Genomic DNA, 72,089 nt, shown 5'->3' on the forward strand with positions numbered 1-72,089 from the left:
TCTTGGTGTTCACCTGGCGGAGAATCTCACCTGGTCCCTCAACACCAGCTCCATAGCAAAGAAAGCCCAGCAGTGTCTCTACTTTCTGTGAAGGCTGAGGAAAGTCCATCTCCCACCCCCCATTCTCATCACATTCTGCAGGGGTTGTATTGAGAGCGTCCTGAGCAGCTGCATCACTGTCTGGCTCGGAAATTGCACCATCTCGGATCGCAAGACCCTGCAGCGGATAGTGAAGTCAGCCGAGAAGCTCATCGGGGTCTCTCTTCCCGCCATCACGGACATTTACACTACACGCTGCATCCACAAAGGAAACAGCATTATTTAGGACCCCATGCACCCCTCATACAATCTCTTCTACCTCCTGCTGTCTGGGAAAAGGCTCCGAAGCATTCGGGTTCTCACAACAAGACTATGTCACAGTTTCTTCCCCCAAGCTATCAGACTCCTCAATACCCAGAGCCTGGACTGACACCAACCTACTGTCCTGTTTATTATTTATTGTAATGCCTGCACTGTTTTTGTGCACTTTATGCAGTCCAGTGTAGGTGTGTAGTCTAGTGTAGCTTTCTCTGTGTTGTTTCTTTACTTAGTTCAGTCTAGTTTTTGTTCTGTGTCATGTAACACCATGGTCCTGAAAAACATTGTCTCATTTTTACTGTGTACTGTACCAGCAGTTGTAGTCGAAATGACAATAAAAGTGACCTGACTGGACACGGGCTCTCCTTTGTCTATCCTGCCTGCTGATTCCTCAAAGAATCCTCATTGACTCCAACATCTTCCCTACCACTGAAATCAGGCCAACTGGCCTATGATTTCCCTGCTTCTGCCTCATGCCCTTCTTAAAACGTAGAGTGACATTAGTAATTCTCCAGTTCTGTGGAACCATTTCAGAATCGAATGATTCTTGTCAGATCATTATGAATACCTCCACAGTGAGAACGTACAAACTGCTTACAGGCAATGGCAGGAATTGAACCTGGGTCACTGGTACTGTGAAGAGTTGTGCTAACCAACTACATTACCATCCCCCCCCCCCCAAACGCAGGAGATTATACAGATGCCGGAAATCTTCAGCAGTACACACCAGTCAGGTGGTACTTATGGAGAAGAATAAATAGTTGATGTCTCGGGCCAAGACACTCCATCAAAACTGGAAAGGAAGGGAACAGAAGTCAGAAGCCGGAATAGATGGTGGGGATCTTTGACGATGGATATCACCTTCTTGAGGCAGCCCCTCCTGGAGGTACTACCCCCAGTGGGGAGGAATGTGCCTACTATGTTTAGGGTTGAGTCCGCTATTCTCTGCAGCTTCTCACATTCCTGCCTGTTCAAGTCCAACCTCTTGGCTTCTTCCAGATCTGCGCTTGAAGGGCAAATACCCCTACTGGAATTACAGAGCCAATGGAGGGTCTCAGGGACTCCACAAAGCTGAGTTCAGCACACAGTGGGCTCCGTTTTGTCAGGAAAAGGGAGATTTGAAACAAAGTGTGTCTTAGCTTGGGGCACTCTCTCACAAACTCCCAGCAACACCAGCCTGGGTTGTGGGATGGAATCTGAATCTGTGACCTTTAGGATTGGGAGGCAGGGAGCAGGATTGGCCAGGACCAGGTACCTTTGCAGACTCAGCCAGAAACCAGCCTCTTGGACTCAAGGGTTCAGGGTCAGTAAGGTTAGTCCGCAGGCCTGGAGGTCAGTTCTTTGATGGATGTGTCTGGAAATGGTGGTGTGTCCCGAGCTGTCTGAACACACCCCGACCCCTACCCCTCGGCAAGTCCCACAGTTTCCTGCCACTTCAGTCAGGCTTCCTGGAGAGCTTCCTACTCCTGCACCAGCGATCAATCAGCCGGGAAGAGCGCAGGGCCGTGATATTGGAATTGGTTTGTTGCCTCGTGTACCGAGATACAGTGAAAGCTCGTCTTGCATACAGATCAGATTATTACACAGTGCACTGCGGGAGAACGACAACAATGCTGAATAAAGTCTTACAGTTACAGAGAAAGTGCAGGCAATAAGGTGCAAGTCAGAATGAGGTAGATTGCAAGGCCAAGACTCCATCTCATCATGTTGGGGGATAGTTTGCGGGAGATGGAAGCTGTCTTTGTCTTTGAACCTGGTGGTTCGTGCTTTCAGGTTTTTAAATCTTCAGCCTGATGGAAGGTGGGGGGGGGGGGAGAGAATGTCTGGGTTGGGTGGAGTCTCTCATTATGCTGGCATGTTACTGAGGCATCCACAAGTGTAGAGTCCGTAGTCCATATATAACATCTACCACGTTCCCTTCGTTAACCTTCGTTGTTACTTTTTGAAAGGTAAATTGTGTATGGCTAACATGTCAGTCAAGCAATACCAGTTTTTATCCATGCGCCACAGAAAGCATCCCATCCAGATGTGTCACATGTTGGTCACGCGAGAGACTGCAGAGAGCTGTGTCAGCTCCTCCTCCGTGGGCTCTGTCTACAATTACACCGCCCTGGTAAAGCAGCCAGCATCATCAAAGACCTCACCCAGAACCAACCCAGCAGTAAGGACCCCCGCCTCCCAGGACATGTCCTCTTCTCGTTACCGCTGTCAGGAGGCGGTTCGGGAGCCTGAAGACACACACTCAACATTTAGGGACAGCTCCTTCCCCTCCATCATTAGCTTTCTCAACAGTCCATGGATGCATGAACACTACCTCACTTTCTTTAGCTCTTTTTTATACTAATTAATTTATATCTACATATGTATTTCTTATTGAAATTTATAGTAATTTTTATGCATTACACTGTACTGCTGCCCCAAAACAACAAATCTTACAACATCCGTCTGTGATAATAAACCTGATTCTGATTCTAAATGGTAGGATGCTCAACAGCATTGATGTACAGCCCTCCCCGGTCAGGCAGAAGATATAAAAGCTGTAAAACACGTACCACCAGGCGTAAGCACAGCTTCCGATCTGCTGTTATCCAAATGGACCTCTCCTACAGAGGAGTCTTTCTCTAAGCCTTCACTCCAAGTGCCTGTCCAAATGTCTTTTAGGTGTTACCACCCCTGACTCAACCCTTTCATCTGGCAACTCATTCCATACGCCAGTCAGGCTCTGGTGAAAAAGATTGTCCTTCAGGTCCCTTTAAAATCCTTCCACTTTTCATCTTCATCCTCCACTGCCTAGTTCTGGAGTCCTCAACCCTGGGGTAAAAACTGTTACCACCCTCTTTATCCATGCCTCTCATGTACTGTGGAGAGCATTCTAACAGGCTGCATCACTGTCTGGTTTGGTGGGGGGGCACTGCAAGGGATCGGAAAAAGGGGCAGAAAGTTGTAAACTCAGTCAGCTGCATCATGGGTACCACCTCCCCAGCATCCAGGGATCTTCAAGGAGTGATGCCTCAAGAAGGCAGCGTCCATCATTAAGGACCCCTATTGCCCAGGAGAATCCCTCTTTTCATTGCTAACATCAGGAAGGAGGTACATAAGCCTGAAGACACTCACTCAACGTTTTAGAATCAATCTCTCTCTCTCTCTCTCTCCCAACCTCCCTCTTTATTTATTTCCTCACAAAATGCTGCAGGAACTCAGCAGGCCAGGCAGCATCTACGGAAATGAATAAACAGTTGACGTTTCAGGTGCAGACTCTTCATCAGGACTGGGAAGGGAGAGGGCAGAAGCCAGAATTACAAGGTAGGGGCAGGGGGAAGGTGATCGGTGAGACCAGGTATACGGAACAGAATTGAATTGAGTTTATTACTTTCATATACATGAGTAAGAATCTTTATCTTACATCTCCATTCAAATGTGCAATGTGCAGTTTATGGTAATTTGTAATAAATAGTATACACAAGAGGACAGTCAATGTAACATAGAAATACAGTTGTATCAGTGTGAATTAATCAGTCTGATGGCCTGGTGGAGGAAGCTGGCCCAGAGCCTGTTGGTCCTGGCTTTTATGCTGCGGTACCATTTCCCCTTCCACCCACCTCTCTCTCCTCTACCTTCCAGTCCAGGTGAAAGATCTTGCCCCAAAACATTGACTGTCCATTTCTCTCCACAGGGGGCTGCTCGACCTGCAGAGTTCCTCCAGCATCTTGTCGTGTTGCTTCAGATTCCAGCCTCTTCTGTCTCTCCGCATACAGTCTGAAGATTGTTTAATGCCATTTCCTGTGCACAAAAGTCAAGGAAAACAAAATAATTGTTAATCTGGATCAAATGCAGACCCAAAACAAAACACAAGGTAAAGAACACAGTAATAATAAAATGCACAATAAGTAAGTAAGATAGCTTATATATATATATATATATATCCTGTAGATAAAGTGACGCTGGGCACTGTACAGAAGGTGACTCTGACAGGAAATGAGTGGTGGTTGGGGGTGTGGTGGGCAGAGGTGTTGATCTGCCTTACTGCTTGGGGAAAGGAGTGTTCGATTGTTTACCCACTAATATGGAATGTGAGCTGGCATTAGACTGTCATGAGACACTTTTGGGTTTTAAGCAGCAGGTGTCAGGGAAGTTACCACAGGGGTAACTGGCTTGTGGCGGCCAAGCGTTCATAGCGACGTCGCTTTTTGATCCGTCGGCTTTTCCTATCATTGTGAAGCAGAATTCACCAAGTGTCGGAACTGTTTTTGAGTCTGGTGGTCCCGTTTTGAATGCTACGTAGCCTCCTCCCTGACGGGAGAGGGACAAACAGCCCGTGAGCAGGGTGGGTGGGATCCTTCATGATGGTACTGGCCCTTCTTCCGGTACCTTTCTGCACCTGTGCCCCTGATGGTGGGTAGGCCGGTGCCGGAGATGCTTTGGACAGTTTTCACCACCTGCCGTGGAGCCTCCCTGTCTGCCATACCGAGCAGATGCAGCTGGTTAGGGCGCTCTCCAATGCGCATCTGTAGATGCAGTGAGTATAGATGTGAATAGTTCAGCTCTCTTCAGCCTCCTCTGAAAGATGAGGCTGCAGGCAGTAGCAGTAGAATGTTATCTGTGAACTATTTGTGTTACAGCCGCCAAGCTCAGTAACTTCCCTCTGTTAGGGTCCGGTCTGGAGCCTGCCTTCCGGGTCTTGCTCCAGTCCGCAGACTCCGGACTCCGGGCCTTGCAGCCAGCCCTCCTGTCACCCGGAGCCATTGGATCATCTTGGCTTAAGGAGGTACACCTGTCACCTATTAGGGGGCAGGTGTTTATAAGGAGCTTGGGGACTGAGCCTAGATGGGGGGGGGGGGGGGGGGGTGTGTCCTGCTTGGTATGCTGTCTGGCTCTGAATCCTGTTCTGCCCTGGTTCATCTTGTTTTCCTCTTGTGTGTGCTGGACTGCTGTATTTGCCTTGCCTGTGCTGTCATGCTTGGTTCTCCCTATTTACTGGTGTATCCTGGTTGTCCTGCTGCTCACCCTGGACCCAGCTCCCTTCTGTTCCCTTGCCCCTGTTGGGTAAGCCAGGCTGTTGCTGTTACCCTATGGGTGGTTCTGTCCCTTCCTGTCCCTTGCCCCTGTTGGGTAAACCAGGCTGTTGCTGTTACCCTATGGGTGGTTCTGTCCCTTCCTACCCCTCACCTCTGATGGGTTGTGCCCTGCACCTGCCCAGGATCCATGTGGCCTGCCCTGAGGACTCTGACCCTTCCCACCCTTGCTCCCTATGGGTTGTGCCCACACCTGCTCAGGTGTTCTGTGTCTTGCCTGGGAGGTGGCCCTGCCCAGGAGTTATGTGCCCCCACCCCCCCAGGGGGATCCTCCTGTCTGCCATGAACTCTGGGATCCAGCCCTGCCTGCATTACCCCTTGCATGCCATGGCATCTCCATCCTGTCCTACCCCTAGTGCTTCAGTGCCTGCGTCCTGCATTTGGGTCCATTCCATGTCTGCTCCTGACACCCTCCAAGCTCAGAGAGATGGCATTGTTCAGGAGGCCTGTTGAAGGGTGGCAGATGGGAAAATAGGAGATTACTCACCCCAGCTCATGTCATAAACACCAGAGATTCTGCAGAAGCTGGAAATCCAGAGCAACACATGCAAACTGCTGGAGGAGCTCAGCAGGTCAGGCAGTATCTATGGAGGAGAATAAATGGTTGACATTTCAGATCGAGACCCTTCATCAGGACTGAGAAAGAAAGAGGCAGAGGCCAGAATAAGGTGAGGGGAGGGGAAAGTGTTGAAGCTGGCAGGTGATAGGTGAGGCTGGGTGAGGGGTTTACAAGTCAGTGTTTAAATGGTATGATGAGATTAGGTAGTGTTAATGTAAGCTATAGACCCCATTGAGACTATGCAATCATGGCAATATCTTTTCACCTGCCTTAATCCCTCTTACCACAAAGAATCTAACAAATCCATCTCTTAAATACACTCTAATAAACACCAGAGGTTCTGCTGGTGCTGGAAATCCAAAGCAACACACACAGAACACTGGAGGAACTCAGCAGGTCAGGCAGCATATCTGGAGGGGAATAAACAGATTGTGTGGGTGTTTGTGAAGAAAAAGGATTTCAGGATGTATATTGTAAACATTTCTCTGACATTAAGTGTACCTATTGAGAGCTACTGAAATGGGATGGGCTGAGACCCTTCACCAGGCCTGGAAAGGAAGGGGGCAGAAGCCAGAAACTCCCTGGTAAACCCAATGACTTGGCCTCTGGCAATGAATTCCACAGAGTCACTGGCTGAAGGAATTCCTTGTAAAGAGACGTCTCTCTCTTCTGAAGCTGACGGAAACTGCTCCCCTCCATTCTATCAGGGCCTTTGAGTTCAGAGATCTGGCAGATCTTGGATATCTAAAGGTCCCAAGACTCCTAAAGAGGAGCTAACAAGGTAGGTGGAGGTGTTTGGGCATGGGGAGGAAGGGGAGTCTGTCCTTCTCTGGAAAGTTAGTCCCAGTTCCAACGTGGCTCCCTCATTCAAAATACTTTGCATGGGATCTTGCTGTGTGCAAGTTGGTTCAGGCCAAGGGGTGAGTCATATTGGTTATCAGGAGAAGGCACTCACTTTTAAAAGAAAAGAGAGGGCGGGGGAAGGACTTGGTGTGGTTGCGAAACATCTCTGCTCCTATCCGACCCAGTCCTGGGACAGAAAACCTGATGAAATGCTTTTTTTTCCCCCACCCCACTATGTTCAAACATTACAATTACAAACAGGCCAGAATTTCCAAATCACTTGGCACTCAAAGTCTCCATTGTACTGAGAGACAGAGAGAAATTCCCCTGTTAAATTCTTGCCAACTGTGAGCGAGTCCCTGGTGGCCGGTGTACAAGGGGCTTCACCATAAACTCAGTCTGAATTATATTTCTTTCTTAAAATAAATAAATTGTTCCTTTGTCCTGTGACACAAACCGTCTTCTATCTGGCAGCACTTGAATCGGGTTGGCGCCACCTCCTGAGTCAGAGACTCTCTCCATCATTGTACAGCAACGAGATATAAACTGAATGATTTTGCTACGCACCGTTTGAACTCCGAGTAGGGCCTGAAATGGTAATTACCTGAATTCAGCAGCGACTCTGAAAACACTTGCACCTCGAGGGCGCCGCCGCTAGGTGGCAGCCGCCGTCCGCAAATAAAGCGCGCTAACGCTTGTTTAATCTTTCCCTGTAAAGATTAGCTTTATTTAAAGATAAAGATTTAGCTTTAATTATCTCGATAATGGTCCAGGAAGCCTGAGAGAATTCGAACCCCACTAATGACGCGGAGAAAACCGTTTTTCGTTCTGCCAATTCACCTGACCACACATGGCCCCGGATAGTAATTAAATTTGGATTCTGTTTGGCTGCGTTTTCACAACCTCACTGCAGTCACACTCTGACCACTTTGCACCACAATGGATTTGTTTTGTTTTAATTGTGTTTTCTTGTATAAAATTAGCTATAATTTTGTATAAGTTAGAAACAAGAGAAAATCAGATGCTGGACATCCAAGCAACACACACAAAATGCTGGAGGAACTCAGCAGGCCAGGCAGCATCTGTGGAAAAGAGTCGAGTCGATGTTTCGGGGCGAGACCCTTCAGCAGGACTGGAGAAAATGTTATGTAAGAGTTGGGTTTTTTTTTGTGAGTGCTGTGTCTCTGAAGCTTTGTGTCTGTGATGCCGTTGGATGTTTTTCATTGCACCTGTGCAAGCATGTGCTTGTGCATCAGCAATAAACCCGAATGTGTGTTTTACACACACACACACACACACGCCCACGCATACAGACACACACACACACCCACACACACACACACATACATACATACATACATACATACATACATACATACACACACACACACACACACGCCCACGCATACAGACACACACACACCCACACACACACCCACACACACACACACATACATACATACATACATACACACACACACACACTCACTCAGAATCAGGTTGCATGTAGTGAAATGTGTTGTGCTGCAGCAATAAATTGCAATATATGATGATAAAAACTGTAATTACAATGAGAAGTACTGTATATCAAAAAGAAAATTACATTAAATAAGTAGTGGAAAAAGAGAAGGGAAAGTAGTGAGTTAGTGTTCATGGGTTCAATGTCCATTCAGAGGAGAAGAAGTTGTTCCTGAATCACTGAGTGTGTCTCTTCAGGCTCCTGTACCTCCTCCCTGATGGTAACAATGAGGGCATGTCCTGGGTGGTGGGGTCCTGTATCATTGATGATGTCTGCAGGCTCCTGTACCTCCTCCCTGATGGAACAATGAGAAGAGGGCACGTTCTGGGAGATGGGGATCCTTAGTGATGGATGCCGCCTTTTTGAAGCATTGTCTTTTGAAGGTGTCTTCGATACTGGGGAGTCTAGTGCCCACGATGGAGCTACAACTCTCTGGAGCTTTTTCTGATCCTGCGCAGTGTGCCTCTGGTAAGACGGTGATGCAGTTAGAATGCTCCCTACGTAGAAATTTGTGACTGTCTTTGGTGACGTACCAATTCTGCTGAAACTCCTAATGAAATACACCCACTACCCTTCTCAACCATTTCTTCCCAGTGGTTTAGAGTCACAAAGTCGTACAGCACAGAAACAGGCCCTTTGGCCTAACTCATCCGTACTAACCCAGGTGCCCACCTCAACTGGTCCTATTTGTGGTTGGCCGAGATAACTACAGCTTGGTTGGATATCCATCCGCCATTTGCATACCGCATCTCCTGCAACAGCGTCAACTGAAAGTGAATTAAGGAAGGTACTGGATGATGCCACAGCAGTGTTCAAGGATGGCCAAGAAAGGCTTTAAAATTTGCCAAGCACAATCACGGTCATGGAAAGACCACAGTCACCTACTTCAATCGACAGGACATGTAACGAATGAATGAATGAATGGCTGGGACCTGGGAGGTTTCAGAGTCACACTGAGAAACAGGCTCTTCAGCCCATTGAGTCTGTGCTCAACCCCCTCCACTCTCATCATCTCTTCCCAGCTTCTACCCCTCTCCTACACACGAGGGCAACTAAACCACTGACACCCCTACCTTCGGGCTGTAGGAACGTGTGGAGGCAGGTTTTGCCTGTTTACAGCTGCCCAGGCAGTATGATGTGGCATCCAGGTTGATGTCAGTGCTGCCCCCTAGTGTCCATTCATCAGAAGACAAGCCATATTGTGTTTGCAACATACATGGACTCAGGGAAATTGGACTATATATTTTTTGTGTGACTGTATTTTGTTATCCTATATGTGCCTTGTGCTGTGTGTGACCTTGGTCCCAGAGTAAAACTGTTTAGTTTGGCTGTGTTCATGGGTATAACATGATAAATGAACTACAAACCAGAGAGTGCCTGGGTGGAATGTGTTGCCAGGGCCCTTGGATAAGGCTAAGGGTTATTTGTGGGACAAGAACATTGTGTGGTCAGAAGGTGTTTAAATAGCAGCTCCTGTACTGTGCTATTGTATGTTCTAAACCGGATCATCCGGCGGAAACCCATGTGGTCACAGGAGAAGGTACAAACTTCATGGCCAGAGGTTGGGATTGAACTCGGGTCTCGGGTGCCTGGAGATAGTGACTCTACCAGCTACCTCACTGTGCCTCTGCAAGTTCAGTAGTGCTCAGATTTTCAATATTGTTCGTGTTACACATGAGCCGTGATCACTCCCACAGTCCCACTGCAGAATATAAACAAAGCTGGGGCCACTCTCAATATTCCATGACAGAAGAGATTCTGCGGATGCTGGAAATCCAGAGCAACACACAAAAAATGCTGGATCAGGCAGCATCTATGGAGGGGAATAAATAGTTGATGTTTCAGGCCAAGATCCTTCATCAGGATCCAGTAGTGTGTGTGTTGCTCAAGATTTCCTGCATTTGCAGAATCTTTTGTGTCTCTGAGGTACTGGTTAAGAAAGGGTTAGAGAGACAAAGTTCAAACATGTAGTAGATCAGGCAGGCATCTTGGTCAGAATGGGTGAGTTGGGCTGAATGGCCTATTTATGTGTTGTTTGACACAATGACTATGATAGGTCAGTCATAAGTCCATATGACATAGGAGCAGAATTGGGTTATTTGGCCTATCTGTTCTGTTCTGCCATTCCCATCATGGCTGATTAATTATCCCTCTCAACCCCATTCTTTTGCCTTCGCCCTATAATCTCTGAAACCTTGACTAATCAAGAACCTATCAACCTCAGCTTTAAATATACCCAATGACATGGCCCGCACAGCCATTTGCGGCAATGAATTCCATAGAATCACCACCCTCTGCCTAAATAAATATCTCTTCATCTCTGTTCTAGAGGGATGCCCTTCTATCCCGAGGATGTAGACTCTCCTACTATTGGAAACATCTTCTCAATGTCCACTCTATCTTTGAGCCATGGCTGGTCAACTCTCTGAACACTGAGGTGCTGGTCACCACCTCACACAAATCCAGTGCATGGGTCACACAGCACCCTCCCACACCAAGCCACGGTCAACAGACTTGAGGAGGTCCAGTTCAAGGAAGTTCTCAAGGTCTCTTCCCGTTTCTGGGAATTCCTGACTTATGGCCCAGGAAGCATCTGGGATGGTACTGAGGGCTGGGGGAAATGAATGAAACTGCTCACAAGCTGCCTCCCATTGGACACCTCCCACCCTCCCAGTATCTGTCCCGGGACCAGGACATAACTGACGTCACAAAGAAGGCACTGCAGTAACTCTACTTCCTTAGAAATTTGCGTAGATTTGGCATGCCATCTAAAACTTTGACAAACTTCTGTAGGTACGTAGTGGAAGGTATCCTGACTGGTTGCATCATAGCCTGATAGGGAAACACCAATGCCCAAGAACGGAGAAGCCTACAGTCCACCACAGGCAAAGCCCTCCCCACCTTTGAGCACAACTACTTGGGGTACTGCATCCATCATCAAGAATCCTCACCACCCAGGCCATGCTGTCTCCTTACTACTACCGTCAGGGAGGAGGTACAGGAGCCTTAGGTCCCACACCACCAGGTTCAGGAACAGTCATTGTCCCTCAGCCATCAGTGTGGATAGCATCACTCACCTCAACCCTAAACAGACTTCACAACCTAAACACTCCCTTTCAAAGACTCTACAACTCACTTTCCCAGTATTTTTTTTGAATATTTGCTCAATTTGTTTTCCTTTGCCCATTGGCTGTTTGTCAGTCTTTGTCTATGTATAGTCTTTCATAAATTCTGTTGTACTTTTTTATTTTCCTATAAATGCCCACAAACAAATGAATCTTAAGATCCTGACCCGGATCTGGGTCGTACCTTCCAAATATCCGGACCTAACTTGCACTACCTTACTTCCCCTTTTCTATTTTTCTAATTATGATTTATAATTTAAAATTTTATTATATTTACTTCGATTTGTACTTCAGGGAGTGCGAAGCGCAGAAACAAATATCACTGTGATGATTGTACGCTCTAGTATCAATTGTTTGGTGACAATAAAGTATAAAGATAGTAAATTGTAATATAAATGTACTTTGATAATAACTTTAACTTTGACTCCAATGGTTAGCCACCTCAGTGGATTGGGCTGTCACCCTTGATCGTCAGAGAATGTCTGAGAAGCAAAGAGGGAACAGGATGTTTCCAATCATGGCAGAGTCTCAGACCAGAGGGCACAGAATCAGTATGTCCCTTTAGAACAGAGATGAGGAGGAATTTCTTAAGGCAGAGGGTGGTGAATCTGTGGAATTCGTTGCCACAGATGGCTGTGGAGGCCAAGTTATTGGGTATATTTAAAGCTGGAGTTACTAAGTTCTTGATTAAAGAGATAAATATTGGGCTTTATTTGTCACATGGACACTAAAACATTGAAAGTTACAGTAAAATGTATCATTTTGCATCAACATCCAACACAGTCTGGGGGCAGCCAGCTGTGCTTCCAACACAACAAAGCTCACCCACATCTCATGGACCCTAATCCTATCTGCAGGTCTCTGGACAGTGGGAGGAAATCGGAGCACCTGGAGAAAACCCACACACTCTTGGGGAGAACATTACAGACAGCAGTGGGAATTGAACCCCAATCGGTGATTACTGGTGCCCCAAGTTGATTGTGCTAACCCCTACACTACTGTGCTGCCCTAGACTGTTCTCCATCAAAGATTACAGGGTGAAGACAGGAGAAAGTAAATAAACCAGCTATGATGGAACAGCTAGTAGACTTGATGGGCTGAATGGACTAATTCTGGTCCTATATCTGATGGTCTAAAATGCCCACAAGTGCCTGTTAGGATGTTGTCTTTAACACAGGAGCTAAATTAGACTCCCCCAGTCGGGGTCATATGAATCCATGGGAGCGGGTGGTGGATGGTCGTTTGAGCAGCTGCTGTACATCACAAGTCCCAGTTCAGCGGCCGCTGACACAGTCTCAGAAAAGTATTGATAATGGCTGGGGTCACCCATCTCATAAAGACACTGTCCAGAAGAAGGCAACGGCAAGCCACGTCTGTAGAAAAAACTGCCAAGAACCAGTGGAAAGGCTGTGATCGCCCGTGTCATACGACACAGCAGATGATGCATGAATGAATGATCAAAATCAACCTACCTGGGGAGGTATTCCCTCAGGGCCACTCTGGGTGATAGGTTGGGCTGAGTTCAGGGGGTCGTAGGAAGTCCTTCAAAATCTCACCCAACTTCCATTGTAACATGAAATCCAGGAGCAGCTGAATGATGCTCTGACCCTTGACACTGCCCAGTTCATGGCTGATCTAACTCTGCCCAATCCCCTGAACTTGGGCTGTTTTCTCTGGAGTGACGGAAGCTGAGAGAGGTTTGTAAGATTAGACAGAGTGGAGAGGCAGTATCTTTTTTCCAGGGTTGAAATGTTTCATACCAGAGGGCATGCATTAAAGGTGGGAGGAGGTAATTTCAAAAGAAATGTGAGGGGCAAGTTTTCTTTACACAGAGGGCAGTGGGTGCCTGGAATGCCCTGTCTGGCAATAGAGGCAGGTGTATTAGGGACTTCTAAGAGGTGTTTAGACAGTAACCTGAATGTGAAGAAAGTGGAAGGGTATGGACATTGTGTGGGCAGAAGTCATTAGTTTAGTTGGCCATTTCATGACCAGTGAGTTGGTTTGGCAGAACATTGTGGGCCAAAGAGCTTGGTCCTGTTCTACGTTCAACGCCCAACATGCTATCCATTTCGGGTTTAAACCTCCACAGCCCAGGCAGTGATTATTCTAAAGGTTCACTCAATCTGGAGGAGCTTCCCCCTCTTTCTGAGGCTGAGACCTCTGAGATCTCCTGGGTCACCCTCCTCCTTCACATCCGACACAGCCTGGCAATAGAAGGGTGTTCCTTTAGAACGGAGTTGAGGAGGAATTTCTTTAGCCAGGGATAGGTCAACCTGTGGAATTCTTTGAAACAGCCCTTTAACACTACCTCACGACTTTTGCACTACTTATTTAACTTAATTGTATATTTCTTATTGTAATTTTCAGTAGTTTTACGTATTGCAATATACTACTGCCTCAAAACAACAAATTTCATGACATATATTAAAGCTAATTCTGATTCCTTCCCACATATGGTCGTGCAGGCTGGATCATTAGGAATACTTAAAGCAGAGTTTGAAGGGCTGTTGATTAGTAAGGGTGACAAAGTTTATGAGGAGAAGGCAGAAGATTGGGGTCGAGAAGGAAAATAAGTTATCTATGATGAAATAGACTCCAAATGGCCGAATTCCGCTCCTATGCCCTATGGTCCTTATCCAGCTTGATATGCTGTGTTGTGCACTCCCTGGAAGTGACATTGGATTGACCTTTAGAACAAGACGTACTAATTAATCGTCGAGGATAATGGGGATGATCACGGTTGCCGGGCGCTTTTACCAAGGACGCCGAGACCTCGAGGTGGATTGAATTAAGAGCACGAAATTTTCCCGTTTATTGTCCCCGCTTCGTTTCAACTTTGGGGTTTAATCGTTTTAAAACTCATTATCAAAATAGGAAATCTAAAGAGTACAATATTTAAAAATTTAAACCTCGACTTTAACTTTCCTACGCGCGGGGTTGTATAAGATGGACTGACGCCGGATAAGATCTGGTAACGGAGGATACAACTCTGGGCAAAGTGCTCCCGTGGGTCTGAATTAAACCCATTCATTCGGTCTGAAAAGTCGCTTGTGAGAGCAACGAATATTTGTCCAATTCTACCGGCAGAGTTAATTTAAGGTGTCTTTCCCTCTGGAAGCCGCTCGACTATAATTCACCAGCTTCTAAACCTTACACAGGTATCGATTTTTAAAGGGGATTTCTATTCTGAAATCTCACCTGGTTTTAAGTTTAAAGAACAAGGCTGTTCGTGCGTACAGTTCTGAACGAGGATGACCATACATCTCATGTGAGTAATGTTTAAATGTTATGTATTATAACATATAAATAATTAGAATTACAATCGGATAATTCTGAGCACCTATGTACTTGGCTTTGGTTATATGAGTTATCGCCGGCATTACGACCTATTGATTCGACTGGCAATTTTATAAACGTACATGAATTGTTCGTGCGTTATTGAGAGAGGTGGAAGAGGGAAGAGAGGGGGGTGGAGGGTAGTACAGACTGACTCAACTCGCTGACGGATTCTTGGAGACGGACGGATCACTACGGAACAACTCACACAAAATGCTGGAGGAACTCAGCAGGTCAGACAGCATCCATGGAAATGAATAAGCCGACCTTTCGGGCCGAGGCTGTGTGTGTGTGTGTGTGTGTGTGTGTGTGTGTGTGTGTGTGTGTGTGTGTGTGTGTGTGTGTGTGTGTGTGTGTGTGTGTGTGTGTGTGTGTGTGTGTGTGTGTGTGTGTGTGTGTGTGTGTGTGTGTGTGTGTGTGTGTGTGTGTGTGTGTGTGTGTGTGTGTGTGTGTGAGAGAGAGAGAGAGAGAGAGAAGGAGAAAAAGAGTGTGCGAGAGAAGGATTTAATATATATTTCACTGAATTGCACTGGGCAACAATGCGATATTTTAGAGCAAGGTCACACTAACAATTGCAGGAGGGGATTGGAAACTAGAATTCAGGTTAAATGATTTAAACACCTCACGGCGCGGGGAATTAATTCAGTGGGAACTGTGTACATCTCTCTAAACAATATAACATGGATAATATTTTTAAACTGTTGACTCTTGGGTTGGATTGAATGTGTAAGACAAGCTGCTGGAACGAATTTCCGGCCCACAGATTTATTCCTGAATGCGTTTTCTGCGGGAAGGTGGTTTATATGTTGCTGATGGGCCGGCGGAGTTACCTGCGGCGGTAGGGTGGCGGGCGCCCGGCGCTTCGGCGATGCATTTAGAAACACTTTGTAGGTAGCGCGCAGGAGGAACGCGGCGTGACAAACTGAGTGATTATCTGGCGAAGCGAGATAAGGGGACGCTTATTCCTCCCCTCCTGCCTCCTCCTCCCCCCACTCATCAGATTATGACTAATTTAGTTCAGAATACCCACTGATCACTGTTCGCATCCGACCTTATTGAGAAGCGAGATAAGATGTCGCCTACTTTATTTCATTCCATTCTCTCGAGGGAAAAAAAAGAAGGAAAAAAGATTAGTTTTCTGGAATGAAAATTTGCTCCGGGTTAATAAAACGGCGCTCGCGTGTAAATGCTGGTTATATAAAGAACCAGCATTATAAATGTCGTGTGTCTTATTAAAAAGCGAAAATAAAAGGCTGCGTTGTGTAAATCCGGAATGATTAGCGCTGTCAATGCAGTTACACTTTTAAGGGAAAAAATAACATTTTGATTAAGGGAGATTTACCAGAAATCACAGTTATTTAACTGAGTAATGGACGGAGAGACTTCAGGCCGGTCGGTTGTGTGTGTGTGTGTGGGGGGGTGGGGGGGGAGGACTGTGTTGATTATCGATAGTCCAAAATAAAAATGTCCTTGGTGTTTGCAATTATAAATGATTTAGAGGTCTAAATTAGGATTATATACTTCTCTCTCTGAACATCTTCTGATTGCATCTCTACTAAAAATTAAAGACAATCTAACAATGCCAATAATTTTTTTTAAAAAAGCAAGTTATTTGTTCATAAACAGCAACGTTATTGTGTTGTTTATTCTACCTCTCCGGTCTCTATAGAACCGTTTAATTTCACAATTCGAGATTGTTTAATGTCATTTCCAATACACAAGTGTAAAGCAGAACGAAATAATTGTTACTCCTGATCCGATGCAGCACCAAAAGACACAGTAAGATAAAGAACACAATAAAAACACAATAAATATAAACACATAAGATAGTTTATAAACATAGTTTGTGTGTGCATAAAGTGACACTAGACCGCACATAAGTTGTATCATATCTGTTTTAAAGTATCTTTTTGAATAATAACTCATCACACAATATCAAGCCTGTAACAGTTACGAGTGAGTGTGCGATCTCGGATTTACTGGGGTTTCGGTGTCCACACATTTTAGTTTCTTTCCATGTCGGTTCTGCATTAATCGCGAGCTATGATATGATCTTCCTTTCCCCAGATTTAAGATTAATTGAAGTCCTGTTCTCCGGGCGATGGGTTTTGTGACTGAGAGTCCCTGATAACTCTAATCAGTCAAACATTAAGGAACGTTCCCCATAAGCGAGGTCTCGGGCGGGCGGGAATTACATCGCGACAAAGGTGGGGGGTGGGGGGGGGGTTTATAATAAATTCTAGTCCCTGATCTGCTCTTCGCATTTATTTCATGAATCTGCCTTATTCTGATTTTAATACCGTTAGTTTTTTTTAAATCGCATTTGGTATCATAACACTTCTAACGCGCAGTTCCGCATATTTTCGACTCCAGTCCTGTCTCGCTTGGGATTTAAATTTCCATATAAACACCTCGTGGAGAAATATCTGTTTAAACTTCTTAGATCGCCCGTGAATAATCCGAAGGGGAGATCATCTCGGTGTTAAATCAACCAACTAACTAACTCTCAACATAAACATCATTCATTCAGTTTACGACACATTGGAATAGATTTCGAAGGTACCGAATTTTGAATATACAATTCAAACTGAACGAAATCCTGGCCACGTATAGGTCAATTAGTTAAAGAAAACTCGTATGTGAATGATATACGGGGTTCATTAATACAGAATATTAAACCCGATGCATTATCACCATCATAAACACGAGAGATTGTGCAGATGCTGGAAATCCAGCAAAAGACACACAAAATGCTGGAGGAGCTCCGCCGGTCGGGCAGCGTCGATGAAGAGGAATAACCAGTCGACGTTTCGGACCGAGACCCTTCATCGGGCTGCCCGACCTGCTGAATTCCACAGTACTTTGTATGCATTATCCATTTGACCTGTATACATACAACGAATCACAATCGATACACTTGTGTGCAGTTCCCACATTCAAGGTTGTTTATTTACATTCTTCAGTGCACGAGTGTGAAGAAAAATGATTGTTACCCCCGATCCAATGAAACATTGAAAACACAATAAATATAAGTACTATAGATATTTATGACGTTAAATGATGCATTGGTTTTAACTAATTTCATGTTCTGAACAATCTTAGTTAATGTTTATAGAAATGCGTCCCTAGGTGTTTGTATATTTTAGTAAGTGTATTGCAATAATCCAAATAAAATGCAAACATTTGGATTTCTTTATAACATGAAGTATATATTTAAAATGCATTGGCTTAAGTATGAAGTATGTCACTGACGGAGAGGACGCACAAAATGTGTACCGCAAGCTGAGGACCGCAAGCTGTGTGAACAAAGTTCAAAGTTTAGAGTAAATTAATTATCAAAGCGCGTATATATTACCCTGAGATTCATTCTCTTGCGGGCATTTACACTATATACAAAGAAACACAATAGAATAAATGAAAAATTACACACAAAGACGGACAGCCAACGTGCAAAAGACAACACATTGTGAAAATACAGGAGAAAAAAACAAAAAAAAGAATGGATAGATAAGTAATAAATAACGTTGAGGACAGAAGTTGGGGAGTCCTTAAAAGCGAGTTTATAGGTTGTGTACAACCCTCTGAACACACACACGCAGCCACGCTTATGAACACAGCGCGGTTGTTAGTGGCCGTGTGCTCGTTCCGTGTACACGTTTCCCCGGGGTGTGGGGGTGCGAGTATACAGACGATCTCCATTTGATGGTCTGAATGAGTGTGAGCCTGGGGTTGATTCTGAACGGTCGCCGCGACCCTTTCGGGCTCGGACCCGCCACTTTCAATGTTTTGATTTATTGGTTCGGGGAATGTCAAGTCGTCACGGGGAGAGCAACGCGGAAGGAGCAAAGGATGGGCAGGCCGGGGTTCGGTCCTCAATGTCCCCTTAAATCAATAACATCGATAAATAAATTTACCGAGAGCGAGAGAGAACGAGAGAGTGTGCATGTATGAGAGAGATCTAGATAGAGAGAGCGACTGGGTGAGGGGGAGAGAGGGTACAGGAGTCTGGAATTCTCGCTGGCGTTTATTTAGGCGCCTTGGTAGCAATTGTGGGATCTCTGACCGGTCCCGTGAGAGAGGAGGTGGGTGCGGGGAACGGGGGGAGGGGGGAGAGAGATAGTGAAAAGAGATACAGTGAGAGTGAAAGGACGGGGGGGGGGGTGGAAAAAGAGGAAAAGCTAATGAGATAGTGATGTAGCAAAGGGAGTAGGATGGCGAGAGAGACACACAGTAGGGGAGAATGCAGCAGAAAGCTGCCCAAGCTCACATACAGATACACAAACTCACATACACAGAAACACAGTTACACACACACTCATATATACAGATACACACACTCACATACACAGAAACAGTCACACACACACACAACCACACACACACACACACACACACACACACACACACACACACACACACACACACAAGCAGAAACACTCGGACACACATACATGCTCACAAACAGTTTCACTTTCTCACACAGAGGCATACAGATTGACTCTCTCTCGCTCTCTAACACACACACACACACAGATACACACTGACATACATACACAGAAACAGTTACACACACCACACACATACACAGTTACACACACTACACACATACACAGATACACACACTCATTCACATACACAGAAACACAGACACAGACACACACACACACACACACACACACACACACACACACACACACACACACACACACACACACACACACACAGGCTGGGACAGGCAAGGAGAGAAAGAGCTCTCTCGGCCCACCGACTGACAGACTGAGGTCCCGCCTGCCTATCCGCGGGGTAACCGGTATGAAGGACAGGACACTTTGCTCTTGAGCTGAGTCGGGGTGGGATTTTCATTTTAATCCCGGGATTGATAGCGAATTTGGAAATCGGGGTTGACGGATACCTCGCCGAGAGTACAGCCAGAATTCAAATAATGAAAGCCCCAGAAATAAAATATTATGTCCACTCAATTAACTCCAAAACACCCAACATTTTATATATGAATATATACCGACAAATGGCAATTTAACCGCGTTGATCACTTAACGAAACTCCTGGTAAATACAGAGAAAAGCAAAATAGAAAACAAAAGATATGTAAAAATATGTTATTTTTTTCTGATGAAGAATGATCAATCCTGAACCATTAATTCAGTTTTCTTCCTAACAAGTGTTTCTGATCAGTGCAGTATTTTAAGTATTAGAAGATAATAAATATTATAATATATCCTAATTTTAGACAATTACTTTCCTCTTTCGCTAAACTTCTAGAAACAGAAATGTATTGAATTGGCTACGTATATATTTCACAAGAGGAAATCAGCAGGAATAAATACCAAGAGTGGGTTTATAAATATTTATTTTCAAGTTTTGATGCAGACAAGACGCTTGATAGACACGAGAAAGTCTGCAGATGCTGGAAATCAAAACACTTGCTAGACCGCCTCGGACTGTATTGTATTAGGAAGTGTTATAAAACTGTTTTGAAATTCTCTTTTGCAAGAGCTATGGCTTGATTTGGACGTTTTTTTTTGATTCGCTGGATTTTTCTTTCCTCTCCGAAAGCTGAGGGTGTTTTAACGACGAGAGTGCTGATAGAAGAGGTCTGCGACTGGGGCATTTTTGCGGGATTCATGCTAGCAGTCTTTTGAGATAGTTTCCTTCGCCGCTAATCTATCTTTCATTCAAATGTACTGGAAATAATACAGATGCGGCTAATTTTCCCGGATGAGTTGATTTTAAGGTTTAAATTCAGGGAAATTTTTCCGAGATCTTAATCTGCATTTTTAAAAAAAGAATAACAGGTTACCGAGTTAATCTTCCTCTGCCCGGGCGGGGAACGGGAGAGCTTTATTAAAGAAATGCAAAAGATACATGGGTTTCCCTCAGTGTTTGGCTGCCCTGGAGTCTGTGCGCCGTGCACCTGCCCCGCGCCAAACCCTTCGACTCCTAGTCCCGTGCCCGAGATTTACACAGCTTTGCATCTTAAACAAACATATTTTTTTCTCTCTCTCCCTCTGAAGCGGTTGAAAATGATCAAGCCTTTGTTGCAACGTGATCCCCGTTTTTTTCTCTCTCTCTTTTAATATGTAAGCTCGCTGGCGATTGTCAGCGCTTGAAACAAAAGACAAGCAAGGTCCTACAATAAAAGAAACGCTGTTTCGGGCCATGTAATTCTGTGCAGGCCGGCGTCAGTTCCTACAGAGTGCGCCTTGCACTCCTTGCTCCCGGTGACAGCAGATTTAAACTGTATTCACAGACTGTATTAACTGTATTAACAACAACAACACAACGCACACAAACATCAGCAGGGGACCAAACACAGCCTTAGCTCAGGGTTTAATACCGATCGAGATACTCACTATTTGCATTTTCTATCTCGTTAATGTAAATCTAAAAGATTTAGATACGTGCCCTCTGGGCACGATCATGGGCGTTTATAAACTCGCTCTACATCAACCGCGCCCCCCTCTCCTAAGGTAACTTTAAAATAAATATATTTCGTGCGTGCTCCAGAATAAACTCAGGTTGTGGAGTTCGGACTGCCGAAGAACTGAAAGATACTCGTTGCGGTGGATCGGGGTGTTGGAGGAGTATTAATTAACAAAACGTCGAACAATTCTCCACTAACACAGTTTGACCGGTTATACTAGGGAGCCCGAGATTCCTCAGACACCTATCCCTAGAACGCCGGTCTTCAGAACCCTCCAAGATCTTCAGAGACACGATCCAATACCAGGGGCATATGTCGTGAAATTAGATGTTTTGCGTCAGCAGTATAGTCCAATACAAACTAATTTAAAAGTATAAATTACAATAAGGATATATATATATATATATATATATATATATATATAATTTAATTTAGTAAGTAGTGTAAGAAGAGATAAAATGAGGTACACATAGTGAGGTAGGGTTCACTCTCCGTTCAGAAATCTGATGGTGGAGGGGAAGAAGCTGTTCCTTAAACATTGAGTGTGTGTCTTCAGGCTCCTGCACCACCTCCCTGGCGGTAGCAACTAGAAGAGGGGATGTCCTGGGTCATCAGAGAAGGGTCTCGGCCCGAATTGACGGCTGTTTATTCCCTTTCCAAAGACGCTGCCTGAGCTGCTGAGTTCCTCCAGCATTGTGTGTGTGATACTCTAGATTTCCAGCATCTGCAAAATTCCTTGTGTTAAAAAAAAATAGATTGTAGCTATTTTAAATCTCAGAAGAGAGGTGTGGTGAATTGGACAATCCAGCGGGAAATGTAGACGTATAAAGCCCATAACATTTAACCCAATTAAACGTTTATAAACTACAGAGAATCTTTATGTACTCCGAAAACTGAAACAGATTATGTTGATAAGAAAGAGGCCGGAATCACTGGCTAATGTACATTTGAAAATATCAAAACAACATAATTAATTTATATACCCACAGTGTGTCTCTAGAGAAATTCATTTGTCTTCATCACCGTGGATAAAATATGTGAATAAACCGATTATATTTCCTTTCTCCCAATGTTTTCCCGGGCTAGTAAACATTCGATCCTAAATGTGACAGTCTATCCGAATTAGACATATTTGCGGCGGTTTTATTTAATTAATGTAGGCAAGGCAAAGGTCATAAATCAGCGTCTCTCCGTAACTCACATCCTAATCTCGTGGAAGACCGTGTCCCTCAGCCGGCAGGCAGTCTTACAAACGGTATCTCGATGGTAGCAACGGAGCCGTGGAGAACAGGTAGATCGGCGTCGGATGGTGCTTTCTTCTGTAACCTCTCTCACGACATAATAAATAGTATCATTTCATAAGAGTAATTAATGTATTTCCTTTAAAGTATTTACATTAGAGCTGCATTTATCTCAAGTGCGATATGATGAAGAGCGTGTTTGTGAGTGATACTGTGTCCACTGTGTGTGTGTGTGATCGGAGGACTCGGCAATATCTGAAGGATACACCTTAAGATATTGTAAAACGGCTCATACGTGTAAAACTGCTGAACGCGCCATTCTCTGTCAGCAAACGGTCCTGCGTTATTTCTGCAGAGTCCCGTCCGCATGATTCTACGGGGCGGCACATAAATGCTGCACCGGGGACCGCGAATATTAGACGGGGACGGTGTGGCGCTGAGATGTGGTTACCGGGGAAAGGCATTGTCTTTTTCCCGCAGGTCCAAATGTATACAATGTAGCTCATGTGCACCGTGCCAGTTTGATACATTGTGTATATCGATTACTTTGTATTCATAGAAAACACTGGATAAACGAGACGCTCTAACCCTTGCGTGCGCGTTTACCTGCAGGATGTGTCGAATTGCAGCCTAACCCGGAAGAGTTGGTTCTGCGTTCTCTCCTACGTGTCTCAGTTTTGGTTACCTGGATCACCCGCTCATTGGCCAAGCGGTGTGGGGAGCCGCGGCGGCGCTAGGGCCACTTCAATTAAACCTTGCAGCCCCCCGGGGAGGAGTTCCTTTACTACACACACAGCTCCACCGTCACAGCGCCAGTCGTCTTGGACCACCGCAGCCCGCACCAGATCAGGACTCGCCGCTCCCTGAAGTAAAGGTTAGTTGCTCGCTCGCTATGCTTTTTCCCTTTCGTGACCGAAACACTTCGGTTGCCTGCTACTTCAAGAAGGGTGAGATTTTAATCCCAATTAGGCTCCAGATTAAGACTGGCGTTGTTCAGTATTTGCTAAATTGACTGCGAAGTTCTAAACCTCAATGCAGGGTTAGGGTGGAAAGTGTTTTACCTCACACAGTAACAAGTTACAACGGCATAAATGTCTCGACAATAACCCAGTCACAAAATACACGCACTATAGATACTTAATGCATTAACATATAAATTCTACGCGCTGCTGAAGGATTGAAACAATTACAGGTCCACACCGCAGGCAAAGACAGTTTATCCTGATTAAAATTTGCACTCTGGTGGACAATGTAGATTGCTGGGAATGGTTCTGATAAATAATAGTTACTGGCTAACTGAACAGGTTTTGAAAGCGATGTTTAAATTGAATTGGGTTCAGTGTATTAAAGACAAAATTACTCTAAAATATTGAGTTTAACTGACTGTTCCAAATGTTCAGTGTTTGGGGATGGATACCTGGCTGTTCTTCGACTCGGGCTGACAAAAAATATTTATTTTGTTTCTGTCCCAAATAATCCCGGGAAAAAATAGAGGCGACCAGTCTAAACCCGGTTAATTTGCTATGAATTAAAATTGTGTTTACATTGTCATTCGCCCAATGAGACCAAGCCGCGATTGACATAAACGTGACTCAGAGGTATTTACGCCGCTGACAACGGAAAGTTGTACATTTTAAAATAAGTTTCGTGTCGATTTCCCCCCGGGGGGGGGGTGTAAAGTGGTGGGAGTGTGGGGATGAAGGATGGGTCTTTTTGACTGTTCTGGGGAGATGACCGTTAATGAAGGACATTCCTGAACCAGCCAGGATTTCTCGCATCGATTTGGGACTGATTTAAGGAAAAGGGGAAGAGAGAAAGAAAGAGGAGTAGTAGTGGAGGAAGGCGCCAGTGGGATTGGGTGTGTTAAGAGAATTAAAGTTCATGTCCCCCCCACCCCCATAAACCTGGAGGTCACAACGAGGTTATCAGGTCTGAGGTTCTACAACCAGTTACCATTTGGACATGTTTACAGTTCACCCGCGCTAATTTAAAGAACTACCCCCCCCCCCCGTTCGATCAGCTCCCACCACTCCAATCGTTTAAATATAATTTTGCAGAAATCCTGTGAAACTGGCTACATTCGCAGCCCCGTGAGCTCGTTTGCCCTACGCTCGGCAACAAAGAAATGAAACCCGGGCAAAATGGGAAAAGATTGGCGGCAAGACTGTGGAGAAAGGGAGAGGGAGAGTGCATGCAGCGCGGAATTAAATAACTAGGTTATCTTTTGAGATGTTTTTCTCTAATGACGGGTGATTGTTAGATCTTGAAGAGACCCGGCCCGTAACATCGACTGTTTACTCTTTCCCATAGATGCTGCCTGACCTGCTGAGTTCCTCCAGCATTTTGTGTGTGGTACTCTGGATTTCCAGCATCTGCAGAATCTCTCGTGTTTGAATTTCAGGAACATGTTTCGCGTTGACGCGAATCCGTTTCGGGTTTACGAGAGAGACGGGCCATTTTTCCGTATTGGCATTAAAGATTAGAAATACCTTCGAATTTGAAAAACGTAAGACTGATCTAAAATATTGAAAGGATATAATATAAATAATGTAAGATAATTTAGGGGAAACTGCTCTGTCTCTGTGTAATATCAGAATTGGTTTAATTGAATAAGCACAAGAGATTCTGCAGATGCTGGACAAATAACTACAGAAAACACAAAATATTGGAGAAACTCAGCAGGTCAGGCGACATAAATGGAGTCGGCTTTTCGGGCCGAGACCCTTGTTCAGAAATGTCGCCGCTCTTCTGTTGTCACGAATAATGTTTACACCAGGTAATTTTGAAGGGTTCGGCCCTCGTTTTCTAATTGTACGAGTTTTCGATTTTGCTTCGTACCAGCACCGTGGTGGTGACGAAGGGGTTAAAATCGACCACCCGGACAGAACAGTGGAGGACGTTCCATGCACCGTGCCTGTGTCAGTTCTACAAATTTCCGTCTCCCCCCCCCCCCACCTACTCCTGGATACTTATCGGCGTGCTGTTGAACAGTCGGATAGCCCACTATCACAGCGACCCGCGAGTCATTCGGGCGGCCTCGTCCCGGGCGCTAGCTCGATTCCCTGAACCGTCCGGCAGCCGCCGGCAATAGTCTCTCCTTGTTCTCATCATTCAGACCCGTCGTGCGCCTGTTTGTCCGACCGAGTCCGGATAATCTCGAGCCCGTCCGCATCGCGCAGATTAACCATTTTTCACCCCCATTTGCATAGAAACACAATTAAAATATTACTTAAGGCAGAACAATTTCTGTAAATTAATTTTAATGCAGTTTGCCACTAACTCCGTTCACTTAGGTTAAGAAAGATATATTTAAAGAAATAACCGCCGTTTCTTCTCCGATTCCGGTTGATTAGCTGGGAGACGATACCACATAATATAATTTTAAGAAAAATAAAGTTGATGCTAACTACAATTAACTTTAAATAAGATTAAAGCAGTGTCCATAAATATGCCAGTATTTAATGGCACTAGGTGTAAGGGTCCAAACTGCACGCGTTGTAGATCGCCCAAGTCCCTGTCCCTCTTGCACTCACCGATTCAAACTTGACAGCGCAAATATTAACACAACCCCACCGCCCTTCTAAGAATTAAGCTGTGACTAGTTGGTCACTTTTAGTCGGAAGTGAAACGATAATAAAGAGTAATTTTTTGTTTCTCTTCATTGATTTGAGTACCGACAGCGTTGGCGGGCACTCTCCGTCCGCTCCGACGCTGAAACGCCCGGACGTTAGGGCACTGAGGATAATTCGGCGGGGCTTTGTATTCACTGTTTTTTTTGGGGGGGGGGGGAAGATGCAGATTGTCACACCTGAAACGTTTGGTTCGGGAAGTGGTTGGTGGACGGTGCCCGTGGTCACAGAGAGGAGCCCGGGAGCCCTTTGAAACCTTAGCTTTAGTAGTCCGGACCTAAAACAAGAAATCGACCGGTTATACTGCAGATAGACGTTACGCTACCTTATTTAAACCGGTTCCTATTCTTTATGGATCTGACCTTTTTTTTTGAAGGGGGTGGTTGGGGAGAGGCTGGGGTCGGCGAAGGGGGGTGGCGGGGAGAATTTCATTTCCTGGTTAAGTTTTGAAAGATCGGTGACGTCAGAGCCTCGGCGTCAGTGTGGCTGGGGTTTCGACTGATTTGCGGGGGGAGTCATAGGCCGGCGCTGCCACTGGCCAATTACACAGCGCCCGAATGCCCAGCGTTTTCCAAACTCAAATACAAAGCTTCCCCCACCTTCAAAAAAATTCAACAGGGCGAGAAAGAGACACTACAATCCGCTCCTTCAATGAGAGACCACGTTGACAAATCAACTGGATTCGACCCGCAAAGTAAAACCAGGATAGAGCAAAATATATATCCGAGCGATATCCCGAAGCTTTTAAGTCATTAATATTTAGATTTTACCGAACGTGTTCGCCCCTTCCCGAGAGCATCTTGTTTGGGAGTAATTCGCAAACTCTGTAGTCATGGTCGACTTAGAACTTCCAACAGACTGACTTAAATTTATCTCCCTCTCCAAAAAAAGCCTTCTGATTTCATTACCTGAATGCCGAATTTGTCGCCATTAAAAAAAAACGGAGCGAATGGAAGATTTTCGTAAATTAGCAAGTTGTAAATAACTTTATTGTGTACTTGCGTGTCTCTCGGAGGGAGCCAATGGGGTTGAGAGTTGCGACCTGGGCTCGCGCGCTCTGATTGGCTGTTTGCGATTATTAGTGACTGCGACGCGCTTGTTCATGTCTACTGAAAAGTTGGGCTGGCTGGCGCCAGTGTAGCCATCGGATGGTTTTAGTGATACGAAAAATCAGTGAGGCTTTTCATTTTTGTAACTTCAGCGATCTGCAAACTTTAAGGCATTCTCTCCTGCCCCCACTTTCCTCTGTCTTTGCTTGTGTCGCGCACGCATTTTTAGTGCAGGACAAATGGACCCCATGCGTTCATATCCAACCCTATCAGTGACCTTACCTCCGGCACAAACTGGGAGTTGTTTGTGATCAACAATTTACATGCAACTTGTGAGTAATGTGCTTTTTAATATGTCCATTGTTTGTTTTGGGTCCAGTTCGGTTTTAAAAAGCGCAGCGGCACGCCGACTCTTCTCTCTGTCCCTTTCTGCAAAGGGCGGCTATAGCTCGAATTTAAGGGAAATAAATTCTCTTCGTTAATTGGTGCTGTTTTGCTGGCGTTGCAGGTGTGATCCAGGCGCCAGACGGGGAATCGACCGCCGCTCGAACGTAGGACGCTCGCGGACGGTCCAGATTTGGTCGCCTTAAATTGACCACTTTGGGTTCACAACTCTTTTAAAGCCGCGATGGAAATTGCTACGGACCAGCCGCGGTGGGTGTCGCACCACGCCGTCCTGAACGGGCAACACCCGGAGTCTCACCACCCGAGCCTGTCCCACAATTACATGGAACCCACGCAACTTCTCCCGCCGGATGAGGTCGACGTGTTCTTCAATCATCTCGACGGGCAAGGGAATCCTGTCTCTCCCTACTACAGTAACTCCCCGCACGCCCGAGCGACGGTCTCTTACCGCCCTCACGGTGAGTGTCACTAATCACCCCACCCCCGTTATGATACCCCGAGGATGTGCAATTTCTGCGCCGTGTGTCTGCGCGGTTCTTGCAGCCTCTATTGAAAGGTGTCTACTTCCTCGTATTGATTTTTTTTATTAAAAAAGGGGAAGAAACGTGGGCGCGTTTGTCACCCCACACCTCCCTTGCTATTTCGCTGTGGAGAGAGGGTGGGGGAGCGACGAAAAACCCAACTACTTCCCGGATATGATATCAAAACTGCGAAAACGTAGACTTTAATATTTAATAATTGAGAGTACCACAGTTGTGAGAGCTTCGAGATTCGGAGGCCCCACCGTCCGCGCCCTCTCTCTCCCTCTGCGTTGGAAGTTGGCTAACTTACTTGTGTGCGTGTGTGTGTTTCGCTTTGCGTTGCAAAGGGAAGGACCTGCCAGTCTATTCGCCTCCCTTGTCTTGGCTCGCTGCGAGTTATTAATTAGAATGTCTCATAAATTGTTTGCAGCCCGTCTGTCCGGCGCTCAGGTCTGTGGGCCGCATCTCTTGCACAGCCCTACCATCTCGTGGCTGGACAGCGGCAAGGCGCTCTCGGCCCATCACCACCATCACCACAACGCCGCGGCGTGGACCGTCAGCCCGTTCACCAAGGGGCCACTCCACCCGGCCGGGCCGAGCGGCCTCAGCGTCTACTCCGGAAGCACCTCGGCCACCAGCCTGGCGGCGGCGGCGGCGGCAGCTGTGGCTCACCCGACCTCGCACCACCTCTTCAGCTTCCCGCCCACCCCTCCCAAGGACGCGTCGCCGGATCTGGGGGCTCACAGTACGGTTTCCCCGTCCAACACGGCGGCGGCGGCAGCTGCAGCAGGTCGGCAGGATGATAAGGAATCCATTAAGTATCATGTGTCATTGGCAGAAAGTATGAAAATGGAATGTACTAGGAGTACCATGCCGTCGCTCGGAACCAGCGCGACTTCCACCCATCACCCAATTCCCACTTACCCATCCTATGTTCACGAGTGCAACAACGGCCTTTTCCACCCCAGTGGAATCCTGACCGGCGCCTCCACTAATTTCACACCCAAATCCAGGAGCAAAACACGCTCGTGTGCCGGTAAGCATTCTAAACTTTTAAATTAAAACAACAAACTAAATAATCAGATTAACTCTCAAAATAAACTTCGCTTCAAACGTCCAAGCCCACTGTGACACTATAACTTTGCAAATTTTTATTTCCTTTCACTTCATGACACAAGGATATCTTATAATAAACCCTTTTTATTTCGGATAAAGTATTAAATTTTTTTTAGATCGATTCGTTTAGAATTAAATTTGGAAGCGTGTGCAGGGAAAACCCAAAATAAAGACGTTTTCTCCAAAGAATACGTTTAAAAGTAAACAACATAAATATATATTATGGAGAAAAAAACGATATTTATGTTAATTTTACATTAATGTTACATGCACCTGCTTTTGAATATTTCAAGAGTCTAATTGTGGCCCTCACAAATTAACCCAATAATTAATTAATCTTGAGATATAATTCCCACTCCTATTCGTTATGACGAGGCCCGGTCTTCAAAATGTTTGCCTGCACGTTACAACGCATGCACACTTGATCAGAAGTTTTCAGTGGGCAAGATGCGGGTAGAATGTGGAAACGCCCAGCAATTACCCTCCTCCCACTTCCTCTCCTTCGTCCCTTGATCAGGGTCATGGTCTTCCCTATTTTCCCCCTCCCCGGCACCACCAGTTCCCCCCCCCCCCCCGCACCCCGCAGCCGGTCTCCGTCGGCCTGATCTCCCTCGCACTCAGGGCGAGAGCCCGATGCTGGGTCACATTTACCGCGCTGCAGAAATAAAGACCAATTCTGCCCAGCATTCGCCCCTCTACCCCACCCGAGTGCAGTATCAATCCCAAAATATCCACCGATTTTTTTTAGTTAGCAACTTTCTGCCCCCCCCCCCCATTGTATTCCAATACACCTCCATCGGGTGTTTAGAACAAAAATATTTACTGTATATCTATATATGTGTGTGTATATATAAAACAAAACGGCTTGGGAATATGTTAGAACTGCTAACTAGTAAATTATTCGGTAGTTATATTGTTCATGGTCTTAATTCACCGACTGATTTATTTGATTAACGGGACATTTGCAGCGTTGATTTGCTCTTGTTGATTTGTACAATAAAATTCCGACTCACATCGACTATCGGGCCTTAACCTTGCGCTTTAACCATCTGTTTAATTAGCACATGTCATTGCAACTCCGCTTTCCCTGCTGCTCCAAAAAATAGTCGTCGCTTATTCTCGCACCGGTCTCATTACCCAAGCCTTAAGACGGTTACAATTTGCCCGCACTGTGAAACATCCGCAAGAGTATCTTATTCCTTGCAAGTCGTGCTGAAACAGAACCCTTTAAATCTTAAAAAAAAAACCCTAACAGTTGGGGGGTGTTAAGGTCCCGCTTTTTGGCGAGAAGCTATTTATTATTTTAAAAGTTCCATTAAAAAGGTCCATGCTTCTACTTGGCGGTAAACGTGAGGTAAATTTGAGCAGTTCTTATATTGGCGCTGTGATATACTCAGCGGTGATCATCCCTTAACCTGCTTTGCAAATAGCACGTAATATATCCTAGACTTGGTGGACGGTGATCCGGCTCAGTGCCGGATCAGGTTCCCTTTGGAAAATACACGTTGCAAAATCTGTGTTGATTTCCTGCGGAGCTGATTTTTAAAAAAAAACTGGATTCTGTTTTGTCAAAGAAGGGACTTTTGCAAAGTTATGTCGGCTATCAAAACACGTTTCAGATAGGCTACAAATGATTGTGTGAAAATGCCCCTTTAAAAGGGACATATTCATACTCTGGAATAATTTCAACTATTCGGTTTAATAAAAGCTGGCGCTCTCTCTGTTTTCGTATTGAACAGATATCCATCCGAATTCCTGCCAATGTAACTTGCCCCTTCAATGTATCGCGCTCAAACCAAAGATAACAATTTGTATCTATTTTGTCCAAATACTGACAAGTTCTTCTCCAAATCAGACGATTAGATGGAAATTATTAGAGGGGAAAATATGTATATCATCTGCAATTAGAGTGGGAAGTTACAGTGTGTCCGGCCGAAGGGTTTCGGCCTGAAACATCGACTGACTTTTCCATCGATGCTGCCTGGCCTGCTGAGTTCCTCCAGCATTTTGTGTGTGTTGCTCGGATTTCCAGCATCTTCAGATTTTCTCTTGTTTGGGAAAACAAATGCCAGCATTTTATTACTGGGAGAGTTGGTGCATTGGAACCCGGAGCAGATGGAATAGGGAAATCAGTTCCTCCCCCACCCCTCCTCTCGCTGTATGTAAAGGGCACACGGTTATCTGGAGCGTTTGAACAGAAACACAGGCGTGTACTGTTACTTCCTCAATGTAATCCGAAGCAGTTCTCAGAATAAACGAGCAAACTAATTTGAACTGGCTAATAAGAGTGTGTAGTTGGTCCGATATTTTGTACAGAAGCAGACATGTCAATTTGCTCTTTATCTGTATCTGATTTCAGAGGGCCGAGAATGCGTGAACTGCGGGGCCACCTCCACACCGCTGTGGAGAAGAGACGGTACCGGTCACTACCTGTGTAACGCCTGCGGCCTGTACCACAAGATGAACGGGCAGAACAGACCTCTCATTAAACCCAAAAGGAGATTGGTAGGTTTTTCCAACCTTCGCGACCTTAATAACTATCCTTTGTTTTTCGTTGGGCCTAGGCATAGGATTCACAATATTGTTTAATGTCATAAGTGTAAAGGAGAATGGAATAACTGTAACTCGGCATCCCAATACAGTACCAAAACTCACACACACACACACACACACAAAATAAGATAATGTAATGCATTACGTACAAATCCATGCGGTGGATTGTATGTCCATAAAGTACAGGGACGTGGTGCTTAAGGTGAGGAAACTAGGACTGTGTGCGTGTGTATATATGTGACTCTGTGTGTGAAGAGAGAGGGATGTGTGCTGGAAAAAAATGCTACCTTCGACCATGTGGTGGTTCCCGGAGTTTACAGTTAAAACACTCGAGTGAGAAGATCAATCTTCTTATCAGTCTTCCTATCGTTGCGTTTCAGCGTTAGAGTGTAACGTCTGTGTGTACTTGTGTGCAACCTATCTGTGCGCTAGGGATTGATGGATCCGTTTATGTACACAAGCGTGTGCATTTGTGTATTTATTTACCCCTGTTTGAAGTTAAACGTCTGTCAGGTTTTGTGTGTCTGTGTGTAGGTTGTAATTAAAATCTGCATCAGAGGCTACGGGATTAGCAAAACAAAATCGCTAATGGTTTTTACATATTTCAGCCGGCTGTTTCCCCGCAGTGTAACACCAAACTGACAATAAAGATATTTTAAATATCAGTTACACCGACTAACGTTAAGGGGCTCCGGGCTGTATTCAATCAGTTTCGTTTTAAAATTAAAAGTATTGCTGGCGCGGTTCTGAAACAGCGACTAATTTATACTTATTAAAATAGAATTCGGTGCTAATTAATTTTAACATTGAAAGCGAAGGGCAAATGTTAAGTCCCACGGGAATAACAGAAATAAAAGAAGAATCTCTAGTATTTTTGTCGGGGTTTGTCACTGAACGGTTGGTATTTCCAGGAAGGTGAATCAACGCAGCTTTAATTTAATAATGTTTTTGTTGGGTATTTATTTTCTTTCTAGCGCTAGACTCACTGTGAGATAGTGTCTGGATTTATCCTTGCAGTGTTCCCGATGTGTGTGTGTATATTTTTGTAAAAGTAAAAAAAAACAGTTTTTCTTTGTGGTAATCGGCGATATTTTGCACTTTCGTTTGGGTGGTTTTAAGTAGCCTTTATAAATTCTGACAGCGGGTTCCGCTCCGGATGCCTGTTCGCTGAAGATAAGGAACTCGGCTCTTGTGTTCAGTCAGGGGCGAGAACGGGAGGTCTTCGTTTCTCTAGAGCCGCCTTGTCCAAAATCTCTCCTCATCAGCAAGGGAGAGGAAAGTGCAATTTATTTATGTAGTCACACAAAATGCCTGCAATAGTCGGGATCAAAACTTATTTTTTTTTAACATCGAAACGGGGGATTTTAAATGAGTGATTTAGAAGTTCTGTATCTTCAAGTTCAAGTTTATTGTCATTTGGCTGATTGTCCACAAACGAAACAACCTGTGTCCGGACCACGGTGAAGCCACAACATGTAAAACAATATATTACCAGATTATTTAATAAAATACATATAAAGTGCGCAACACATGTGAGTAGTTCGCTGTCTTAATGACGAGACCTCGGTGGTGGCCGGGTATTTATTAAAATCGGGTTTTCTTCCAGAAACGGCTGCGCTTAAACCCAGCCCATCGCGGTCTTCAATCTAAGTGGAGTGTTTCATGGGGGGACCCCCCCCCCCCCGAAGAATTCACTTGCTGCAGCTCGTTTTTAAAGATGTCTTTGCGGACGATATTGGAATTTCGCTCCAATTTAAAGTCCGCTCTAATCCCCTTTAAGACGCCAACGCGCCCCGCCCGGACAGGACAGCCTTGGGAACTCCTTCGCCAGGCTTTTGCACTTCATCGGCGACAGTTGTCCGAAAGATTTCAGCGTCATTACAGACGGCAGTAATGTTGTCAGTTGACGTGACCGCTCCAAAACCGGCAAGGAAAATCACAGAACATCTTTTTCACTGTAAACCCTGTTGAGTTTCCAGTTCGGGATTCTCCAGTGGCCCGGGGTGGATGGATCACCACGCACTAAATCTCAGATCCTGTTCAAACCCCGCTCCAGCTAATTGCCCGCGTTGTGTTTTTTGTATTTCCACGCAGTCAGCGGCCAGGAGGGCGGGAACATCATGCGCCAATTGTCAGACCACAACCACTACTCTGTGGCGGCGAAATGCCAACGGTGACCCGGTGTGCAACGCCTGTGGCCTTTACTTCAAACTCCACAATGTAAGTAAAATAAAACTCTCTCGTCAAAGGCACCGCGTAATATTTTAATGGACTATAAAAAAATCATCTGAAGGGACAGTTGACAGGAGAGCAAGATCAATTCTTCTCTCTTGCGTTGTGCTTGGTTTTGATGTGGAAAAGGCGATTTAGTGTGCATAAATATTCCTTGTGATTTATTTATCCTGCCTCCCCTCCCCCTCCCACCTCTGTTTTCAAAGCGCATCTTAAAGAACACTCTTAAAGACTGTTTATTTAACCGTGAGGCCCTAGGTAAATTATTGTGTAAAGTTCGACTGATTCTAATCTGCTGTGCCGCTATCTCCGTCATTTGTTGTTGTTTAGAAAGTGAGTGTAATGGCTTAATTAAAATCATCTCTCTCTCTCCCCCTCTCCCTCACACACTGGAACATCTTAAACAATTAACTTGTCCCAAATCAACAGTCACCATTTTAGGTGCAGTATGAAGGATCAAAGTGTGTATACTATATGTAACCTTGAGATTCCACTCGTTACAAGCAGCCACAAACAAAGAAACCCTGTAGAACCCATTGAAAAATGACTCAAACTCCCAATGTGTTAGAAAAAAAATCAAATCATGCAAGCAATAAAAGTTAGCAAATAACATTCAGAACTGAACTTTACAGAAGTGAGCCCACAGCCCTGAAGCCCTACATCACTGCAGGAACCTGTTAGTTACTGGCCACAGCCTCAGTTCAGCGCAGAGCTGAGTAAACCTTGTGAGCAGCAAGCTGTGCACCAGCCCGTCCCTCGCCTCTAGTGCTGACTCCCAATCTGGCCTGGTGGCCAGACGAATAAATCCCTCACCCTCGGACACAGGCCCTGTTCCTTTGATATGTTCTCAGGTCTGGGTCCTGTCTGCTTAATTTGGCCCATGCCTGACCTTTCTAGTCTGGCCTGATGCTTAAATCCATCAAACGTTGGCTAATTCCTCGCTCAATGTTTGACTGAATACAACCCTGAGATTCACTTTCTCGTGGGGCATTCACAGTAAGCACAGAGACGCACAGTGGAATTGATGAAAATCTGCACACGAAGATGTTCGAATGTTCAAAATACAACAAATAGTACAAAGACAAAAAAGAAAAAATAATAGATTTGTGAACATGAGTTGCACACAATGAGTTAAAGTACAGTGAATTACATGAACAAAGTGTCATTTCCCATTCCCTTTGCTGACCGTCCTTCTCTACAATTACCAACATTTTAAATTAAACATGACAACATATTGTGCATATCAGGTTAGATATCTACCTCTGGGAGTTTTAAGGCAGATTTTTTTTCTTTTCACTATTACACTGAATTGACTTCTTCCCAAGTGTTTTAAAAAAAAGCTCCAGTTTACATTTAAAAAGCAGATGTGGCCAAGCAGGCTGGAGTTGGATAAGTGCATGTCCTTTCCAAAGGATTCTCCTGATTTATAAACTTAGGTGATGATACCTTTCTGTTTACTTTCTCCCAATTGTCCAAAGTACTTGAGAGCAGAAACTTTGACACACCGTGTCCATGAATCCATCGGCACTACCTCACTCTTCTTTCTTGCTGCGACTTTGATTTATTTTGTATTTATAGTAGTTTTATACCTTTTGTACTGCTGCTGCAAAACAAACTTCAGAACATTTAATTCAGTGCTGATAAACCCGATTCCGATTATTCGCCTCCACCCCATCCACAGAGCCAAACACCTTCCCGGTGAAAAAATGTCTTCTTTAAACATCTTACCTCCTGACCCCAAATGTTTGTCGTTCAGTATTAGATGCCTTTGCTATCGGTAGTCTTCCCTGTTGGTCATCACCATCATTATGTCAAACATCATTACGTATGATGCAGGTGATCATGGTCTTTCCGTGACCATGATTGTCCTTGGCAAATTTTTCTACAGAAGTGGTTTGCCATTGCCTCCTTCAGGGCAGTGTCTTTACAAGATGGGTGACTCCAGCCGTTTTCAATACCCTTCAGAGATTGTCTGCCTGACGTCAGTGGTCACATAACCAGGACTTCTGATATGTACGAGCTGCTCATACAACCATCCTCCACCTGCTCCCGTGGCTTCACTGGACCCTTACCGAGGGTGACCTGCAGGCTCAGCAGAGGGAAAGAGCGCTCTCTGTGCCTCCTTCGGTAGACATCTACTTCCACCTCGCCACCCGATCTATGTCTCAAACAATGTTGCCTACCTTATTTTAATTTTTAAAGAAGAGACTTGCATGATTTAAGATCTGGTGCAGCAGGTAGAGTAGTGTTTAGCGGAATGCTGTCAGGAGTTTGTGTGTTTGCCCCCTGACCACATGTGTTTCATCCGGGCGCTCCATTTTCCATCCAAAATAAATGGGTTAGAGTTAGTGAGTTGTGGACATGCTACGGTGGCACAGGAAGTGTGGTGACGCTTGTGGGCTGCCCCCAGCACATCCTCGGATTGTGTGGGTGTTGGTGCATTTCACTGTTTGTATGTTTCCATGTTTTGATGGACACATGACAAATAAAGTTAATCTACTCTAATCCTTATCCATGCCTGTCTTAATTTTCCTAACTTTTTAAAAATTTTAATGAAAGAAAAACTTTCATCATTTTAAGTCCACACTCTCACTATTTACTTGGTTTTGTGGCTTCTTTGCTCACCCTATCTGTGACCCGTTTACAGGAGAGATGCAAGGCCAGCATTGATTCCCGATTCCCGATGGCCTTCGAAAAGGTGTTAGGGGGAGCCATCTTCAGCACTATCATGTGTGGTGAAGGTGTCCCCCACACTGACAATTCGAGGGTGATGATATAGGGTGGGATGTAGTTCGGAGGGGAACATTAGGGTGGTGGTGCAGACAAAAGAGACAGCAGATGCTGCAAAATAAAACAAACACAGAGTGCTTCAAAAGCGCAGAGGGCCGAGCAGCTTCTGTAGAGACAGAAGGTAACAATTGCTGTTTCAATCTGAGACTGAAAGGGAAAGGTCCTAATATAGGGTTTAAATTGACACTCCCAGCTACCTTGATGACACATCCCACATTGTCAGATACAGATCAGATTTATGTCATATGTACATTGAAATGTGTCATTTTTGTTAGAGCAGATCATAAGAAATGTTGAGCGAGAGATTAGTTTTCTTAAGAGAGAGAGAGGTTAGTGCGCCCCCCTTCTCTTTCCCCCATGGTCCACTGTCCTCTCCTATCAGAATCTTTCTTCTTCAGCACTTTGCCACTTCCACCTATCACCTCCCAGCTTCTTATTTCACCCCTCACCCACTCTTCTAGCTTCACCTATCATCTTCTAGGCAGCCTCCTTCCTCTCCCCTACCTTCTTATTCTGGATTCTTCCCCCTGCTTTCTCAGTCCTGGTGATGGGTCTCAGCCTGAAATGTCGACTGTTTATTGATCTCCATCGATACTGCCTGACCTGCTGAGTTCCTCCAGCATTTTGTGTGTGTTGCTCTGGATTTCTTTCATGGTGTGATTCAATGTACATGTGAAATATAAATCTGATTGAAACAATGACTGAGATCTTCTGCTTCTACAGCTGCTGCTTGGCCTTCTGTGCTGTTAAAGCATCCTGTTTTTGTTTTAGAGTACAGCATCTGCTGCCTCTTTAGTTCACACCACCACTTTAATGTTCCTCTAATTCTTGATACCCCAATCCTGGAAGAGAAAAAGATTGTGTGCCCCTCATTATTTTATAAACTTTTAGAAGTTTGTTCATTATGTGTTGTGTTGTATGATGTAGATGGCCATGATTGTTCTTGGCAAATTATTCTACAGAAGTGGTTTGCCATTGCCTTCTTCTGGGCAGTGTCTTTATAAGACAGGTGACCCCAGCCATTATCAATATTCTTCAGAGATTGTTCGCCTAGCATCAGTGGTCACAAAACCAGGACTTGTGATCTGCACCAGCTGCTCATACGACCATCCACCGCCTGCTCCCGTGGCTTTAAGGTGACCCTGGTCCAGGGGGCTACACCTTGAACGACCTGCCATCTACCTCCTTTAGAGGCATACCTACACCCTACCACCCTACTTTTATAAGATTACTACTTTTCCCCAACAAAGCAATGAAAAAGCCTCACAGTGCTTGACCTTTCTCCATAACTCAGTCCTTTGTATCCTAGCAACATCTTCATAGATCTTCTCTGCACTCTTTCCAGCTGACAAAAATGTTTCCTGCACTTGAGGACCTGAGTTACAGGGAAAATTTGAATGGGTTAGGACTTTATTTCCTGGAGAGTTAGGGGAGATTTGATGGAGGTATATAAAATGATGAGGGGGATAGATAGGGTAAATGCAAGTAGACTTTTCCCACTGAGGATGGGTGAGACCAGAACTAGAGATCATAGGTTAAGGGTGAAAGGTGAAATATTTAAGGGGAACCTGAGGATATTCAGGGGATTCAGAGGGTGGTGTGAGAGGGAATGAGCTGCTGGTGGAAGTGGTGGATGTTGGTTTGATTGCAACAGTAGAGAAATACAGAAAGGTACCCATTTGTGAGAGGTATGGTGGGCTGTTTAGGTGAGCATACCTGTGGTACATAGAATAGTTAGTATGATTTTCCCATAAGACACAGGAGCAGAATTAGGCCATTTGGCCCATTAAGTCTGTTCCGCAATTCCATCATTGCCTATTTTTTATGCATCTCCATTTATCGTCCATTTATTATCATGTGGATAGTCAGAGGCTTTTTCTCAGGGCTGAAATGGTTGCCACAATAGGACACAGGTTGAAGGTGCTGGAGAGTAGGTACAGAGGAGATGTCAGGGGTAAGTTTTTTACTCTGAGAGTGGTGAGTGTGTGGAATGGGCTGCCGGCAACGGTGGTGGAGGCGGATACGATAGGGTCTTTTAAGAAACTTTTAGATAGTTACATGGAGCTTGGTAAAATAGAGGGCTATGGGGAAGCCTAGTAATTTCTAAGGTAGGGATGTGTTTGGTACAACTTTGTGGGCCGAAGGGCCTGTAATGTGCTGTAGCTTTTCTATGTTTCTATCTCAATCCCATTTTCCTGCCTTCTCCCCTTTGACACCCTTACCAATCAAGAACCACTGGTTTAAATATATCCAGTGTCTTGGCCTCCATGTCTGTCTCTGGCAATGAATTCCACAGATTCACCATCCTCTGGCTAAAGAAATTCCTCCTTCTCACTGTTCGAAATGGACGTCCTTACATTCTCAAACTGCCCTTTTGTCTAAGACTCCCCCACTACAGGAAATATCCTCTCCACGCCTACCCCATCCAGGCCTTTCAGTGGTGGAGCATTGGTGCTGTAGGTAGAGCCGCTGCCTCACCGCTCCAGGGACCCGAGTTCAGTGCTGACCTGGAATGCTTTCTCTGTGGAGTTAGCATGGTCTTCATGCGACTGCATGTGTTTCTCCTGGTTTCCTACATTCCAAAATCCTGCTGTTGGGTTCATTGGCTGCAGTAAGTGATATCGGCCAATGATATCAGTAAGTGATGACGATGATCAGAACATAAGTCCTGGAGGCTGAGGAGAGAGCTGATGGAGGTTTATGGAAATAAGGAGAGGTATATTTAGTGTAGAAAGGCTGTTTTTTTTTTTCTCAGCCTGTACATCTATATGAAATGCTGTCACAGGAAAGTAGCATTAGGACCCGTCACCACCCAGCACAAACTCTCTTCTCGCTGCTGCCACCAGGAAGGAGGTACAGGAGCCTCAGTACTCACAGCAGCAGATTCAGGAACAGTTACTACCCCTCAACCATCAGGCTCTTGAATAAAGGGGATAAAATCACTTACCACAACAACGAACAGTCCCCACAACCTATGGACTCACCTTCTTTTCATCTTATGTTTTCAATATTTATTGCTTATTTACTTATTATTATTTCTTTCCTTTTGTATTTTCACAATTTTCTGTCTTTTGCCTACTTGTTGAACACCAAAGCTGGTGTTCATTGATTCTGTTATGGTTATTATTCTATGGATTTATTGAGTATGCCTGCAAGAAAATGAATCTCACGGTTGTATATTACAAAAATGTACTGATTAAAGAAACACTTCGAACTTTGAACCTTAATACCACACCTTTTAAGGTGAGAGGGTCTAAGTTCAAAGGAGATGTGTGGGTGCCTTGAATGTGCTTCTCCTTTAGAGCAGAGATGAGGAGGAATTTCTTTAGGCAGAGGGTGGTGAATCTGTGGAATTCATTCCCACAAATAGCTGTGGAGGTCAAGTCATGGGGTGTTTCTAAAGCGGAGATGGATTCTTGATTAGCCAAGGTGTTAAAGGTTATGGGGAGAAGGCAGGAGAATGGGGTGGAGAGGGATAATACATCAGCCATGATGGAATAAGGGCAGACTATATGGGCCAAATGGCCGTATTCTGCTCCTATTCTTGTGGGCTGGAGTGGTGGTGGAGGAGCATTTAAGAATTTCTTGGGCGGAATGTGTGTGGAATGGAGGGGTAAGGACCGTGTGCAGGCAGTGGCGATTAGTGTATTGTGAAGTTAATTAGCTCATCCATCGTAGCCCAAAGGGCCTGTCCTGTACTCTACAGTCTATAAGAGAGAATAATTTGCAGTAGTAGAGGGAAATGAGAGGGGGTTGCTCTGTTGTAATGAGTGAAGATTAAAGATTAGCTTTATTTGTCACATGTACATTGAAATATCGAAACAGATAGTTGCATCAATGATCAACACAGACAGAGGAAGAACGGGGGGACAGTCTGCGGGTCACCACACCTCCCTCACTAACATAGCTTGCCCACTGCTTACTAACCCTAACCCGTATGCCTTCAGACTGTGGAAAGAAAGCGGGGTGCCTGGAGGAACCCATAGGGTCACAGGGAGAAAGTACAGACTCTTACAGACAGTGAGGGAAATTGAAACCGGGTCACTGGTGTGGTAATAGTGCTGTGCTAATCACTGCGCTACTGTGACATTACTCACTGTGGTTAGTAAGGTTGTCCTCTCCTCTCCTTAATTGAGAGGTTGATCTCCTCTCATTTAAGTAAATTCAGTGGCCAGACTCAGGTACCTCTTGTATCTAATAAAATGGTCACCGAGTGTATGTTTGGTCTTCTGCTGCCGTAGCCAATCCACACCAAGGTTCGACATGTGCGTTCAGAGATACTCTTCTGCACACCACTGTTGTAATGTGTGGTTATTTGAGTTACTGTCGCCTTCCTAGACAATAGACAATAGGTGCAGAAGTAGACCATTCGGCCCTTCAAGCCTGCACCACCATTTTGAGATAATGGCTGATCAATTACTATCAATACCCTGTTCCTGCCTTGTCCCCATATCCCTTGATTCCCCTATCCATAAGATACCTGTCTAGCTCCTTCTTGAAAGCATCCAGAGAATTGGCCTCCACTACCTTCCAAGGCAGTGCATTCCAGACCCCCACAACTCTCTGGGAGAAGAAGTTTTTCCTTAACTCTGTCCTAAATGACTTACCCCTTATTCTCAAACCATGCCCTCTGGTACTGGACTCTCCCAGCATCTGGAACATATTTCCTGCCTCTATCTTGTCCAATCCCTTAATAATCTTATATGTTTCAATCAGATCCCCTCTCAATCTCCTTAATTCCAGCGCTTACAAGCCCAGTCTCTCTAACCTTTCTGCGTAAGACAGTCCAGACATCCCAGGAATTAACCTCGTGAATCTACGCTGCACTTCCTCTACAGCCAGGATGTCCTTCCTTAACCCTGGAGACCAAAACTGTACACAATACTCCAGGTGTGGTCTCACCAGGGCTCTGTACAAATGCAAGAGGATTTCCTTGCTCTTGTACTCAATTCCCTTTGTAATAAAGGCCAACATTCCATTAGCCTTCTTCACTGCCTGCTGCACTTGTTCATTCACCTTCAGTGACTGATGAACAAGGACTCCGAGATCTCTTTGTATTTCTCCCTTACCCAACTCTACACCGTTCAGATAATAATCTGCCTTCCTGTTCTTACTCCCAAAGTGGATAATTCTCACACTTATTCACATTAAACGCCATCTGCCAAGTATCTGTCCACTCACCCAGCCTATCCAAGTCACCCTGAATTCTCCTAACATCCTCATCACATGTCACACTGCCACCCAGCTTAGTATCATCAGCTAATTTGCTGATGTTATTTTCTATGCCTTCATCCAAATCGTTAACGTAAATGGTAAACAGCTGTGGTCCTAATACCGAGCCCTGTGGCACCCCACTAGTCACCACCTGCCATTCCGAGAAACACCCATTCACCGCTACCCTTTGCTTTCTATCTGCCAACCAGTTTTCTATCCATGTCAATGTCTTCCCCCCAATACCATGAGTGACTTTACCCACCAATCTCCTATTGGGACCTTCCTGTCAGCTTGAACCAGTCCGGCTATTCTCCTCGGACCTCTCATTAACAAGGCGCTTTTGCCCACAGAACTTAAGCACACTGGATGCCTTTAGTTTTTCACACCATTCTCTATAAACTCTTGGGACCGTTGTGTGTGAAAATCCCAGGAGATCAGCAGTTTCTGAGATACTCAAACCACCCCATCTGGCACTAACATCCACTCAATGGTCAAAGTCACTTAGATCTTATTCCTTCCCCATTCTGATGTTTGGTCTGAAAAATGCCTGAACCTCTTGACCATGGCTGCATGCTTTTATGCATTGAGTTGGTGCCACCTGATTGGCTGATCAGATAATTGCATTAATGAGCAGCCGTCCCTAATAACTAGTGTGCTACCATACCATAGTAGTTATTGTGGCTGTATTACAGCTCAGGGTGTCAGAGTTCAAAGTTCAGTTTTGGTGCCATCTGTAAGGAGTTTGAACCTTTTCCCCATGACTGCTTGGGTTTCCTCCAGGTGCTCTGGTTTCCTCCCACATTCCAAAGATGTATGGGTTAGTAGGTAAGTTGTCCTGTGATTAGGTTTGGGTTATTTATGTGGGTTGCTGAACGGGGCAAGTTTATTTGGTTAGAAGGGCCTGGTCCACGCTCTATCTCCAAATAAAAATAAAAGATTAATTGGCCACTGAATGTAGGTGTATCTAACAGAGACCATGTTCTTTTCTGCTCTGGGCTTTTAGGTGAACAGACCCCTCACTATGAAGAAGGAGGGGATTCAAACACGCAACAGGAAGATGTCCAGCAAGTCGAAGAAGAACAAGAGGATGTCAGATGGCTTCGAGGAACTGTCCAAGTGCATGCAGGACAAGGCCTCATCCTTTAGCCTGGCCGGACATATGCAGCACATGGGACACCTGCCTCCTTTCAGTCATGCCAGCCACATGCTGCCCACCCCCACCCCTATCCACCCAACGTCCAGCCTCTCCTTCGGGCACCCGCACCCCTCCAGCATGGTGACCGCCATGGGCTAGTGGGGGGGGAGCAAGACTCCCCCCCCCCTCTGGCGGGCGATGAGAAATGGAACAGGAGAGAAGGGCAGTGAAGAAAAACATACAAGAGGCTTTTGCCATCATCTTTTCCAAAGCCAGAAAGATTGAGGACGGACTTGGTGCGTGGTGGTTGGTGGACGGGCCCTGACCCCAGCTGGCATTGCAGGACTCATGGGAAGCAAGATTGGAGTCAAACCGAAAAGAGTTTTACCTGCTCAGCGAAGAAGCAGGAAGGCAGTGATGGGTTTGGTTTGCTTGCTTCGAACTGGGAGGCACACGGAGGCAGAACCACGCTGGACACCTTGCAAAGCAACTTTGTTTCTTGGTGTTGATGTGAATATTGTAAATCAGAGAATTTGGGGGTAAAAGGTTTGCAAAAACCTAATAGCTTATGCTGGATTTCTTTCATTACTTGCAGTTAAACAAAAACACTCAAAAAAATTAAGCAAGGCCACTTAACTTTGAAGTATATTTCTTTCCATTTGAATTGTTTTAATTAATTCATGTTGTGTGATATTTTATCTCATTTTATGGAGGGTTTTGTCCTGATTCTGAGGCTTTGTCATGGGGTCAGGGTCAAAGAGAAGAGAGGTCATAGGCTGTCGGTTGGTTCGGGGGAGGGATCGGAGTGATTGAAGGGTTTGGTTAACTGGTCTGTGTTTGGTTAATTGGGATGTGGAACCAAAGAAATGTTGGTTACAGGATTAGGCTCAATCCACACCACCCCCTCTTCAATCATATCCCCCCACCATCTCTTCCCTCCACGGACAGCTATGGAGGCCAAATTAATGGGTCTAGTTAATACTAAGGCTCTTGGGTTTTTGATCAGTAAAGACCTAAAAGGTTATGGGGAGAAGGCAGGAGAATAGGGTTGAGAGAGAAAATAAATTAGCCACGATCGAAAGGCAAAGTAGACAGTGGGCTGATCACCCTAATTTTGCTCCTATGTCTTGGGGTCTTGTGAATGTAGGAGGAAACTAGCCAAATACCTCACTGTCCTTCAGTGACTCTGAGTAAGCATAAGAAAGGATTATGTCCAAATATGACCGCTTCATCGTCCAATAGCCAGCTGGTATTGATAGATGAGTTCTGCCTGATGCAAGAGGTATTGGTTGGGTATCATCCATTGTGGAGAATCTAGATCCTTCAGCAAAGAGGGGTGGGTGGAGCGGTGGAGGAGTGCAGACAAGAGCCTGTGGTTTTTAACAAATCCCCCCCCCCTCCCGTACTTTAAGCTCAGTTTTCACCGTTGGAAAGGCACCAACATCTGAATGGGCAGAAGTGATTTCAATGTAGATGAGTGACTTGTATATTTTTAATTGGTCATTCTCAGGCAAATATGTAAATCAGAGCTCTTTTAAAAAGTTTTGCATCCCACATCTCACTTTAAACAGGTTCTTCTTCCTTCTCTCAGTTTAAAAGTATCACCGTAGCTTTAATTTCTGCCAACCGAGAGGATGGGGGTGGGCATACAGGGAGCATTGCTGGTTATCATGGTCTGTTGTGTAGTCATCTTCTTAACCACAACATTAAAACAGGTCATAGCTTGTAGTCAAGAAACCTTTCTCTCCCCTCCCCCTTATCTCTTCTTCCTTTCTCCATTCTTGCTCCACTCTCACCCTTAATTTCTCCTCCCTCTGGTTCCCCTCCTCCCTCCCTTTCTGCCACTCTCCTCTCCAATCAAATTCCTTCTTCTTCAGCCCTTTACCTCTTTTGCCTAACACCTCCCAGCGTCTCCCTTCATCCACTCTCGCCCACCCATCTTCCCCCTCACCTGGTCTTACCTATCATCTGCCAGCTTGCACTCCTTCCCCTCCCCTATCTTTTCGTTTTGCCTTCTTCCCCCCCACCCCCCATCCTTTCCAGTCCTGGTGAAGGTCCTGGCAAAAATGTCGCCTGTTTATTCCTCTCCATAGACGCTGCCTGACCTTCTGAGTCCCTCCAGCACATTGTGTGAGTTGCTCAAGATTTCCACCACCTGCAGAATCTTTTGTCATGAAATTTGTTGTTTTGTGCTGGCAGGACAGGGCAAAGACAAAACTGGCTACAAATTACAAAATTACACAGAGCAAAAAAATAGGAAAAACGAGGCAGTGTTCATGGGTTCATGGACCATTCAGAAATCTGGTGGTGGAGGGGAAAAAGCTGTTCCAGAATCATTGAGTGAGGGTCTTAGTAATGAAAGGAGGGCATGGCGTAAATGGTGAGGGTCCGTAGTAACGGATGCTGCCTTGAGGCACCCTCTCTTGAAGGTATCCTTGACGGTGGGGGGGGTTGTTTCCGTGATGGAGCTGGCCACGTGGACAGCTGTTGGCAGCCTCTTGCAATCCTGTGTATTGGAGTTTGTAGTAAGTTGACAAAACCTCTTCATAGCACAGTCAAAATCAGGGCTTAACAGCGGGAACAGTGTGCTAGAGAAAAGGGGAATTTGACAGCATATCAAGATGAGGTAGTTCAAGACTTGATTTGAGAGGAGGGTTAGACATGGGTCTAATTTCTCTATGATAAGATCCAAAAACAACGTGAGATTTAAGTTAAATCTTGCTAGCTATATCCTCAGGACTTAACAGAAGGAGGAAATCATAAACATAAGAGATTCTGCAGATGCTGGAAATCCAGAGTAACACACAAAATGCTGGAAGAAGTCAATAGGTCAGGCAGCATCAATAGAGAGGAATAAACAGTCCTCTTATTCTGCTTAGTCCCATGGACCTACACCTGGATCATAGCTTCTTGTTTACATCTTCAAAAAACTCAGCCAGATTTTCAGAACGTGCATAAATGTGTCCATGCACAAAGCTATGCCAACTATCCCTAATCGGTCCCTCTCTTTCCAAATGCTTATCCCGCAGAGTCCCACTAGCAACGTACCTACTGCAAATACAGAGTGATAGGGAGTCATATGAGTGCTACAGCACAGAAACAGGCCCTTCAGTCCATCTATTCCTTACTGAACTCTTCCTCAGCCCCATTAACACATCATAGTCCTCAATACCCCTCCCATCCATGTACCTATCCAAACTTCCCTTAAATGTTGCAACCAATCCTGCATCCACCGCTCCTACTAGCAACTTCTTACATACTCACACGAACCTCTGAGTGAAAAAGTTCCGTCTCAGGTTCCCCTTAAATATTGCACTTTTCATCCTTGTGTATGATCAGCCATGATCACAGTGAATGGCAGTGCTGGCTAGAAGGGCTGAATGGCCTACTCCTGCACCTATTGTCGATTGTCTTATGACCTCCAGCTGTCGTCTTACACATCCTCAGTGGAAGAAGCCTGCTTGCATCTATCCTATCTATACTCATAATTCTGTACACCTCTATCAAATCTCCCCTCATTCTCCTATGCTCCAGGGAATAAAGTCCTAACCTATTCAACCTAGAGATATCTCGGCCAAGATTTAGCCCTTTTCTTTCTTCATTCCCTTTCCTTGTCTCTTAACTAAAAGGAACTTACTAATGTTTGGCCTTCAACACCACACAGAATGAAGCTTGGACTGAGTTACCCTGTTCTGATTGCTTTGCTGACCCTGAGGTATTGGTGGAGGGATGAGGACTTAGTGGAGTGTTCTTAGATCTCTGTGGTTCAAATCCTGAGGTTGGGATGGACAAGTGAAAACAAAACATAGAACATTACAGTGTTGTCCAGGCCCTTCAACCTGTGAGGCTGTACTGACTTTTTAAACTACTCTTAAGATCAATCTAACTCTTTCTACCCACATAACCCTTTATTTTCCCCTCACCCATGTGCCTATCTAAGAGTCTCTTGAATGCCCCTAATGTATTTGCCTCTTATCTTGGCAGTATGATCCACACACTCACTGCTCTCTGTGTAAAGTTCCTACCTCTAACATCCACCCTATATTTTCCTCCAGTAACCTTAAAATTATGTCTAATGGTATTAGCCATTTTCTCCCTGGGAAAAAGTGTCTGGTTGTCCACCGGATCTCTGCATCTTATCATCTTGTACACCTCTATAATGTCACATCTCATCCTCCCTCACTGCAAAGAGAAAAGCCCTTGCTCGCTCAACCTGTCCTCTTAAGACGTGCTCTGTAATCCAGGCAGCATCCTGGTAAATCTCTGCACCCTCTCTAAAGCTTCCACATCGTTCCTTTAATGAGGGGACCAGAACTGAACAGGGTATTCTGTGTCTGGTCTAACTAGAGTCTTATTGAGGTGCAACATTATCTCATGGCTCTTGAACTCAATCCCTCTGGTTACTGAAGGCCAGTACACTACACACCTCCTTAGCCACCCTATCAACCTGCTATAACGAGGTGACCAGAGCTGAACTTCATTGGTGAACTACGAGTCAGGAAGGCTGGGACATAAGACCAGAGAAATTCCAATCCAGGGCACTTTTCCATTTGAATACTGAATATCAAAAAATATATTAACAGGTGCGTGTGGTCTGTAGAGTCTATTGTAACAGTGATTAACTCTTTGATCACCAGTTCTCTGAATAGATGCAGGTTTGTCAGACTTGGACATGTTGTGACAGACATGTCTAACACACAGAGGGAGTATCCATTAACAAGCCCTTCAGCAGTCTTAGGAAGCAAAATTGAGGAGAAATGATCTTTTACTTTTCAATTTTATAAAGATTATTTCTCAAGGACTGAACAGCCATATTAAAAAAATCTGTTTTGAATGTTTCTAAAATGGTCCTTGACATATAAAGCTGTACTTTGTATTGGTTATATATATCAGAGGGCAGGGGTCAATGTCTTGTGAGACACGGTTTTATTTTCTACCGATTTTATTATTTTTCCTTTCTTGCCAAGCGATTTGGAACCCAGCATATGTGTTTCTTAAAAGTAATGGTACAGTGAATATTAATTTGAAATTAAGCTGAATTTTCACCTGGGAACGTCAAAACGGGAGAGTTACTGACAAAAATATTTTTAAAGAAAAAATGCAAAAAAAAATCAGAGTTAAGAGGACAAAGTGCAATATATTGTCACTCACTGTGGTGTAGATGGAAGCAGTGAGCTTTTTTAAGTTATTTTTATCATGTCATCATAAACAGATTTTGGTTTCTTGCAGTATTTACGTTCTTGTTAATTTTTTTGTTGGTAGATTAAGTTATTGTTTAAATATGTACAACATGTTCATACAATTATCTGTATAAATGTGTATGTTACCACCCACCATTATTCCTCATGGACATTGCTAACATTAATAAAAAAGACGTAAAAAGAAATCTGTGTTTGAAAGTGATATTTATTTATTGTTATCCTCTTATGTTGATTTTCTGTGAGGGAGCTTTTCCTGAAACCCAGCAAATCCCAATTTAATCCAAGCCTAGTTATGGGACAATTTACAATGATCAGTTAACCTACCAACTGGACTGTGGGAGGAAACTGGAGCACCCGGAGGAAACCCACGTGGTCACAGTGAGAATGTACAGACTCCTTACAAGCAGCAACGAGAATTGAACCTGGGTCGCCTGTGCTGTAAAATGTTGTGCTAAGCACCACACAACTGAGCCACCTCACACACACTGCCCTAGCTATCTCCCTTAGGGAGGAAATATAAAGATCTTTATTAAAAGACCGGCTTTGTTTGTCACATGCAGGGAAATGCGTTGTTTGTGTCAATGACCAACTGGATCCCAATATGGTCTGGGGTCAGCCCACAGGTGTTGCCACCCTTCTGGTGCTTACACTTATTATCTCTAACCCACGTGAGAGGAAACCCACACGGTCCTGGGGAGGACGTACGCGGTGGGAAATGAACCCCGATTTTACACCCGGTGATGCACAACCAACACGCTGAAGCTTCAGGACCGGAATGAGATTGATTTTACCACTGAGTGGTGAGGGCCGGCTGTTGGCCAAGCACCCAGATGCAGCTGCCTTTCTTGCCTTTAATTTGGGGCCTATGTTGGATCTCCCCAGGAACTACGGGAACCAACTCACCCTCATTCCCTTATGGACAGCTGCTTGAGTTCCATCTGGGCAGAGTTTGATGATAAATTTCTCACTGAATGGCCAGAATTCTCCACAGTCCTGCTGGATACACCATCATTATAACCTTGTCCGGACCCCAGTGATCACTTTGTTTCAACAATAATCTTGTAGCCCACCCTCACCTCCAATACTAACTGTGCCTTGGACCTAAGCTGTGAAATCCCCATCTGAATCTCATACTCTCTTGTCCTCCTTCACGATATGCCTTGTAACCTCGGGCTTCAAGCAAGCCCTAATGTGGCTTGAATTCACTCCTTCAGGGTACTCCAGGCTGTTTTATGGAAAACTATGTCGGCTACAGGCTATCAATAATTGGTTCTGATCAGCGAGATAGAAATATTGCAAAGGTTCTTTTGGGTTGTGACAGAGAAATGAGGCTTACTAATGAGTTAACTAGGATGGAAGGAGGGGTGGGCAGCATATTAGAACTGCAGTCTTAGTGTGACATGAAAGAGCATTTCACAGGAGGGAAGGTCAGAGTTCAAGTAAATTTTTTGATCAAAGTACACATACGTCTCCATATACAACCCTAAGATTTTCTTGTGGGCATTCATAGTAAATACAGAGGAACACATTAGAGCCAATGAAAAACCGCACACAACCAAAATGGACGAACAACCAACAAGCAGAAGACAACAACTTGTGCAATAAGACAAAGAAAAAAAACTAATAATAATAAATAAATTTTGAGAACGTGAGTTGAAAAAGTCCTTGGAAGTGAGTCCATAGGTTGTGGAATCAGTTTGGTGTTGGGGTGAGTGAAGTTATCCACGCTGGTCTAAATCAGAGAATTTGGGGGTGAAAGGTTTGCAAAAACCTAATAGCTTAAGCTGAATTTTTTTCATTACTTGCAGTTAAACAAAAACACTCAAAAAATTAAACAAGGCCACTTAACTTTGAAGTATCACACACAAAATGCTGGTGGAATTCTCGTCAGGTCTCAGCCCGAAACGTTGACAGTGCTTCTCCCTATAGATGCTGCCTGTCCTGCTGTGTTCCACCAGCATTTTGAGTGTGTTGTTTGAATTTCCAGCATCTGCAGATTTCCTCGTGTTTAACTTTGAAGTATATTTCTTTCCATTTGAATTGCTTTAATTAATTCATGTTGTGCGATGTTTTATGTCATTTTACAAGAGGGTTTTGTCCTGATTCTGGAGTTTCGTCATGGGGTCAGGGTCAAAGGGAAGAGAGATCATTGGCTGTCTCTTGGATGGCTTGGGAACAATCACTGGGTTTGGTTAATTGGGATGGTGGAACCAAAAAACTGTTGGTTACAGGTTAAGCTCAAACTACACGACCACCTCTCCAACCATAACTCCCCCGTCGCTTCCTACCAAGGGAAATTGGCTATAGAGACTAAGCAAATGGGTATATTTAATGCTAAGCTTCATGGGTTCTTGATTAGTAAGGACATCAAAGGTTGTGGGGTGGGGGAGTCAGAAAAATAGGGTTGAGAGGGAAAATAAGTCAGTCATGATAGAATGGTGGAGTTGACTTGATCAGCCCAATTCTGCTCATATGTCTTAAGGACTTGTGGTTCACGAGCTTGATGATTGAAGGGTAATGACTGTCCCCGAACCTGCTGGTGTGGGACCCAAGGTTCCTGTACATCCTTCCTGCTGGCAGCAGACTGAAGATTTACTGATGGAAAATTGGATCTCTCCTGTCTGTACTGAGTCGTTAACACTCAGAATATGAGTTTGCCGGGTCCCTGGAAGAGAGTTTGCGGGCTGTAGAATCAGCTAAATGTTGAGGTGAGTGAAGTTATCCACACTGGTTCAGGAGCCTGATAGTTGAAGTTTTCTGAACGTGGTGGTGTGGAACCTAAAGCTTCTGTACATTCTGCCTGATAGCCGCAGCACGAAGAGAGCGTGGCCTGGATGTGGAGGGTTGCTGCTTTCTTGCTGTCCCCTCCTGCCACAAGCCTCTCACCAACCCACCCTTGCTTTCTGTGGCTTCTGCAGTAGTTGAAAGACCGAGCACAAACTTCACACTCACAGTAGCTTCTACCGAATATAAGCTTTGTCACCCATTTTATTCCTCTTTCAGATCAAGGTGAGGGAGAAGCTGTTGATTTATTTGTGTTCCTTTTCAGTGGTTTGAGTTGATTTACTTCCATAAAAAGAGGAACTGGTCGTGAGTGAGAGAACAGTGACAAACAACATTTGCCTTGATTGCACTGCTATCTCCAAACCGGTCACCGAGCTGCACTTGATGTGCTGGTTTCTAAGACGCAAGGGCACACGGTGGTGTATTTGCAAACAGCTTTAACAGCATCACGTCTCTGTAGTTTAAGTTTCACTGTTCCCCTGTAACCATCAGAATCCTGACCGAGCACGGATAACTTCAACATCAGACTCCTGATCCAGCATGGATATCTTCAACATCAGAATCCTGACTGAGCATGGATAACTTCAACATCAGACTCCTGACCCAGCACGGATATCTTCAAAATCAGCCTCCTCAACGAGCACGGATATCTTCAACATTTGAGTCCTGACCCAGCACAGATAACTTCAACATCAGGCTCCAGACCCAGCATGGATAACTTCAACCTCAGTCTGCTGACCCAGAACGGATATCTTCAAAATCAGACTCCTCAACCAGCACAAATAACTTCAAAATCAGACTCCTGATCCAGCATGTATAACTTCAACATCAGGCTCCTGACCCAGCATGCATAACTTCAACATCAGAGTTCTGACCAAGCACAGATAACTTCAACATCAGACTCCTGACCCAGAACGGGTAACTTAAACATTAGGCTCCTGACTGAGCATGGATAACTTCAACATCAGGCTCCTCCACCAGCACGGATAAATTCAACATCAGAATCCTGACCGAGCACGGATAACTTCAACATCAGACTCCTCTACCAGCGCAGATAACTTCAAGCTCAGACTCCTGATCCAGCATGGATAACTTCAACATCAGTCTCCAGACCCTGCACGGATATCTTCAAAATCAGACTCCTCAGCCAGCACGGATAACCTCAACATCAGGCTCCTGACCGAGCATGGATAACTTCAACATCAGGGTCCTGACCGAGCACAGATGACTTCAACATCTGACCCAGCATGGAAACTTCAACATCAGGCTCCTCCACCAGCACGGATAAATTAAAAATCAGACTCCTCAACCAGCACGGATAACTTCAACATCAGGCTCCTGACCCTGCACGGATATCTTCAACATCAGTCTCCAGACCCAGCATGGATAAATTCAACAACAGGCTCCTGACCGAGCACGGATAACTTCAACATCAAACGCCTGACCCAGTATGGATAATTTCAACATCAGGCTCCTGACCCAGCATGCATAACTTCAACATCAGACTTCTGACCAAGCACAGATAACTTCAACATCAGGCTCCTGACCCAGCATGCATAACTTCAACATCAGACTTCTGACCAAGCACAGATAACTTCAACATCAGTCTCCGGACAAAGCACGGATAATTTCAACATCAGGCTCCTGTCACAGCACGGATAACTTCAACATCAGAATCCTGACCCAGCACGGATAACTTCAACATCAGAATCCTGACCCAGCAGGGATAACTTCAACCTCAGTCTGCTGACCCAGCACGGATAACTTCAACATAAGTCTCCTCAACCAGCACAGACATCTTCAACGTCAGACTCCTCAACCAGCGCAAATAACTTCAAAATCAGACACCTGATCCAGCATGGATAACTTCAACGTCTGGCTCCTGACCCAGCATGCATAACTTCAACATCAGACTTCTGAACAAGCACAGATAACTTCAACATCTGACTCCTGATCCAGCATGGATAACATCAACAACAGGCTCCTGACCCAGTATGAATAACTTCAACATCAGACTCCAGACCCAGCACGGGTAACTTAAACATCAGGCTCCTGACTGAGCATGGATAACTTCAACATCAGGCTCCTCCACCAGCACGGATAACGTCAACATCAGACTTCTGACCCTGCACGGATAACTTCAACATCAGTCTCCGGACAAAGCACGGGTAACTTCAAAATCACGCTCCTGACCGAACACGGATAACTTCAACATCAAACTCCTGACCCACTGACCCAGCATGGATAACTTCAACATCAGAATCATGACCGAGCACGGATAACTTCAACATCAGACTCCTCAACCAGCACAGATATCTTCAAAATCAGACTCCTGAACAAGCACGGATAACTTCAACATCAGTCTCCTGACCCAGCACGGATAACTTCAACATCAGACTTCTGACCCAGCACGTTTAACTTCAACATCAGTCTCCGGACAAAGCACGGGTAACTTCAACATCAGACTTCTGACCCAGCACGGATAACTTCAACATCAGTCTCCGGACAAAGCACGGATAATTTCAACATCAGGCTCCTGTCACAGCACGGATAACTTCAACATCAGACTCGTGATGCAGAACGGATAACTTCAACATCAGGCTCCTCAACCAGCAAGGATAACTTCAACATCAGACTCCTGACCCAGCACGGATAACTTCAAGATCAGGCTACTGACCCAACACGGACAACTTCAACATCAGATTCCTCAAAAAGCACGGATAACTTCAACATCAGGTTCCTGACCGAGCACGGATAACTTCAACATCAGAATCCTGACCCAGCACGGATAACTTCAACATCAGAATCCTGACCCAGCACGGATAACTTCAACATAAGTCTCCTCAACCAGCACAGACATCTTCAACGTCAGACTCCTGAACAAGCACGGATAACTTCAACATCAGACTCCTGACCCAGCACGGATATCTTCAACATCAGACTTCTGACCCAGCACGGATAACTTCAACATCAGACTTCTGACCCAGCACGGATAACTTCAACATCAGTCTCCGGACAAAGCACGGATAATTTCAACATCAGGCTCCTGTCACAGCACGGATAACGTCAACATCAGACTCGTGATGCAGAACGGATAACTTCAACATCAGAATCCTGACCCAGCACGGATAACTTCAACATAAGTCTCCTCAACCAGCACAGACATCTTCAACGTCAGACTCCTGAACAAGCACGGATAACTTCAAAATCAGACTCCTGATCCAGCATGGATAACTTCAACATCAGACTCCTGACCCAGCACGGATATCTTCAACATCAGACTTCTGACCCAGCACGTTTAACTTCAACATCAGGCTGCTGACACAGCACGGATAACTTCAACATCAGACTCGTGATGCATAACGGATAACTTCAACATCAGTCTCCTGAACCAGCACGGATAACTTCAACATCAGAATCCTGACCGAACAGGGATAACTTAAACATCAAACTCCTGATCCACTGACCCAGCACGGATAACTTCAACATCAGACTCCTCAACCAGCACAGATATCTTCAAAATCAGACTTCTGAACAAGCACGGATAACTTCAAAATCAGACTCCTGATCCAGCATGGATAACTTCAACATCAATCTGCTGACACAGCACGGATAACTTCAACATCAGACTTCTGACCCAGCACGGATAACTTCAACGTCAGCCTCCGGGCAATGCACGGATAACGTCAACATCAGGCTCCTGACCCAGCACGGATAACTTCAACATCAGTCTCCGGACAAAGCACGGATAACTTCAACATCAGTCTCCTGAACCAGCACGGATAACTTCAACACCAGGCTCCTCCACGAGCACGGATAACTTCAACATCAGAATCCTGACTGAGCACGGATATCTTCAACATCAGGGTCCTGACCCAGGATGGATAACTTCAACGTCAGGCTCCTGACTGGGCATGGATAACTTCAACATCAGTCTCCTGAACCAGCACGGATAACTTCAACACCAGGCTCCTCCACCAGCACGGATAACGTCAACATCAGACTTCTGACCCTGCACGGATAACTTCAACATCAGTCTCCGGACAAAGCACGGGTAACTTCAAAATCACGCTCCTGACCGAACACGGATAACTTCAACATCAGGCTCCTGACCCAGCATGCAGATTTTCAACATAAGGCTCCTGACACAGCACGGATAACTTCAACATCAGGCTCCTCAACCAGCACGGATAACTTCAACATCAGACTCCTGACCGAACAGGGATAACTTAAACATCAAATTCCTGACCCACTGACCCAGCATGGATAACTTCAACATCAGAATCATGACCGAGCACGGATAACTTCAACATCAGACTCCTCAACCAGCACAGATATCTTCAAAATCAGACTCCTGAACAAGCACGGATAACTTCAACATCAGACTCCTGACCCAGCACGGATAACTTCAACACCAGGCTCCTCCACGACCACGGATAACTTCAACATCAGAATCCTGACTGAGCACGGATATCTTCAATATCAGGGTCCTGACCCAGGATGGATAACTTCAACGTCAGGCTCCTGACTGGGCATAGATAACTTCAACATCAGTCTCCTGATCCAGCACGGATAACTTCAAAATCAGACTCCTCAACCAACACGGATATCTCCAAAATCATACTGCTGACCCAGCACAGATAACTTCACAATCAGGCTCCAGACCCAGCACGGATAATTTCAACTTCAGGCTCCTGACCGAGCATGGATGACTTCAACATCGGACTCCTCAATGAGCACGGATATCTTCAACATCTGACTCCTGATCCAGCGTGGATAACATCAACATCAGGCTCCAGACCCAGCATGGATAAATTCAACAACAGGCTCCTGACCGAGCACGGATAACTTCAACATCAAACGCCTGACCCAGTATGGATAATTTCAACATCAGGCTCCTGACCCAGCATGCATAATTTCAACATCAGACTTCTGACCAAGCACAGATAACTTCAACATCAGGCTCCTGACCCAGCATGCATAACTTCAACATCAGACTTCTGACCAAGCACAGATAACTTCAACATCAGTCTCCGGACAAAGCACGGATAATTTCAACATCAGGCTCCTGTCACAGCACGGATAACTTCAACATCAGAATCCTGACCCAGCACGGATAACTTCAACATCAGAATCCTGACCCAGCACGGATAACTTCAACCTCAGTCTGCTGACCCAGCACGGATAACTTCAACATAAGTCTCCTCAACCAGCACAGACATCTTCAACGTCAGACTCCTCAACCAGCGCAAATAACTTCAAAATCAGACACCTGATCCAGCATGGATAACTTCAACGTCTGGCTCCTGACCGAGCATGGATAACTTCAACATCAGGCTCCTGACCCGCATGCATAACTTCAACATCAGACTTCTGACCAAGCACAGATAACTTCAACATCAGACTCCTGACCCAGAACGGGTAACTTAAACATCAGGCTCCTGACTGAGCATGGATAACTTCAACATCAGGCTCCTCCACGAGCACGGATAAATTCAACATCAGAATCCTGACAGAGCACGGATAACTTCAACATCAGACTCCTCTACCAGCGCAGATAACTTCAAACTCAGACTCCTGATCCAGCATGGATAACTTCAACATCAGTCTCCAGACCCAGCACGGATAACTTCAACATCAGACTCCTCTACCAGCGCAGATAACTTCAAACTCAGACTCCTGACCCAGCACGGATAACCTCAACATCAGGCTCCTGACCGAGCATGGATAACTTCAACATCAGGGTCCTGACCGAGCACAGATGACTTCAACATCTGACACAGCATGGAAACTTCAACATCAGACTCCTGACCCAGCACGGATAACTTCAACATCAGGCTCCTCCACCAGCACGGATAAATTGAACATCAGAATCCTGACCGAGCACGGATAACTTCAATAACAGACTCCTCTACCAGCACAGATAAATTAAAAATCAGACTCCTGATCCAGCATGGATAACGTCAACATCAGTCTCCAGACCCAGCACGGATATCTTCAAAATCAGACTCCTCAACCAGCACGGATAACTTCAACATCAGGCTCCTGACCCAGCACGGATAATGACAACATCAGAATCCTGACCCTGCCCGGATAACTTCAGCATCAGACCCCTGACCCAGCACGTATATCTTCAAAATCAGACTCCTCAACCAACACGGATATCTCCAAAATCATACTGCTGACCCAGCACAGATAACTTCACAATCAGGCTCCAGACCCAGCACGGATAATTTCAACTTCAGGCTCCTGACCGAGCACGGATGACTTCAACATCAGACTCCTCAATGAGCACGGATATCTTCAACATCTGACTCCTGATCCAGCGTGGATAACATCAACATCAGGCTCCAGACCCAGCATGGATAAATTCAACAACAGGCTCCTGACCGAGCACGGATAACTTCAACATCAAACGCCTGACCCAGTATGGATAACTTCAACATCAGGCTCCTGACCCAGCATGCATAACTTCAACATCAGACTTCTGACCAAGCACAGATAACTTCAACATCAGACTCCTGACCCAGCACGGGTAACTTAAACATCAGGCTCCTGACACAGCACAGATAACTTCAACATCAGACTCCTGACCCAGCACGGGTAACTTAAACATCAGGCTCCTGACGGAGCATGGATAACTTCAAAATCAGACTCCTCTACCAGCACGGATAGCTTCAACATCAGGCTCCTGACCCAGCACGGATAACTTCAACGTCAGGCTCCTGACCGAGCATGGATAACTTCAACATCAGGCTCCTGACCGAGCATGGATGACTTCAACATCTGACCCAGCATGGATGACTTTAACATCAGACTCCTGGCCCAGCACGGATAACTTCAACATCAGGCTCCTCCACAAGCACGGATAAATTCAACATCAGAATCCTGACCGAGCACGGATAACTTCAATAACAGACTCCTCTACCAGCACAGATAACTTAAAAATCAGACTCCTGATCCAGCATGGATAACTTCAACATCAGTCTCCAGACCCAGCACGGATATCTTCAAAATCAGACTCCTCAACCAGCACGGATATCTTCAAGATCACACTCCTGACCCAGCATGGATAACTTCAACATCAGACTTCTGACGAAGCACAGATAACTTCAACATCAGGCTCCTGACCGAGAACGCATAATTTCAACATAAGGCTCCTGACACAGCACGGATAACTTCAACATCAGGCTCCTGACTGAGCATGAATAAATTCAACATCAGGGTCCTGACCCAGCACGTAAAACTTCAACGTCAGGCTCCTGACCGAGCATGGATAACTTCAACATCTGACTCCTCAACCAGCACGGACAACTTCAACATCCAGCTCCTGACACTGCACGGATAACTTCAACATCAGTCTCCGGAGAAAGCACTGATATCTTCAACATCAGGCTTCTGACCGAGCACGGATAATTTTAACATAAGGCTCCTGACACAGCACGGATAACTTCAACATCAGATTCCTCAAAAGGCACGGATAACTTCAACATCAGGTTCCTGACCCAGCACGGATAACTTCAACATCAAACTCCTGACCCACTGATCCAGCATGGATAACTTCAACATCAGAATCATGACCGAGCACGGATAACTTCAACATCAGACTCCTCAACCAGCACAGATATCTTCAAAATCAGACTCCTGAACAAGCACGGATAACTTCAACATCAGTCTCCTGACCCAGCACGGATTACTTCAACATCAGACTTCTGACCCAGCACGGATAACTTCAACATCAGTCTCCGAACAAAGCACGGATAATTTCAACATCAGGCTCCTGTCACAGCACGGATAACTTCAACATCAGACTCGTGATGCAGAACGGATAACTTCAACATCGGGCTCCTCAACCAGCAAGGATATCTTCAACATCAGACTCCTGACCCAGCATGTATAACTTCAAGATCAGGCTACTGACCCAACACGGACAACTTCAACATCAGAATCCTGACCGAACAGGGATAACTTAAACATCAAACTCCTGATCCACTGACCCAGCACGGATAACTTCAACATCAGACTCCTGACCCAGCACGGATATCTTCAACATCAGACTTCTGACCCAGCACGGATAACTTCAACGTCAGCCTCCGGGCAATGCACGGATAACGTCAACATCAGTCTCCGAACAAAGCACGGATAACTTCAACATCAGTCTCCGGACAAAGCACGGATAACTTCAACATCAGACTTCTGACCCAGCACGGATAACTTCAACGTCAGCCTCCGGGCAATGCACGGATAACGTCAACATCAGTCTCCGAACAAAGCACGGATAACTTCAACATCAGTCTCCTGAACCAGCACGGATAACTTCAACACCAGGCTCCTCCACGAGCACGGATAACTTCAACATCAGAATCCTGACTGAGCACGGATATCTTCAACATCAGGGTCCTGACCCAGGATGGATAACTTCAACGTCAGGCTCCTGACTGGGCATGGATAACTTCAACATCAATCTGCTGACACAGCACGGATAACTTCAACATCAGACATCTGACCCAGCACGTTTAACTTCAACATCAGTCTCCGGGCAATGCACGGATAACGTCAACATCAGGCTCCTGACCCAGCACGGATAACTTCAACATCAGTCTCCGGACAAAGCACGGATAACTTCAACATCAGTCTCCTGAACCAGCACGGATAACTTCAACACCAGGCTCCTCCACGAGCACGGATAACTTCAACATCAGAATCCTGACTGAGCACGAATATCTTCAACATCAGGGTCCTGACCCAGGATGGATAACTTCAACGTCAGGCTCCTGACTGGGCATGGATAACTTAAACATCAGTCTCCTGATCCAGCACGGATAACTTCAAAATCAGACTACTCAACCAACATGGATATCTCCAAAATCATACTGCTGACCCAGCACAGATAACTTCACAATCAGGCTCCAGACCCAGCACGGATAATTTCAACTTCAGGCTCCTGACCGAGCACGGATGACTTCAACATCGGACTCCTCAATGAGCACGGATATCTTCAACATCTGACTCCTGATCCAGCATGGATAACATCAAAAACAGGCTCCTGACCCAGTATGGATAACTTCAACATCAGACTCCAGACCCAGCACGGGTAACTTAAACATCAGGCTCCTGACTGAGCATGGATAACTTCAACATCAGGCTCCTCCACCAGCACGGATAACGTCAACATCAGACTTCTGACCCTGCACGGATAACTTCAACATCAGTCTCCGGACAAAGCACGGGTAACTTCAAAATCACGCTCCTGACCGAACACGGATAACTTCAACATCAGGCTCCTGACCCAGCATGCAGATTTTCAACATAAGGCTCCTGACACAGCACGGATAACTTCAACATCAGGTTCCTGACCCAGAACGGATAACCTCAACATCAGAATCCTGACCGAACAGGGATAACTTAAACATCAAACTCCTGACCCACTGACCCAGCATGGATAACTTCAACATCAGAATCATGACCGAGCACGGATAACTTCAACATCAGACTCCTCAACCAGCACAGATATCTTCAAAATCAGACTCCTGAACAAGCACGGATAACTTCAACATCAGTCTCCTGACCCAGCACGGATAACTTCAACATCAGACTCCTGACCCAGCACGGATATCTTCAACATCAGACTTCTGACCCAGCACGTTTAACTTCAACATCAGTCTCCGGACAAAGCACGGATAACTTCAACATCAGACTTCTGACCCGGCACGGATAACTTCAACATCACTCTCTGGACAAAGCACGGATAATTTCAACATCGGGCTCCTGTCACAGCACGGATAACTTCAACATCAGACTCGTGATGCAGAACGGATAACTTCAACATCAGACTCCTGACCCAGCACGGGTACCTTCAACATCAGACTTCTGACCCAGCATGTATAACTTCAAGATCAGGCTACTGACCCAACACGGACAACTTCAACTTCAGTCTCCTGAACCAGCACGGATAACTTCAACACCAGGCTGCTCCACGAGCACGGATAACTTTAACATCAGAATCCTGACTGAGCACGGATATCTTCAATATGAGGGTCCTGACCCAGGATGGATAACTTCAACGTCAGGCTCCTGACTGGGCATAGATAACTTCAACATCAGTCTCCTGATCCAGCACGGATAACTTCAAAATCAGACTCCTCAACCAACACGGATATCTCCAGAATCATACTGCTGACCCAGCACAGATAACTTCACAATCAGGCTCCAGACCCAGCACGGATAATTTCAACTTCAGGCTCCTGACCGAGCACGGATGACTTCAACATCAGACTCCTCAATGAGCACGGATATCTTCAACATCTGACTCCTGATCCAGCGTGGATAACATCAACATCAGGCTCCAGACCCAGCATGGATAAATTCAACAACAGGCTCCTGACCGAGCACGGATAACTTCAACATCAAACGCCTGACCCAGTATGGATAACTTCAACATCAGGCTCCTGACCCAGCATGCATAACTTCAACATCAGACTCCTGACCCAGCACGGGTAACTTAAACATCAGGCTCCTGACACAGCACAGATAACTTCAACATCAGACTCCTGACCCAGCACGGGTAACTTAAACATCAGGATCCTGACGGAGCATGGATAACTTCAAAATCAGACTCCTCTACCAGCACGGATAACTTCAACATCAGGCTCCTGACTGAGCATGGATAACTTCAACATCAGGGTCCTGACCCAGCACTGATAACTTAAACATCAGGCTCCTGACGGAGCATGGATAACTTCAACATCAGGGTCCTGACCCAGCACGGATATCTTCAACATCAGACTCCTGACCCAGCATGTATAACTTCAAGATCAGGCTACTGACCCAACACGGACAACTTCAACATCAGACTCATGACCGAACAGGGATAACTTAAACATCAAACTCCTGATCCACTGACCCAGCACGGATAACTTCAACATCAGACTCCTGACCCAGCACGGATATCTTCAACATCAGACTTCTGACCCAGCACGGATAACTTCAACGTCAGCCTCCGGGCAATGCACGGATAACGTCAACATCAGTCTCCGAACAAAGCACGGATAACTTCAACATCAGTCTCCGGACAAAGCACGGATAACTTCAACATCAGACTTCTGACCCAGCACGGATAACTTCAACGTCAGCCTCCGGGCAATGCACGGATAACGTCAACATCAGTCTCCGAACAAAGCACGGATAACTTCAACATCAGTCTCCTGAACCAGCACGGATAACTTCAACACCAGGCTCCTCCACGAGCACGGATAACTTCAACATCAGAATCCTGACTGAGCACGGATATCTTCAACATCAGGGTCCTGACCCAGGATGGATAACTTCAACGTCAGGCTCCTGACTGGGCATGGATAACTTCAACATCAATCTGCTGACACAGCACGGATAACTTCAACATCAGACATCTGACCCAGCACGTTTAACTTCAACATCAGTCTCCGGGCAATGCACGGATAACGTCAACATCAGGCTCCTGACCCAGCACGGATAACTTCAACATCAGTCTCCGGACAAAGCACGGATAACTTCAACATCAGTCTCCTGAACCAGCACGGATAACTTCAACACCAGGCTCCTCCACGAGCACGGATAACTTCAACATCAGAATCCTGACTGAGCACGAATATCTTCAACATCAGGGTCCTGACCCAGGATGGATAACTTCAACGTCAGGCTCCTGACTGGGCATGGATAACTTAAACATCAGTCTCCTGATCCAGCACGGATAACTTCAAAATCAGACTACTCAACCAACATGGATATCTCCAAAATCATACTGCTGACCCAGCACAGATAACTTCACAATCAGGCTCCAGACCCAGCACGGATAATTTCAACTTCAGGCTCCTGACCGAGCACGGATGACTTCAACATCGGACTCCTCAATGAGCACGGATATCTTCAACATCTGACTCCTGATCCAGCATGGATAACATCAAAAACAGGCTCCTGACCCAGTATGGATAACTTCAACATCAGACTCCAGACCCAGCACGGGTAACTTAAACATCAGGCTCCTGACTGAGCATGGATAACTTCAACATCAGGCTCCTCCACCAGCACGGATAACGTCAACATCAGACTTCTGACCCTGCACGGATAACTTCAACATCAGTCTCCGGACAAAGCACGGGTAACTTCAAAATCACGCTCCTGACCGAACACGGATAACTTCAACATCAGGCTCCTGACCCAGCATGCAGATTTTCAACATAAGGCTCCTGACACAGCACGGATAACTTCAACATCAGGTTCCTGACCCAGCACGGATAACCTCAACATCAGAATCCTGACCGAACAGGGATAACTTAAACATCAAACTCCTGACCCACTGACCCAGCATGGATAACTTCAACATCAGAATCATGACCGAGCACGGATAACTTCAACATCAGACTCCTCAACCAGCACAGATATCTTCAAAATCAGACTCCTGAACAAGCACGGATAACTTCAACATCAGTCTCCTGACCCAGCACGGATAACTTCAACATCAGACTCCTGACCCAGCACGGATATCTTCAACATCAGACTTCTGACCCAGCACGTTTAACTTCAACATCAGTCTCCGGACAAAGCACGGATAACTTCAACATCAGACTTCTGACCCGGCACGGATAACTTCAACATCACTCTCTGGACAAAGCACGGATAATTTCAACATCGGGCTCCTGTCACAGCACGGATAACTTCAACATCAGACTCGTGATGCAGAACGGATAACTTCAACATCAGACTCCTGACCCAGCACGGGTACCTTCAACATCAGACTTCTGACCCAGCATGTATAACTTCAAGATCAGGCTACTGACCCAACACGGACAACTTCAACTTCAGTCTCCTGAACCAGCACGGATAACTTCAACACCAGGCTGCTCCACGAGCACGGATAACTTTAACATCAGAATCCTGACTGAGCACGGATATCTTCAATATGAGGGTCCTGACCCAGGATGGATAACTTCAACGTCAGGCTCCTGACTGGGCATAGATAACTTCAACATCAGTCTCCTGATCCAGCACGGATAACTTCAAAATCAGACTCCTCAACCAACACGGATATCTCCAGAATCATACTGCTGACCCAGCACAGATAACTTCACAATCAGGCTCCAGACCCAGCACGGATAATTTCAACTTCAGGCTCCTGACCGAGCACGGATGACTTCAACATCAGACTCCTCAATGAGCACGGATATCTTCAACATCTGACTCCTGATCCAGCGTGGATAACATCAACATCAGGCTCCAGACCCAGCATGGATAAATTCAACAACAGGCTCCTGACCGAGCACGGATAACTTCAACATCAAACGCCTGACCCAGTATGGATAACTTCAACATCAGGCTCCTGACCCAGCATGCATAACTTCAACATCAGACTCCTGACCCAGCACGGGTAACTTAAACATCAGGCTCCTGACACAGCACAGATAACTTCAACATCAGACTCCTGACCCAGCACGGGTAACTTAAACATCAGGATCCTGACGGAGCATGGATAACTTCAAAATCAGACTCCTCTACCAGCACGGATAACTTCAACATCAGGCTCCTGACTGAGCATGGATAACTTCAACATCAGGGTCCTGACCCAGCACTGATAACTTAAACATCAGGCTCCTGACGGAGCATGGATAACTTCAACATCAGGGTCCTGACCCAGCACGGATATCTTCAACATCAGACTCCTGACCCAGCATGTATAACTTCAAGATCAGGCTACTGACCCAACACGGACAACTTCAACATCAGAATCCTGACCGAACAGGGATAACTTAAACATCAAACTCCTGATCCACTGACCCAGCACGGATAACTTCAACATCAGACTCCTGACCCAGCACGGATATCTTCAACATCAGACTTCTGACCCAGCACGGATAACTTCAACGTCAGCCTCCGGGCAATGCACGGATAACGTCAACATCAGTCTCCGAACAAAGCACGGATAACTTCAACATCAGTCTCCGGACAAAGCACGGATAACTTCAACATCAGACTTCTGACCCAGCACGGATAACTTCAACGTCAGCCTCCGGGCAATGCACGGATAACGTCAACATCAGTCTCCGAACAAAGCACGGATAACTTCAACATCAGTCTCCTGAACCAGCACGGATAACTTCAACACCAGGCTCCTCCACGAGCACGGATAACTTCAACATCAGAATCCTGACTGAGCACGGATATCTTCAACATCAGGGTCCTGACCCAGGATGGATAACTTCAACGTCAGGCTCCTGACTGGGCATGGATAACTTCAACATCAATCTGCTGACACAGCACGGATAACTTCAACATCAGACATCTGACCCAGCACGTTTAACTTCAACATCAGTCTCCGGGCAATGCACGGATAACGTCAACATCAGGCTCCTGACCCAGCACGGATAACTTCAACATCAGTCTCCGGACAAAGCACGGATAACTTCAACATCAGTCTCCTGAACCAGCACGGATAACTTCAACACCAGGCTCCTCCACGAGCACGGATAACTTCAACATCAGAATCCTGACTGAGCACGAATATCTTCAACATCAGGGTCCTGACCCAGGATGGATAACTTCAACGTCAGGCTCCTGACTGGGCATGGATAACTTAAACATCAGTCTCCTGATCCAGCACGGATAACTTCAAAATCAGACTACTCAACCAACATGGATATCTCCAAAATCATACTGCTGACCCAGCACAGATAACTTCACAATCAGGCTCCAGACCCAGCACGGATAATTTCAACTTCAGGCTCCTGACCGAGCACGGATGACTTCAACATCGGACTCCTCAATGAGCACGGATATCTTCAACATCTGACTCCTGATCCAGCATGGATAACATCAAAAACAGGCTCCTGACCCAGTATGGATAACTTCAACATCAGACTCCAGACCCAGCACGGGTAACTTAAACATCAGGCTCCTGACTGAGCATGGATAACTTCAACATCAGGCTCCTCCACCAGCACGGATAACGTCAACATCAGACTTCTGACCCTGCACGGATAACTTCAACATCAGTCTCCGGACAAAGCACGGGTAACTTCAAAATCACGCTCCTGACCGAACACGGATAACTTCAACATCAGGCTCCTGACCCAGCATGCAGATTTTCAACATAAGGCTCCTGACACAGCACGGATAACTTCAACATCAGGTTCCTGACCCAGAACGGATAACCTCAACATCAGAATCCTGACCGAACAGGGATAACTTAAACATCAAACTCCTGACCCACTGACCCAGCATGGATAACTTCAACATCAGAATCATGACCGAGCACGGATAACTTCAACATCAGACTCCTCAACCAGCACAGATATCTTCAAAATCAGACTCCTGAACAAGCACGGATAACTTCAACATCAGTCTCCTGACCCAGCACGGATAACTTCAACATCAGACTCCTGACCCAGCACGGATATCTTCAACATCAGACTTCTGACCCAGCACGTTTAACTTCAACATCAGTCTCCGGACAAAGCACGGATAACTTCAACATCAGACTTCTGACCCGGCACGGATAACTTCAACATCACTCTCTGGACAAAGCACGGATAATTTCAACATCGGGCTCCTGTCACAGCACGGATAACTTCAACATCAGACTCGTGATGCAGAACGGATAACTTCAACATCAGACTCCTGACCCAGCACGGGTACCTTCAACATCAGACTTCTGACCCAGCATGTATAACTTCAAGATCAGGCTACTGACCCAACACGGACAACTTCAACTTCAGTCTCCTGAACCAGCACGGATAACTTCAACACCAGGCTGCTCCACAAGCACGGATAACTTTAACATCAGAATCCTGACTGAGCACGGATATCTTCAATATGAGGGTCCTGACCCAGGATGGATAACTTCAACGTCAGGCTACTGACTGGGCATAGATAACTTCAACATCAGTCTCCTGATCCAGCACGGATAACTTCAAAATCAGACTCCTCAACCAACACGGATATCTCCAGAATCATACTGCTGACCCAGCACAGATAACTTCACAATCAGGCTCCAGACCCAGCACGGATAATTTCAACTTCAGGCTCCTGACCGAGCACGGATGACTTCAACATCAGACTCCTCAATGAGCACGGATATCTTCAACATCTGACTCCTGATCCAGCGTGGATAACATCAACATCAGGCTCCAGACCCAGCATGGATAAATTCAACAACAGGCTCCTGACCGAGCACGGATAACTTCAACATCAAACGCCTGACCCAGTATGGATAACTTCAACATCAGGCTCCTGACCCAGCATGCATAACTTCAACATCAGACTCCTGACCCAGCACGGGTAACTTAAACATCAGGCTCCTGACACAGCACAGATAACTTCAACATCAGACTCCTGACCCAGCACGGGTAACTTAAACATCAGGATCCTGACGGAGCATGGATAACTTCAAAATCAGACTCCTCTACCAGCACGGATAACTTCAACATCAGGCTCCTGACTGAGCATGGATAACTTCAACATCAGGGTCCTGACCCAGCACTGATAACTTAAACATCAGGCTCCTGACGGAGCATGGATAACTTCAACATCAGGGTCCTGACCCAGCACGGATAACTTCAACGTCAGGCTCCTGACCGAGCATGGATAACTTCAACATCAGGCTCCTGACCGAGCATGGATGACTTCAACATCTGACCCAGCATGGATGACTTCAACATCAGGCTCCTCCACAAGCACGGATAAATTCAACATCAGAATCCTGACCGAGCACGGATAACTTCAATAACAGACTCCTCTACCAGCACAGATAACTTAAAAATCAGACTCCTGATCCAGCATGGATAACTTCAACATCAGTCTCCAGACCCAGCACGGATATCTTCAAAATCAGACTCCTCAACCAGCACGGATATCTTCAAGATCACACTCCTGACCCAGCATGGATAACTTCAACATCAGACTTCTGACGAAGCACAGATAACTTCAACATCAGGCTCCTGACCGAGAACGCATAATTTCATCATAAGGCTCCTGACACAGCACGGATAACTTCAACATCAGGCTCCTGACTGAGCATGAATAAATTTAACATCAGGGTCCTGACCCAGCACGTAAATCTTCAACGTCAGGCTCCTGACCGAGCATGGATAACTTCAACATCTGACTCCTCAACCAGCACGGACAACTTCAACATCCAGCTCCTGACACTGCACGGATAACTTCAACATCAGTCTCCGGAGAAAGCACTGATAACTTCAACATCAGGCTTCTGACCGAGCACGGATAATTTTAACATAAGGCTCCTGACACAGCACGGATAACTTCAACATCAGGTTCCTGACCGAGCACGGATAACTTCAACATCAAACTCCTGACCCACTGACCCAGCATGGATAACTTCAACATCAGAATCATGACCGAGCACGGATATCTTCAAAATCAGACTCCTGAACAAGCACGGATAACTTCAACATCAGCCTCCTGACCCAGCACGGATAACTTCAACATCAGACTTATTGACCCAGCACGGATAACTTCAACATCAGTCTCCGGACAAAGCACGGATAATTTCAACATCAGGCTCCTGTCACAGCACGGATAACTTCAACATCAGACTCGTGATGCAGAACGGATAACTTCAACATCAGACTCCTGACCCAGCATGTATAACTTCAAGATCAGGCTACTGACCCAACACGGACAACTTCAACATCAGAATCCTGACCGAACAGGGATAACTTAAACATCAAACTCCTGATCCACTGACCCAGCACGGATAACTTCAACATCAGACTCCTGACCCAGCACGGATATCTTCAACATCAGACTTCTGACCCAGCACGTTTAACTTCAACATCAGTCTCCGGACAAAGCACGGATAACTTCAACATCAGACTTCTGACCCAGCACGGATAACTTCAACATCAGTCTCCGGACAAAGCACGGATAACTTCAACATCAGTCTCCTGAACCAGCACGGATAACTTCAACACCAGGCTCCTCCACGAGCACGGATAACTTCAACATCAGAATCCTGACTGAGCACGGATATCTTCAACATCAGGGTCCTGACCCAGGATGGATAACTTCAACGTCAGGCTCCTGACTGGGCATGGATAACTTCAACATCAGTCTCCTGATCCAGCACGGATAACTTCAAAATCAGACTCCTCAACCAACATGGATATCTCCAAAATCATACTGCTGACCCAGCACAGATAACTTCACAATCAGGCTCCAGACCCAGCACGGATAATTTCAACTTCAGGCTCCTGACCGAGCACGGATGACTTCAACATCGGACTCCTCAATGAGCACGGATATCTTCAACATCTGACTCCTGATCCAGCATGGATAACATCAACAACAGGCTCCTGACCCAGTATGGATAACTTCAACATCAGACTCCAGACCCAGCACGGGTAACTTAAACATCAGGCTCCTGACTGAGCATGGATAACTTCAACATCAGGCTCCTCCACCAGCACGGATAACGTCAACATCAGACTTCTGACCCTGCACGGATAACTTCAACATCAGTCTCCGGACAAAGCACGGGTAACTTCAAAATCACGCTCCTGACCGAACACGGATAACTTCAACATCAGGCTCCTGACCCAGCATGCAGATTTTCAACATAAGGCTCCTGACACAGCACGGATAACTTCAACGTCAGGCTCCTGACCCTGCACGGATAACTTCAACATCAGACTCCTGACCGAACAGGGATAACTTAAACATCAAATTCCTGACCCACTGACCCAGCATGGATAACTTCAACATCAGAATCATGACCGAGCACGGATAACTTCAACATCAGACTCCTCAACCAGCACAGATATCTTCAAAATCAGACTCCTGAACAAGCACGGATAACTTCAACATCAGTCTCCTGACCCAGCACGGATAACTTCAACATCAAACTTCTGACCCAGCACGTTTAACATCAACATCAGTCTCCGGACAAAGCACGGATAACTTCAACATCAGACTCCTGACCGATCACGGATAACTTCAACGTCAGTCTCCGGCAAAGCACGGATAATTTCAACATCAGGCTCCTGTCACAGCACGGATAACTTCAACATCAGACTCGTGATGCAGAACGGATAACTTCAACATCAGGCTCCTCAACCAGCAAGGATAACTTCAACATCAGACTCCTGACCCAGCACGGGTACCTTCAACATCAGACTTCTGACCCAGCATGTATAAATTCAAGATCAGGCTACTGACCCAACACGGACAACTTCAACTTCAGTCTCCTGAACCAGCACGGATAACTTCAACACCAGGCTCCTCCACGAGCACGGATAACTTCAACATCAGAATCCTGACTGAGCACGGATATCTTCAATATCAGGGTCCTGACCCAGGATGGATAACTTCAACGTCAGGCTCCTGACTGGGCATAGATAACTTCAACATCAGTCTCCTGATCCAGCACGGATAACTTCAAAATCAGACTCCTCAACCAACACGGATATCTCCAAAATCATACTGCTGACCCAGCACAGATAACTTCACAATCAGGCTCCAGACCCAGCACGGATAATTTCAACTTCAGGCTCCTGACCGAGCACGGATGACTTCAACATCGGACTCCTCAATGAGCACGGATATCTTCAACATCTGACTCCTGACACAGCACGGATATCTTCAACATCAGACTTCTGACCCAGCACGTTTAACTTCAACATCAGTCTCCGGACAAAGCACGGATAACTTCAACATCAGAGTCCAGACCCAGCACGGGTAACTTAAACATCAGACTCCTGACACAGCACAGATAACTTCAACATCAGACTCCTGACCCAGCCCGGGTAACTTAAACATCAGGCTCCTGACTGAGCATGGATAACTTCAACATCAGGCTCCTCCACGAGCACGGATAAATTCAACATCAGAATCCTGACCGAGCACGGATAACTTCAACATCAGACTCCTCTACCAGCGCAGATAACTTCAAACTCAGACTCCTGATCCAGCATGGATAACTTCAACATCAGTCTCCAGACCCAGCACGGATATCTTCAAAATCAGACTCCTCTACCAGCACGGATATCTTCAAGATCACACTCCTGACCCAGCATGGATAACTTCAACATTAGGCTCCTGACCGAGCACGGATAACTTCAACATAAGGCTCCTGACTGAGCATGGATAACTTCAACATCAGGGTCCTGACCCAGCACGGATAACTTCAACGTCAAGCTCCTGACCGAGCATGGATAACTTCAACAACAGACTCATCAACCAGCACAGATATCTTGAAAATCAGACTTCTGAAGAAGCACGGATAACTTCAAAATCAGACTCCTGATCCAGCACGAATATCTTCAACATCAGACTTCTGACCCAGCACGTTTAACTTCAACATCAGTCTCCGGACAAAGCACGGATAACTTCAACATCAGACTTCTGACCCAGCACGGATAACTTCAACGTCAGCCTCCGGGCAATGCAAGGATAACGTCAACATCAGACTTCTGACCCAGCACGGATAACTTCAACGTCAGCCTCCGGGCAAAGCACGGATAACTTCAACATCAGACTTCTGACCCAGCACGGATAACTTCAACATCAGTCTCCGGACAAAGCACGGATAACTTCAACATCAGACTCCAGACCCAGCACGGGTAACTTAATCATCAGACTCCTGACACAGCACAGATAACTTCAGCATCAGACTCCTGACCCAGCCCGGGTAACTTAAACATCAGGCTCCTGACTGAGCATGGATAACTTCAACATCAGTCTCCAGACCCAGCACGGATATCTTCAAAATCAGACTCCTCTACCAGCACGGATAACTTCAACATCAGGCTCCTGACTGAGCATGGATAACTTCAACATCAGGGTCCTGACCCAGCACGGATAACTTCAACGTCAGGCTCCTGACCGAGCATGGATAACTTCAACATCAGGCTCCTGACCGAGCACGGATGACTTCAACATCTGATCCAGCATGGATAACTTCAATATCAGTCTCCAGAC

The 72,089-nt window shown here is 45.6% G+C and overlaps 1 protein-coding gene and 1 long non-coding RNA gene across 7 annotated transcripts; one reads left to right on the top strand and one right to left on the bottom strand.

Annotated features, from left to right (window-relative positions):
- Positions 1-3,704: 3,704 nt before the first annotated feature.
- LOC132377690 (uncharacterized) lies at positions 3,705-27,085 on the bottom strand. Its single transcript, XR_009506716.1, has 3 exons — positions 27,031-27,085; positions 5,917-6,013; positions 3,705-4,137 (listed from the first exon to the last, which is right to left on the bottom strand). It is a non-coding gene; the product is annotated as an uncharacterized LOC132377690 (long non-coding RNA).
- LOC132377689 (GATA-binding factor 2-like) lies at positions 14,013-44,539 on the top strand. Of its 6 annotated transcripts, none has more exons than XM_059943917.1 (7): positions 14,013-14,743; positions 23,106-23,367; positions 27,680-28,034; positions 28,528-29,133; positions 31,573-31,718; positions 33,861-33,986; positions 43,006-44,539. In XM_059943917.1, exons 3-7 carry the CDS (start codon positions 27,800-27,802, stop codon positions 43,294-43,296), a joined length of 1,404 nt encoding a protein of 467 aa, XP_059799900.1. In that variant the 5' UTR covers positions 14,013-14,743; positions 23,106-23,367; positions 27,680-27,799; the 3' UTR covers positions 43,297-44,539. The 6 variants fall into 6 exon arrangements, with proteins under 6 accessions (XP_059799900.1, XP_059799901.1, XP_059799904.1 ...); XM_059943918.1 differs by lacking the exon at positions 14,013-14,743 and adding an exon at positions 22,408-22,543; XM_059943921.1 differs by lacking the exons at positions 14,013-14,743; positions 23,106-23,367 and adding an exon at positions 24,672-24,709.
- Positions 44,540-72,089: the final 27,550 nt, after the last annotated feature.

Source organism: Hypanus sabinus, chromosome 19 (genome assembly GCF_030144855.1).
Source record: "Hypanus sabinus isolate sHypSab1 chromosome 19, sHypSab1.hap1, whole genome shotgun sequence".
Classification (NCBI taxonomy): Eukaryota; Metazoa; Chordata; class Chondrichthyes; order Myliobatiformes; family Dasyatidae; genus Hypanus; species Hypanus sabinus.

Coding starts and splice junctions, on each gene's coding strand:
- LOC132377689 (XM_059943917.1), top strand. CDS start 27,800: ATGGAAATTGCTACGGACCAGCCGCGGTGGGTGTCGCACCACGCCGTC. Junction 28,035..28,527: donor GGTCTCTTACCGCCCTCACG/GTGAGTGTCACT, acceptor AATTGTTTGCAG/CCCGTCTGTCCGGCGCTCAG. Junction 29,134..31,572: donor CAAAACACGCTCGTGTGCCG/GTAAGCATTCTA, acceptor ATCTGATTTCAG/AGGGCCGAGAATGCGTGAAC.